Source organism: Pantherophis guttatus, chromosome 5 (assembly GCF_059756535.1).
Source record: "Pantherophis guttatus breed Tessera chromosome 5, ASM5975653v1, whole genome shotgun sequence".
Lineage (NCBI taxonomy): Eukaryota > Metazoa > Chordata > Lepidosauria > Squamata > Colubridae > Pantherophis > Pantherophis guttatus.
Genome location: NC_142067.1, coordinates 38,201,976 through 38,262,923, shown reverse-complemented (window position 1 = coordinate 38,262,923; position 60,948 = coordinate 38,201,976). Strand labels below are relative to the sequence as shown.

General features: G+C 36.7%; 1 protein-coding gene across 1 annotated transcript; it reads left to right on the top strand.

Annotated features, from left to right (window-relative positions):
- The first annotated feature begins 662 nt into the window (after nt 1-662).
- On the top strand, nt 663-41,804 carry PROS1 (protein S). The gene is made up of 15 exons (XM_034413555.3): nt 663-1,425; nt 15,805-15,962; nt 16,646-16,670; nt 18,672-18,758; nt 21,505-21,627; nt 21,739-21,870; nt 22,886-23,011; nt 24,713-24,834; nt 27,966-28,084; nt 31,322-31,511; nt 34,487-34,654; nt 37,357-37,525; nt 39,099-39,250; nt 40,292-40,508; nt 41,381-41,804. Exons 1-15 carry the CDS (start codon nt 1,341-1,343, stop codon nt 41,560-41,562), a joined length of 2,055 nt encoding a protein of 684 aa, XP_034269446.2. The 5' UTR covers nt 663-1,340; the 3' UTR covers nt 41,563-41,804.
- Nucleotides 41,805-60,948: the final 19,144 nt, after the last annotated feature.

Below are 60,948 nucleotides of genomic sequence, written 5' to 3'. Positions count from 1 at the left end.
TACAAAAAAGTATGAAGGCTATTGCTTAACGTACTGTAAGCTGCCCTGAGTCTCCGGAGAAGGGCGGCATATAAATCGAACAAATAAATAAATAAAATAAACTGGTTACAGTTCAAACCTGAACATCAGGGCTACAAAAAAAAAGGAGCAGTCCATCAAACATTATTTTGAGACCCTCCTCCCTCCCCCAAAAATCCCAAAATGACTGCCTTAAGAATAGAAGATATTTCAGTGACTATTTGGCCACAAAAAAAATCATGTGCATCTTCACCAATGGGTCACGATTTCGCTAGCATTTGGAGTGTAACATTGACAAGCAGGTCCATGTAGGACTGCAGCATTATAATATAAGTTTATGTCTCTATTTAGATTTTTTCTAAAAAAAAATCTGTTGGTGAATCTTAGGATTCACCAACAGATGCCACTTAAGATGCCATGCAAACTTCTTCCTTGTTCATCAATAAGCTATCTCTAGTCAGAATTCAATTGTAATATGTAATTAAAGCCAAGACTGAGCTACTTAGGTAGCAATTCATTTAAAGCCATACATAGCAATTCACTGATGTCTTTGGAGGATAGTCTTCAAAAAGCCTCGTTACATTAAAATTGAAACCTTATGTACTGTAAACAGTGGACATCACATGACACCTTTTCCAAAAATTCAGTGCACCGGTTTATTCAGCAAAACCAATTGTCTTGAGATTGCGTAAAAGGGAGCTGGGGTATCAGCCAGAGAGGCTGGGATCTCACGTGCTTAAAACTCTTGATGGCTTCGTTTCCAGCTCGCTGTGCAAATACAGCCTCACGCTAGCCGAAGGGCAGCTTTGAGGAAAGAGGAACGAGTTGAAGGTGAGCTGCCCCTTTCTGTGTTATTGGCAACGAGCCTTGGGAAGAACGCAACCAAAAAGGCAATTTCGCCTCCTCTCTGCCTCTTTCTTGCGCACGCAAGGACACACACACACACACACACACACACACAGAGAGAGAGAGAGAGAGGGTCCTTTTGAGCAAACGGTTAGAGACCAGCCCCACCGGGAGATTCAGCAGTTTCTGGGCCAGTGCCATAATGTCCTCCCCTCGGCCTTCCTGTTTACCCACCACTTGAAATGGACAGGACCGCTTCCAGGAACTGTCTTGCCTTCGAATGAGGCCATTCCCCCAACCAGTCTCCTCTCCCTCCCGCTCCGCAGGAGGACTAGACCGGGCAGAACATTGTCCTCGCTTCCCGGCACCGTGTGAACAGCCAAACGCCAACTGAGAGCCGATGCCAGCATCCGCTTCTTAGCTCCAAAAGAAGATAACGCAGACCCAGTTCGCTTACTAACTCTCAGCTTCTCAGAATGAGACTCCTGGACATTATTTGCCTGCTTATTTACTGCCTCTTGATCACAACGATCGCGATCTCCCTCTCCGAGGCAAGGACGTGTAAGTAACATTGGTCTGCTTTCCAACTTTCGACAGTTTCAGTGGGGCTTGTGCGGTTTTTTTTTTTTAGTTAATTTGGACCTGTTTTTGTGCTTTCTTCCTCATGCTGTCTTTTGGAAGAGATTGTAAAGAATAGTAACGGAAAGAATTCTATACCGACCTACTGTATAACCTTTTCTGTGAAAAGAAGTCTCTGTCCTTCGAATTCCTAGGGATGCAATGCAACCTGATTACTTGCACGTTTACTCAATAAAATAAATTTCGCGGAATTTAATGGGACGTTGTTCTAGTTTATGGCATCACAGGCGTAGGTGGATCTGGTTCCTGGTTGCCAGGAATGTCGGAGAGGTTCTGATGTGTCCCTTAAACTCTGAAGGATCTGATTTATTTTTTTTCACTAAGCAAATATCTTTTCCATCTCCATAAACAACCATATTTGTAATGAGGCTACAGGAAAATGAGTAATTATCATTGCAATGAGAGAGAGAGAAAAAAAATTCTAACCCCAGCAAAAGAAAGGGAGGGCATTTGGGGTATTGTGAAATCATATTAAAAATAAAAGTATTTAAAAACTACAATTACTTCTGCAATGAAAAGTTTAAACAAATATTTTATGTAGAGGATGCAAATTGTGTTTTTTTTAAATTATTATTGTCTTCCCACAAATGCATTTAAATAATGCATGCAGCCTCTTTAAATGACCTTTTGTCATTTGCATCTACAGTAAATCTTCAGTAATCTTCAGTAACTGAAAATGTGTTTCTCCCTAGCCTTATAACATTGTCTTCAATACATGCCCATCCTACGCAAGCTTAAACCATGCTTAGCTTTTCCAGTGTCTGATGGTAAAGTAATGTTGTGTTCCTTATTCTCATACAATTCAAGGCAGCCTCTAGATGTAAAAAAAAAGTTAGGTTTTGTTACTCATTACCCTGGAGGGAATCAGGTGACTGTGTGGGCTTGAAACAGATGCAGAAGAGTTAGGGGCAGCAGATTTCATGCCTGAATAGTTTTCTGGTATCCCTAGGATAGCTGAATAAGCCCTTCAACTTTGCAAGACAAAAAGGATCAACATCTTAATTTTAGGTTAAATTAGGAGATGAAAGCAGATTCATTAGCAGCCCACGTTTTTCCTCATTAAGTATAATATAGTTTTGGTTGTTTTCCCTTCCTTCCATAACAATTTCAATTGCAAATTAAATTGCAGAGAAAAAAAAGAGAAATCCATGACTAAGTATGTTCTAGTAATCTGTATGGAAACTTTCCTGTTTAGGTATGGAACATACTGCAGGTATGGAACATGTAGACTTCTACAGATTTCACTAGGACGCTGAGATACCCATTATTTACCAAAGTTCTCAGAATCTTATGGTATCAAGGACAACAAATCTAACTTCCACTGAACTTCTTCAGAACTGCTTTAGGCTTGGCACGTGGACCTTGACATAACCTGTTGTCAGATTTTCAAGTGGCCAAAAGAAGACAGTAAAAGAAGGATAAGGATGGTAGAGATTACAGCATCAGTTAGTGTCATATTGCAGCAAAAGCTAGAATGATCTATCGTTGTTAATTGTAGAACAAACTAGTTAAAAAGCCAAGAAAATTAAATATAATCTAAATATATAATATACACATCATGTAAATATATGGAAAAATAACAGGAAACTGTCTCTAATGCTGTAGCTGGTCTGACCTTGAGTGTGTTATTGTAAATAACTCTTTAGTAGTTAATTATAAATTATATAGATCAAGGGCCAACTCCTACCATTACTTTGATCTCACCCACTGTTTTAACTAAGTGAGGGATGCATTCAAAGTATTGCTCCCAGCATGTCTTGGGATGTTAGCTATCAATTGAAACTTTGAAATGCATTTTAATTTCCAATCTGCAGATAATTTTGGATCCATTATACAACCGCAGTTTAATACAGAATGTTCATGTGAATAGTCTCTAGTTACAGACTCTGAGATTAACAAGTTATTAGCAGAGCTAAATGTAAGAAAACGTTCAAGAGAAAACTTTGTCCCCTTTTGTTAATATCGATTGATAAGTCCAAAGGTGTTGCAGTTATCTTTGTTGCATAAGTCAATACCCTAGGAATGAAGATCAACATCTGTTAACAGTAAAATCAAGCTTATTATCTTTCTTATTATAAACCAATTAGCCTGCTGAGTGTTATAAATAAGATTTAAGCTAGATATTTATATTGCCTAATTGGCTAGATGAAAACAATATAGGTTTAATGAAAATGGTATGGTTTTGGATTAAACCCTCATTTTATAAAATTTTATTGAAAAATGTACTATGATTCTGATTATTTTTCTGATTACCAGTGACATTCCATGAAATAAAATTGAGGGAGCATCTATAGGTAAACTATATTATCATACAGGTAGTCCTATTAATTTATATGCAGAGCACATCATGAGAAAGGCAGGGCCAGATGAATTAAAAATTGGAATTAAGATTGCCGGGAGAAATATCAACAACCTCAGATATGCAGATGATTCCACTCTAATGGCAGAAAGTGAAGAGGAACTGAAGAGCCTCTTGATGCAGGTGAAGAAGGAAAACGTTGGCTTGAAACTCAACATTATGAAAACTAAGATCATGGCATCTGTTCCTCTCAATTCCTGGATGGGGAAGAAATGGAGGTAGTGACAGATTTTATTTCTCTGGACTCCAAGATCACCGCAGATGGGGACTGCACCCAAGAAATTAAAAGACGCTTGCTCCTGGGGAGGAAAGCTGTAGCAAATCTAGATAGCTTACTTAAAAGCAGAGACATCACCTTGCCAACAAAAGTACATATAATCAAGGCTATGGTTTTCCCAGTTGCAATGTATGGCTGTGAAAGTTGTACCATAAGAAAGGCTGAGTGCCAAAGAATTGAGGCCTTTGGAGAAGACTCTTGCAAGTTTCTTGGACTGCAAGGTGATCAAACCGGTCAGTCCTAGAGGAGCTCAACCCTGACTGCTCTTTAGAAGGCCAGATCCTGAAGATGAAACTCAAGTAGTTTGGCCACCTAATGAGAAGGAAGGACTCACTGGAGAAGAGCCTAGTGCTGGGAAAGATTGACGACAAAAGAAGAAGGGGACGGCAGAGAATGAGGTGGTTGGATGGAGTCACTGAGGCAGTAGGTATGAGCTTAAATGGACTCCAGAGGATGGGAGAGGACAGGAAGGCCTGGAGGAACGTTGCCCATGGGGTTGTGATGGGTCGGACACGACTTTGCAACTAACAAAGTCCTAGGTGTCAATGGCAATTAGGACCCAAATTTCTATTCCTAAGTGATGTAATCATAAATCACAATGTTATTTGACCAGCAGTCTTGGTTGCAGAACTGTGTAGTTGTGAAGCAAAAGAGATGGGACTTCCAGGCAAGAGCATGGGCACTTGTACAAATGCTGTGAGGTGTGGGCTAGTGCTGTGGGCAGGAACTCCATACTGAAGATGGGCCACTGGGACAGGTTGTTTAACGGCAGCTGCAGTCTGTTTGGGGGGGCGTCACAGATGGTCACTATGCAGTCTATACTATGGACAAGCTGTCTGGAGCTACCAGCATGCACTACTATGGAATATGAGTAGACAGGGGCTGCTATGGAAAATAAGATTCCTTCATATCTGGGATTATCAAGAGAAAAAAGGGGGCTTGATTTATGGGAGCGACTTGCAACTGTGTCTGCCAACTTCCCCATTTTGCTTATGGATAAAATAAGATTTTGCTTATGGAAAGCCAGCAGAGAAATTCACAAATGGCAATCACATGACTAGAGGAGGAGCTGCAATAGTTAGAACTTAAAGGACCAGTCATAAATTCCATTCATTCAGCTAGTTATAACTATGCAAGGTCATTGAATGAGTGGTCGTAAATTGAGGACTACTTGTATACATATAACTTAATCATCAGGGGTATTATCAGAAGCAACCTCAATATAGAAAGACATCAAACAAGGGTATATTTTGGGCCGCTTGTTTCATTATTATATTAACTCATTGGTTGAAAGTCTTATTAAGCTAAATTTCCATCTTCCTGTAAAGAAAGTGTACAGATTCCTTCCGTCCGCACCATTGTGACATTTTTAGTTAACTGGCAGGTTTTGTGGTATTACCAGAGAGCAGCTGGTAAAAGTTACCTTGCTTGGATGCATGCTAAAACAATAGACCCTTAAGGATATAGCTGATTTTACCGCTTCACAAATTATGATGATCTTTTTAAGGGCATTCAATGATCTTGGGAGTCAGGTGGCATTCAAATTTCATAAATAATTGAATACAATAATTGAAGCTGAATCCCGTGCATAGTAGCATTTAAACACGAGCATTGAGCTGCTATCATAATCACTATATAAGCTATATTCTCTTATCTAATTATAATGTTATGAGAGCACTCATTGGAAAATGAGTACTCTCATAATGTAGGGAAACATTGAAGGCAAAAGGGGAAGGGGACGGCAGAGAATGAGATGGGTTGGATAGTATCATTGACACAATGATCATGAATTTGAGCAAACTCTGGGATACAGTGGAGACCTAGAGTGATCTGGTCCATGGGGTCATGAAGAGTCAGACACAACTGAGTGACTAAACAACAATAGAAAATAGTTGCTACTCCTATGGAGAATGTGAGGTATGACATAAAATTTTATATTTGAGATAAAGTAGAAATCTATAATACTACAAAATTCGAAACAGTAATACTATGGTTGCTAAAGATGTAGATAACTTCTGTATCCTTGCTTACATCTATGATAGTAAAATAAAAGAACAAAAATGTACCCTGTTCATGTCCAAAGAACATCTTTACATGAAGAAATAAGAAGGAGATTGTACTTCACAAAAACTGATATATTGTAATACTTGTATTAAGTTTTAAGGTGCTACTTTTTAGATATACAGATATTCTCCCCCACCTCCCTGAGTAACATATGCTGATAAAATTTCTCTTTGAAACATTTAAAAGCTATGGCGTGTTCTCAAGATCTGGATTTAGTAACGTTAAAGCCTCTCGAGGGATTATGTATGTATTGATTCAAATTCTTTCTCTGAACTTTAGAATCAAAAGGATTTTCTGCTCTGTTGTTTACTATGATAGGCAAAAGAACTCACCAAAGGAGAATTGCTGAAATTCTTAGTTACTTTCTGCCAGTTTTAGCACTTTCAGAAGAAAAGAGGTCTATTTTTTGTAATAACGAAGCAGTAATAAGGTTGCCTATGTTTTACTGATTTGAAAAATGCACATTCAGCATCTAAATTACTTCTTTGTTTGAAACAACGTGTTTTTAAAAAAATCTTAATGCCTGTAGGCAACAGGATTATATAACAAATAATTATTTCTATTAGAAACAATTTCTAATAGAATAAGGCTACAAACATCTACATAATTACTAGCAAGTCATACTTGTGTATGGTGTAATAAAGCACATACAAATGCACATATACCTGTGACGTGGTGAGTTGACTTGTCTAATTCTGGAGAGGAAGGAGTCCCTCTTCCAATAATCCCTCTTTCCAAGTCCTGGAACAGCCTGTTTGATAAATACTGCTACCACCTATTTTCCTCCAGATAAATGTTCCCATGAGTAAAGGGGGTCATCAGTTCTCCTGCTCCTTAACTGAGCACAAGAATGATTGAGCTCCTTGAAATACTTTCAAAACGAGAGTCACAGATTCAGTAAAAATTCAAATCTTTATTATGTATATTGTGTTTGCAATAAAGAAAGAAGACTTTAGAAAAGGAAAATAGAAAAACAAAAGCAAAATAGGTGTGATAAAGAGGTTTTCTCAACTATGGCTTCTTCAGCCAAGAACAAATTCAACAAAAATATTTTAAAAGTTTAATAAAAGCATTACAACTAGATCATTTCCCATAAAACAAAACCTATGTATTCTACATCTACTGTATAGCCACTACTCCCTAAGCTGTGGTTCTCAACTTGTGGTCTGTGGGGCCCATGATGTTGTCAGAGGATGTCTGTGAAGGCTTGAAGAAATGTTAAGATTTAAATCTTGAGTTAATTCTTGGGGGTCCGTGGCCATGATCCATGGCCACAAAAAGTATTTAAAGGGGGTCTGTCCATAGTGAAGAAAAGGTTAAACATCTCCCTTTTCAAGACCTCCAATTAAGATGAGCCTATCTATTCTGATCAGATTTTCTACTGCACTAAAACACTTAAAAATCAAGAATTCTTAGTAATCAGCCTGAATCTCCTTTTCATTTCATTTGTTCCTCAACTCTTCTTCAGTTTCATAAAATAGGACTTTCCCCTCTTCTATGCAACAGTATTTAAGATACATATCTACAATTATTTATCTTTGGCTAGTCCTTCTTTTTACAAATTAAACATACCTAGCATTTTATAACTGCTCCTCATAGAGCTTTGTTTTAAGATTTCAGTTCATGGTATCTCTGATCAAAATATTCTTGTATAACCGTAGAGCATTTTAATATATTACCTTCCCTTGAATTGGGATATAATGTCTTTAGTAATTTAGCCTATGAGTCAGTTAGCCTTTTGAGCTGTTGCATCAAAATGCTTGTACTTATTTAGTGGTGATCCACTAATATTCCTTGATCATTCGTATGCATGGTGTTACTAAGTCATATCCCTTGGTGCTTTATTTATGTATTTGTTTTTCCCAATATTAATTAAGTTCTTTACAGTTGATATCTTTGAACATCATCCTGTTGGATTTGTTCCAATATTTAAACTTTTGAAGTCATTTAAATTTTATTTATTTGTTTATTAATTTTTATGCAAATTTATGCATTTATACAAATCTTCCTTATAAGAGGAATTGTGGTCTTGGTTCCCTTTTTTAATTAGGGTTTAGTAAAAGTTTTTTTATTAATATAAAATAGAAATAAAATAAAGATAATGGAAAAAAGGAGGATGGCAGAGGGGATGAAGTGAACGGAAAAAGGAAAAGAAAGAAACAAAAAGCAGTGATTTCTAATTTCTTTTGGTACCGTAAGATACATGATAGAGGTATAATATCAACTTTTTACTTGGTCTTGTTTCCTAAGCATATTTCCTGTACATATGCACCTATTGTTGTTGTCAATTTATGTCACAACCAATGAAAGAGCACTTGACTTCCATTGATCTAAAATAAAAAGGCCACTTGTCTCAGTCATCTATACTAGAAGAAAAGATCTTGAAAACACAAAACATCCAGGATTTTGAACAATTGCTCAATAAAGTTTCACATTTATTTATGTATTTATGCTGTATGTGTTTCTTTTGAACTCTCTATACCTCTGTACCTGTTGAAAGTCAATAAACTCTATCCTAATAAAAAGGAGTAGATTACTCAAATATTCTGTATTTTTTATTGGAAAGAGATTGGAAAGAATCCAATATTAATATTTACAGCCTAAAATTAGTATATATTCTATCTTTAGACATGTCCATCTGTCCTTAAGTAGATCAGATTCAAAAGATACCTAAACATATGTACAGAAATGTATTCTGTTCCCTACAGTGAAAACACTATTCAGTTATTTTAAACTTTTACAGCTGATTGCAAAGGTTAAGGATCAAATTCCTTGTCTCAGTCAATGCCTATGCAAACAGCAGTTGACCAAACTGCTACATGATTTCAAAATTAAACATAACACTTTTTGTAGATTTGAATATATACTTACTATTTATAAATTCTTTACAGATGTTCACAGTTTGTACAGACTGAACGTAACAAAACAGTTACAGGTGGTCCTCGATTTACAACCACAATTGAGCCCAAAATTTATGTTGCTAAGTGAGAAATTTGTGAAGTGAATTTTGCCCCATTTTACGACTTTCCTTGCCACGTTTGTTAAGTGAATCATTGCAGCTGTTAAATTAGTAACATGGTTGTTAAGTGAATACGGCTTCGCCACTGGCTTTGCTTGTCAGAAAGTCACAAAAGGGGATCACGTGACCCTGGGACGCTGTGGCCGTCATAAATATGAACCACTTGCCAATCATTTGAATGTAAATCACATGGCCATGGGGATGCTGTGATGATAGTCATAAGTCTGAAAAACATAAGTGTGTAAGTCAGTTTTTGCACTGCCGTTGTAGCTTCGAACAGTCACTAAGCAAAATCTTGTAAGTCAAGGTCTACCTGTATTTACAAATTTGAAATGTTACAAGGAGGATAGTGAATATGGCAGTAGAACTAGCAATAGGAATAGCACTTAGACTTACATACCAGAAAACAGAATAACAGAGTTGGAAGGAATCTTGGAGGTCTTCTAGTCCAACCCCCTGCTTAGGCAGGAAACCCTACATCACTTCAGACAAATGGTTATCCAATCTCTTCTTAAAAACTACCACCCCCCAGTGCTTTACAAGTACTCTGTAAATTAGCACTATGTACTTAGCAGTTATCACTTTCATTTGCTATTAAAGGGAATGATTTTTCTCACTAAAGAACTACTCCTCACAATATTGGAGTGATGAAGAGAGCATTGACAGTGTGTTGGCACTGTAACAAGACTGTTATATCTGCCAATATTTCAGATCGGAAATGGAGATGTATTTATTTCAATGTGCTTTGTGTAGTATAATGGACAACTGTTCTTTGTATTCCTTATTCCTTACTTACCTTTATTCTGATTCTCAAACCCTAACAGCATAGTTTTCATAAAGTCTGATAAACAAGATTCCCAAATAAATGATTTCTTTATCTTTTTGCTTCATTATCTAGAGATAGAGAAATTTTTACAACCAATTCTTGGAAATATTTTAGGATTGTGTCAACTGACTATACCCAGAAAAACTACAAGAACAGGAAAATAATGATATATGCATACATACAGCATGGCTGTTTGGGTTCAGGACAGGGGTGAAATGTAAAATTTGTTACTACCAGTTCTGTGGGCATGTCTTGGCGGGGGGTGAGGGTGGTAATGTGACGATTGGCATGGCCAACTTTTTTTTTTTTTTTTTTTTACTTTTCAAAACATTTTTTTCTAATGCTTTGAAAAGCCTCTGCCAATCAGGAAACTCAGCTGGGATCGTCAGAAAGGCATTTAAAAAAATACCTCTCTGCTGATCAGGAAACTCAGCTGGGATCGTCAGAGAGGCTTTTTTAAAAATCCCCCCCCCTCCGATCAGGAAACTCAGCTGGGATCGTCAGAGACTTTTCAAAGCATTTTTTTTACCACCTCTTCGGCCAAGAGGTTGCAGAATACCGGCAAGACAAATTAAAAACAATATAAGGACTGTGATCAATGTAATAGAATACTATGAGGTGCATCCAGAGAAACAGGTAGCCCTGATTTTTCTGGATGCACAAAAGGCGTTTGATAGGGTCAACTGGAGATTCAGGACACAACAAATAGAGAATATGAAATTCGGGGAGAAATTCGAAAAGATGATAGTTTCAATATACACAAAACAGAGAGCAAAGATATAGTCAATGGGAACTAACAATTTTTTTTGAAATAAGTAGAGGAGTACGACAAGGGTGCACACTTTCACCACTACTTTTTATTCTAACACTAGAAAATCTATTTAGAAGAATCAGACTCAACAAAAATATAAAAGGACTCAAGGTTAAAGGAGAAGAATACAAGGTCCAAGTGTTCGCTGACGACCTTGTATTCTTCATAGAGGATCCATTAGAAACAGAATTAAAATTAACAGAAGAAATAGAGAAATTTGGTAAGGTGGCAGGTTTAAAAGTCAATAAGGATAAGACCAAAATACTAACTAAAAATTTAACAGCAAAACAAATAGAAGAGTTAGAAAAACAATCAGGATTACAAGCAGTTAAGAGGATAAAATATTTAGATATCAATCTGACAACTAGGAATGTGGCTATAAAAGATAATAATTACGGAGAGTTAGTACAACAAATTAAAAATGATTTAGAAAGATGGGGGAAACTAAAGCTATCATTGCTAGGAAGAATTGGGGTGATAAAGATGAATATACTCCCGAGGCTCCTCTACTTATTTCAAACTATTCCAGTTAAATTAGGGAAAAACTTTTTTACAAATTTGAATAAAATAATATTAAAATTCGTATGGGAGGGAAAAAACCAAGAATAAATTTAAACATATTACAGGATGATAGATCTAGAGGTGGTTTTGGCGTCAATTTGGATAATTACAGACTATTAAAACTGGAAGGCCACGATTTATTAAAGAGGTGGCATGCCTTCTTGTGGAACGCCGGGAACAAAACATGTAAACATTTTAAAAACCACATAATAAGAAATTCACTGATTGGCACTTGGTTCGAAATTAAAAATAAACATTATATGAAGATTCCCGGCTGGATATCTGCATTGGAGGCGGCAACGCACCCCAACACACTAGCCCTCCATAAATTAATAAGATATAAAGAATTACTGGATCCCCAAGGAAGATTAAAAACACGGCAGGAACTCAGGGAACAAGGTATAGAAATAGATTGGTAGCCCTACCTACAAATACAAACTAGATACAATAAAGATAGTGAGGAAGGAGGAATCGAAATAAATCCCAACCGACTAGACAAATTATTAGGAGCTAAAGATGGAAATTTGATTTCAAAGATTTACAAATACTTATTAGAATTCAACCTAGCAGAAAATCTAGTCAAAGGACAAATATAGCTTGGGCAAGGAATATTGGTAAAAACATACAATTGGAAGAATGGGAAAGGGTATGGGAAACCAACTATAGAATAACAAAATCTGTAGCATATAAGGAGAACCACTACAAGATGTGATACAGATGGTATCTAGCCCCTGCGAGATTGGCGAGGATGCAAATCTCAATCCAACATGTTGGAAATGTAAGCAAGCACAGGGAACCTTTTTTCATGTCTGGTGGCTTTGCCCAAAAATTAAGAAATATTGGATAAAAATAAAAATTTGGATATCAGAAATAATTGCGGAGGATATTGAGTTAGAACCAGAATTTTTTTTGTTAGGAATGCTTAAACAAAACATTAGAAAAGAAAAAAAGTACCTAATATTACATATAATTACGGCAGCTAGGTTAGCCCTAGCACAAGTCTGGAAAACAGATCAATTGCCAACGGAGCAGCAAATAATTCAAAAAATTTATACATGTGCAGAAATGGATAGACTAACGTTGAAATTGAAAGATAAGGAAGACTCACAATATTTTAAGATATGGGACAGTTGGTATGAGTGGATAAACCAATGGAAAAGAAGGTAAAGTCAAAATTTAGTAAGAAATTAAAAGTAATAATTATACACCGTCATTAAGGAAAAAAGAAAATAAGTTTTTGTATATATTTGTACTTATATACATTATATATACTTTGTTTGTTGTTTGTTGATACTGTTGATTGTATTTTAAGGTTGTGAATGTTTTATACAATTTTATTTTTTTAAAAATCTAATAAAGTTTGTTTTTTAAAACCAAAAAAAAAGAGAGAAAAGCCTCTGACTATCCCAGCTGAGCCGCAGGATCATCAGAGGCTTTTTTTTTTTACTTTTTAAAGCATTTTTTCATCGGAAGAGTTTGTAGAAAAAATGCTTTTAAAAGTAAAAAAAAAAAAAGCCTCTGATGATCCTGCTGCTCAGCTGGCATGGGGGGCGGGGGCAGGGATTTTTGCTACCGGTTCTCCGAACCACCCACCGCCATCACTACCGGATCGGGCGATCCGGTCCGAACCAGGAGCATTTCACCCCTGGTTCAGGATTTTTATGCAACAAGGTTTCACACAAAATTACACTGTTAACACCATGGCACATTTGTGATAGTTATTACTTATGGAATATAAGAAACATTGCTACAATGACATTTAGTGTATGAAAGGATAGACTTTCCCCACTTTGGAGCATATGTATAAACTGATAGATCTGAGTTCTGCACCTTGGAACATTAGAATTGAAACTCATGTTCCAGATCTTTAATTCCATCATAATTTAAGAAGTCAGGTTGGAAAAAGGGGTGCTTGCTGTTTCTAAGCTTGATTATTTGCCTGTAGATGGTTCATTGCTCAACTAGGTAATATCAGTGAACTGATCCAAGCAAACAACCAAGCTCAGAGACACAAAGGGATATATACATTCTACTGAAAATGGTGAGTGATTATGACATTTATAAATATAGCAAAATTATTTGCTATTAACTCTGCCTTTTATTTTAAAAAAAATTGCTCAAGAGGAAATGCAGAAAGTCATCTCATAAAGGAAGGAGGATTTGTGTGCAAAGAAATTTTGGTATACTTAAAAACAGCAAAATAAGAGTCATATTGATTCAAGAAGGAAAATAAGCCAAATTCACAATTTGGTCTTAACAAAGTACTATTCATATAAATTCTCATAAAAGACAATGAAATTTTTGAGTTCTCTGGAGTTCATTATCAGAGATAGTACTGAAAAAAGCAGAGGTTCAAGAAACAGGCCAAAGTTTGCAGGGATTCTTGAGGATAAAGGATGAGCTATATAAAGGAACTACTATATCGACTTCATAAATTTAAAAATAGCCGCTTATAAGACATATTCTTAATAATTTAACCTAAAATACCCATGGTGAGTTTGTGGAATTCTGTGTTTTTCACTTCTTCTTTTTTTTAGAATAGAAGAGAATTCTTTATTGGCCAAGTGTGATTGGTCACACAAGGAATTTGTCTTAGGTGTATATGCTCTCAGTGTACATAAGAAGAATAAAATACATTCATCAAGAATAAAAAGATACAACACTTAGTGATAGTCAAAGTTACTAATAAGCTATCAAATTATACTAGGAAACAAATAAAAACAATATAATTGAAATATACAAGCAACATGGTTATAGTAATAAGTGGGAAAAGATAGATACTAGTAAGGAAGAGAAGAATAATAGTAATATAGTCTTTGTAAATTATTAGACAGTGTTGTGGGAATTAGTTGTTAAGCAGAGTGACGGCATTCAGGAAAAAACTGTCCTTGTGTCTAGTTGTTTTGGTGTGCAGTGCCCTATAGCGTCTTTGAGGGTAGAAGGTGAAACAATTTATGTCCAGGATGTGAGGGGTCTGTAGATATTTTCACAGCCGTCTTTTTGACTTGTGCAGTATACAGATCCTCTGTATACTGCACAAGTATAGATCCTCACGGTTGGATTATTGCAACGCGCTGTACATGGGGCTACTCCTTTCAGTTTTAATTTGTAATTGATTTTAATTGGACTGTTTTAAATTGTGGGCCGAAATCATTTAATATCTTTTAAAATGTTTTTAAATTGTGTATGCTATGTTTTACCTTGGCTGTTCACCGCCCTGAGTGCTGCTGGAGAAGGGCGGTATAAAAATCAAATAAATAATAAATAATAAAATAAATAAACGGTTGGTCCAGAATGCAGCCGCTCGAGTGGTCGTGGGTGCACCTAGGTACTCCCACATTACACCAATCCTCCGTGAGCTGCACTAGCTTCCTATCGGTCTCCAGTCATAATTCAAGGTGTTGGTTATTATCTTTAAAGCCCTATATGACTTAGGGCCAGGCTATCTTTGAGACCGTCTTCTACCGCATAGCTCCCAGCGACCGGTAAGATCCCACAGGGTTGGCCTCCTCTGGGTCCCGTCAGCTAAACAATGTCAGCTGGCGGGTCCACGGGGGAGGGCTTTCTCTGTGGCTGCCCCAGCTCTCTGGAATCAGCTACCTCCTGAGGTCTGGACTGCTCCCACCCTACTGGCCTTCTGGAAAATGGTGAAAACCTGGCTTTTCTGGCAGGCTTGGGGCCGTTGATCTTGCCGCTGCGATCTTGCGAGATCCGGCCATGAGCGGTGTGTATGGGTTTTTTAAACATCTCTTATTGTATATTGTTCATACTGTCTTTGTTGTAAGCCGCCTAGAGTCCTCGGAGAGTTGGGTGGCATAGAAATACGAATAATAAATAAATAAATAAATAAATCCTCAATGGAAGGCAGATTTGTAGCAATTGTTTTTTCTGCAGTTCTAATTATCCGTTGAAGTCTGTGTTTGTCTTGTTGGATTGCAGAACCAAACCAGACAGTTATGAAGGTGCAGATGACAGACTCAATAATTCCTCTGTAGAACTGAATCAGCAGCCCTTTGGGCAGTTTGAGCTTTCTGAGTTTGCGCAGAAAGAACATTCTTCATTGAGTTTTTTTGATGATGTTTTTGATGTTAGGCATCCATTTTAAGTCTTGAGATATGATAGAACCTAGAAGCTTAAAGGACTCAACTCTTGATACTGTGTTGTCTACTGTGTTGTAAGAGGTAGTAGTATAGGAGGTTTTCTTCTAAAATCTAAACTTTTTGAGTTGATTTAGGAAAATCAAGGAAAGCTCTGTCTTTCTTTCCAGTTCTGTAAGTTGACTTAAAAACAGCCCTCAAAGTTGTAAGAAGTTTGATTTTATTTTCTGGCATTACTTGATGACACAAGACAAGGTTGTTAATACAAAATGTTTGCTTTCATTTAGTTTTATCTCAGAAACATGCCTCAGACTTTTTGGTCAGAAAACGTCGTGCAAATTCCTTTATGGAAGAAAGCAAGAAAGGGAATATGGAGAGGGAGTGTATTGAAGAATACTGCAATAGAGAAGAAGCCAGGGAAATCTTTGAAAATAACCCCGAAACGGTAAGAGCTCTCTGACCTATGGCGTTTTGTTCCCCAAAATTAAAATAATCATGGCAGAGAAATCATCCTCATTTTGTCTTAATCATGACACACACATGCCTTGGTAACGATTTTTATCATTTGTCCTTGTCATATTGGGGTCACCATTGTTGAAGCAATCAAAAGTCATTTCATTTTTCCAATTTGAAATTAGCAGTTTTCCTCTTCTTCCTACACATTGTTTGCTGTGGACCAGATCTGGGATGCTTCACTGTGGTTGCTGATTGGGATTTGGTGAGGTCACACTGAACACGTCTTCTATCAGGACTGTTGTGAGCCTAGAATGCCCCTTTGGTCCATAGGAATCTTGTGAGAGCTGTTCTGGTTCTTTCAAACCAGATCACCCTTAGGTTCTAGGGCATTGCAATAAAATGGGTTCCAGTGAACAGGTTATAATTGTGAAATATATGAACATTGTTTTTAGTTCATACATTTTCAAAATGATAGTTTGTTACATACATTTATTTACATTAAAAAGCACAGATTAAACTTATAATATTCTTAATACAATTAAATATAGAAAACTATGTTTTTATAACATTATAGTCCAGCTATTAAACAAGTCATTATTTTAAACAAACCGTATGTACTTCTTATCAATTCATATACATTCTAATTAATTTTTTTTTTTTTTTGAAAAACAGGATTATTTCTATCCCAGGTATTTAGGTAAGTTTACGTTTGGTTTTTTTAAAAAGTATGTTACTGTTTAAATGATAACAGGTTTTTTTTAATGAAACTTAAAAACATCAAAAAAATTTGGTTGTAGCAAAATTTTGATTATTCAATTAATTAGTGCTGATTTTATGACCAACTTTTTGTTTTTACAGTTACAGTATAATAGCTTTGGACTGTTCTGAAAGTCCCATGCTTGGCACAAAGTGGCACCTATATTTTTTTAAGGAAAGAAAAAAGTGTCATATAATATCATTTGTTATCTAGTTGGAATGGCACTGTAGAGTCTGATCTAAAAGTATTTTGGAACACTTGCTAAAGCATGTTCTTTGCAATGTGATTCTGTTCATTTCTGTTACAAAAGTTTAGTTAACTGCCATTACTAACTTGTTAATTAATGTAATTAATGTATTATTTAATCAACACTTTATTATCTAATTATTTCATTTTGGTTGAGATAAACTATAAAGAAAAATACCTTCTTTACAATTTTATCAGCTTTCTTTGTTACATAGAGTGCAGCACAGATGTATCCTTGAACAGTTTTATTTTTCTATTCACTGATACCAGATTTTATGTAATCAAGACTATTTTTGATTATCTGATTACTTGATTGTCTGTTACTTTAATATGGGCACATATTTCTTCAGTATGAACCAGTGGCAGTAGCTTAGCAGTTTAGTAATACATTACACTATCACGCTAAAATCTAAGACCTTACAACAAAGGGAGAGTGCAAAGGAGTGTACAGGGCCTGAAAAAGTGACAGAATATGGAGCCTAGTAAATTTCTGAGGTGAAATGGGTATACAAGGGCCTAGTAGAAGTGATGCTGTTCCATGCAACATCTTTGCCTTTATTACATATTTTGGATAACAAATAGACTCAGGTGATTATTTCTACCTTTACAATACTAAGTAAATATTATCTCTAAATAATACAAATGAGAGTCAAATTAGGCTTATTTGTATGATTTTATTTCCACAAAGAATTAAATTTTCTAGGTTCACCCCTAAGTAAAAGTAACTGCAATGTTGATTTCTTATTCCTTCTCTCAATCTGTTGCTTTCGCAGAGATGGGTTAATTATTAGTGGCGACATTAGCATATACAGAGCGTGAAGTATCAAGATTATAACAAGGGGTATAGAACAAATGAATAGGCATATACAGTAGTTCAAAACCTTCTAATTTATTATAATAAAGCTAAGAAGCCACAATGAAAAAAATTAAAGTTACTTTCATATATCAAATGCAAGTTATATTTATTCTGCCATCAATATATATTTTTTGTTCCTTTTTTTAATGTCTGACTGAAGTAGAAGGTTAGAAGTGACCAGGGGTGGGTTCCACTTACCTTTGCTACTGGTTTGCAACGGGAGCACATGCACGGCGCTTCTGCGGATGCGCAGATCATCTGTGATGACATCTGGGCGGGGAGGCAGAGCCTCCCGCCACCGTTACTACCGGTTCGCAAGATCCGGACCAAACTGGTAGCAACCCACCACTGGAAGTGACCCTCTTTTGCATGTATCCCTTGTTCTGGTAACAGCCAGATCTGCTTCAGGGTATTTGCTTTTCACCATATGAAATCAAAATCATCTGCATTCATAATAAAACTAGAAGATACAACATTGTGTAAATACTGGCCAAATAAAAAACCAGCTCAATTTTTACAGAGTATGAGAAACTCCCTTTGGACTCCCGAGTGGACTTGATTTTGTTATCATTTTTTCAATTCCCTACTTTTGTCAGAAACTATCAGAAAACTGACTGATTTGTATAACAGCAGAGTAAATTTCACACTCCATTAAATCTTGGATCAAACTGTTCACTGTAAGGAAAAGAAGAAAAAATCTGATTAAACTCCTTCATTCATTTAATGCACATTTCCGTAACTTCAGTGAGAAGATATACAGGTCAGGAAGCCCTGCACCATGTAATGTTGTTTTTAGTGGCTATTGCAGGTCAATAAACAGGTGATTGATGCTTTCACAGACTGTCTGGCTTCATTCAGAACTGGAATTTTCAGAGTGCCATCACTGACTCCAGATTCCCCAGCTGATCTGCGGTCCTGTGTAACAGGTATGATTTCTTACACATTTTATAATTTCTGAACTAAGATGGAAACTATTATGTAAAATAATTGCAATTAGTAATGCAATTGATTGCATTAATACATTTACCTAGTTCCTGTAATGCAACAGTGGGAAGTATTTATTTTAATATTTATTTTAATAAACAAATGAATGAAAAGTGTATGAAAGAAATTGGCAGGGAACAACTTGAGTGAAGTTTTTTTCCTTTTGACTTTTCTTCTTGTAAAGGGTTTCTTCTTGTATATAGTGATGAAATTATAATCTGGTTATCCTTCAGATTACATAAGGAAATTGAAAAGATCCAAAATTCAATTTATATTTTTATTCTTCAGTAACTGTTTCTGTCTTTTATCCACAAGAACAGAGAAGGCCTAAAGGGAATCATTTTTAATTGTCTTACCTGAAGACTGGACTGCTGCACTAAAGTTTCTGCAATCTCAAATTAAATTGTGTTCTTATTCATTCTTCCTTGATGTGTTCTGTATTGTCATTAAAGCCTCTGGGGATGGAATCAGTGATAAGCATGCCTGAGCATGTTATCTTGCTAAATAGTCTCTAGTGAGAGTTAATTCTCTGATGTTCCTTTTTTCCTTCAATTGTGCTTGTGTCATAGCACAAGCTATTGGGACAACAGGGAAAACAAAACAAACACAAATCTAGCAATTGATCACTAAGGCACCCCTATCTTATACATTTTGTAATGAAACAAATTTGCTTGTAACCTCAGCAGAGCATCTGACAGTATTTGTATGTCTCAGTGCTGCCGGTTAACACAGAGTGAGTTCACTGAGCCAAAATGTGGTTTCTTTATTTTTGGCATAATCTACAAATACATTGTGGTTCAATGACTTCTCTAGGAAGAAGCATGTCTGAAAATTCTCTTTCACTCAGCTTTGTCACAGAGCAGTGATGGGTTCCTCCTGGTTCCTCCGAGCCGGTAGCGGTGATGATATGATGTCACCGAACCGGTTCTGCCCCCCCTACACCCCACCCACCCCCTCACTATTCTTACCTTTTATTTGGCCCCACCCCCAATCTATTGCTGCCTCCTGAGTCCCAGCTGATGGCTAGAGGGAAAAAAACTGTTTAAACTCTTGCCACCTGGCTTCAAAGGGCCGCCCTACAGCTGATCAGTGTTAAAAGAAAACAAATGAGTAGACCGGTGCTTGCAAAAATAAATGGGTAGATCGGTACAGCTCTGCAAGCAGTTAAAAGCCTGGTCAATCAGTACCTCTGCTAAATCCTAAAGTCACATGACAATGTCATGTGACATTGTCACATGACCATTAAGCCGCACCCACAAAAGAAGCCACACCCACTACCCAACTGGTAGTAAAAAATTTTAGAACCCACCCCTGTCACAGAGGATCCATCAGGTTAAAGTAGCATGGACTTTTTATTTCAATTTTTAGCCGATTCACTCACTCAGACCAGTCCTGGGCAAATACCTATTCATACAATACAGTGTTTTGTTCAAGCTTGGCAACTTAAGATGTGGGAACTTCAATCCCTAGCAAGCCAGCAAGTCCACTTACCTCAAAGTTGCCCAGGTTGAAAACAGATATAAGGCCGTGATGGCGAACCTATGGCACGCGTGCCAGAGTGGCACACAAGAGCCCTCTCTGTTGGGATGTGTGCCGTCGGCCTCAGATCTCCATGGCATTTCTTTCATGAGGTTCTGTTTCCCTGCAAATGACGAAACAGAAGCTCACGAAAGAAAAACATCTTACCTCTTGCTGTGCTGCCAGTGTTGGGATACCTCCCGCCGGCCAGTTGGTCTTTGGGTCTCAGCTGCACATGTCTGTGCATGTCCGTGCATGTACGCATGCCCATGCATATGCTCATTTGTGCGCGCACATACCTTTCAGTTTGGGCATGTGCGCACACACAGTTTGGGCACTTGGTGTCTAAAAGGTTCGCCATCACTGATATAAGGCATGTTCTAGCATGCTTTCAGTTCATTTGTTGTAATAGTACTTTGTAAGGATTTGTAACCTTTAAAAAGAGTTTAGGATTTTCACATGAATAGAATGTTTAATATCCTGATTTGACATTTGGCTTTAAACACCCACAGGCTACCTTGGTGTTACAATGCCTAGTTCAAATTGCTAGTTTGATATCTAAAATCCTAAATGACTTATGACACAAAGAAACTACTATGCTTATATAATCCTGTTGAGGGGGCTCTTCTGTGAAATGGAGACAACAAGGACAAATAACAGAGTTTTCTTACTGGTAGCAATTTTGCCTCTGTGATTTGATTTTCTCCATGCAGAGGTTTAAACAAATTTGCTGCCAAAACTAGCTACCTAGTGAAAAAAGAAAGAAAGAAACTGTTTCAGCCAAACTTTTTGATTAATTGAGTTTATATGGAGAATAAGAACAAATTATTTTTTTGGTATGTTTTTTTTACTCTCAATAGAATATTTTATGATATTTTAAAATGTTAATTTTATAAATTGTGATAATTCTGTAATTACATTGGAAATTTTATAAATAAATTCAATAAATGGGCAGCATTCACTTACAAAGAGATCAGAAGTTTGTTCTGCATTGTATCTGAGAACAAGCTGAAAGGTTCAGCAAAAATTAAAATTGCATCTGTAGGATACAATGACTTTTATTTTCAGTCATTGAAGTCCTTTCTTTTTTAGGATGAAAATGAAGAAACAGAATTAAAAGAGAACTGGTTATAATATTAGGACTTTTCTGATTCTGTAATCTTCCTGCAGTAATACCAGACCAGTGTAATCCTTTGCCATGCAATGTGGATGGTTATGAAGAATGCAGAGATGGACAAGCCACATTCACATGCATTTGTAAATCTGGATGGCAAGGAGGAAAATGTGAAGAAGGTATGGTCACTAAACTAACAGATAACAGGGTATATCTTTTCATCATATCTTTTCATGTATGAATATACATGTTCAGCATATGACAGTAGGTTGTTTTTTCTCCCCCACCAGATATAAATGAATGTGATGACCCTATAAATAAAAATGGCGGATGTGATCAAATGTGTGTTAATTTTCTTGGAAGCTACCGCTGTTACTGTGAAGATGGTTATTATATACAACCAAATAAAATGGGCTGCAAGGGTAAGGAAAAAGTCAGAAAGTACAAATGACAACACACTGGAAACAAAAGCTCAATTTATATTATGAAATAAGACTAAAAGGCTAAATTGTATCAATCGTAGTGCCCATGGCTATACAAGCAGCTTTCAGTGCATGTGTTCTAACATTAAGTGGGAACATAAGAAACTGTTGCATATCGAGTGAACTTGCTGTCATCTACCATAAGGTTGTCAACAACAGCATTCCAGCTTTCAGACAAGATTTGTAACAGCCTGTCAATCTTATATTTGGAATGCCCTCCATGCCCTATCATGAAGCCACAAGCCCTTCTACTTCTATATCATAAATGCCCAAATTCATCAGTTATCCATTAATACAATGGAAAACTAGTATGTGAATATGTTGACATTGTGTTTCAGGCAATCTACCATGGTTATTAACAGATTTAGTTTATATTTACATGAAATTGAATCAGGACCAAAGAAAGGGGAAAGATCACTATATGAGTTCTGGCTTTGTCTTAAGATGATTTCCTTACAAAACTTGATTTTTTTCCTTCACCCCATAAGGATAATTATATTTAATTAAGATGTGGAGAGTGTATATCCTTCCAAAACAAACCATGTTTAAATGTAATCCTTTCCATACATGTTGGATTATGCATTTTATTACTCTATGGTCCATGCTAGATGATATTAATGGAATTTCAGAAAGCCTAACTTAGAAAGAATGCATGAAAGAAACCTTAGACAATTCATGAAAAAATAAATTAGCAATAATGTGGAAAATGAGATAACTTATCTTTAACAATTTAATGAACATTTGAGAATCAAATCCTTACAATTAGTAAAATGTCAACATCCTATTAACTTTTGCATTGTTTGTTTTTTTATATGTTCACATTATCCATAATTTCTTGGGGTTAGTTAATATTTGCAGAATTTTTCCAGCTTTATTCCATTGTATAAAATTGTAACAGAATAGAAAAGTAACAATTCCCTGTTCGGAGAAATTAATGCACATTTTATATGTATAGACAGGAATGAATGCATATTGTATCAAAACATTTGTGGGACAGCACAGTGCAAAAATACACCTGGGAAGTATGTATGTGAATGTAAAACTGGTTTCTTCTACAATTCAACTACAAAGAAATGTGAAGGTATATATATTTATTTGAAGTAGATTGCTAAACAAAATACTAATTTGTCTTTTGTAGAGAATTTACTATAATTTTCTATTGAATAATTGTCACTTTGATTTCATATAAATTCCATGTTGCAAAATATATGTTATAGAAATATGCCATGTCTACGTTTGTATAGAACACAATTATGTTATTTATACTGTATCTAAAATGCAAAAGTTAAAGTCACATGCACAGCAAACATATAGACCATAAAACATGTAATCAAGCAGTGCTTTAGACTATCAATGTTAGGAAATGATGAAATTCTGAGACAAAAAAAAAAATCATTAAATATTTTTTTTCCAAGATTATTCTGTACACCTTTGATCCTAATTCTTTATGGTACCAGGAATTTCCACCCTGAGAAAGTCCAAAAGAGAACCTTATATAAGGGGCATTCAGCCTTCAGAAAAAGTCTAAAAACCTAGCTATGACCAGTGGGTCCTGAAGAAACTGGTGCTGGTTGGAAGTGGTTGGTACACTAAGAGAAAAGGCACCCTGCCTTTCTCTTCCAAGCCCTTGTTTTAGCTTGTTTTATTTTTGTAATTTTAATTTTAACTCATTTTTATATTTATAAGTGCAGAACAATTGTTTTATCTTAATGTAAGATGCTCAGATTTGTCTGAACTGTGAGATTAACAGCACATAAATTTGATAAATAAATAAGATTTTTTTAAAAAAAGTTTTAATGCTGCATTTCACATTGCCATGTGCCTCCAAATTCTTGATCATGTTTGGCCAATGCAACAGAGATCTCAATTTGCTTCATCAAGATAATATTTTGCCCTGGTCAGCTCAATTTTCTTTCTGGAAAATTATTTCCCAAGGCTTCTCAAGTATTCAGAATTTGCACACAGATGTACATGTCTATGATACAGTTGAATTGAACTGCTTTTTGCTATAGAGAATGAATATAAGCAGTGTATACTGTACATTCCAAACACTATATCTAAGATGTTATTGATTTAATATGTAATATGCAGTAATAGCATAAAACTTTGGTTTGAATATTATTGAACAATAAGTTTATTATTATTATTATTATTATTATTATTATTATTATTATTATTATTATTATTATTTCACTATACTCAGCAATTTCCTTAGCAAGAATACCTCAGTTCAGTGACTGTTTTTATTCATTCAGTTAGCCTTTTCCACAGTATTTGTTTACTAATACATTTTCTAGTTGCTTATTTAATGAGTGAACCTTGGGTAAAAAAGCCTCAGCTATTGGAATTTAAAAGCAGCAATCTTTTCTAAAGCAGTCTATCAGTAAAGGATCCTTTGCATACAATGAAAATAAGTCTTCAAGACATTATAATTGCATTTAAAAAATCATGAAAATGTAGTACAAGAGCCTTGCCAAGATAAATGGATAGTAATGGCATCCTATCAAACATTCAGTAAGTCTTTGTTGTTGTTATTTATGTCCTAAAACTGAAAACCTGATATTTATGACATTAAGTTGACTGCATTTGGTATAACTGGTAACTGATTATTTTAAATGCAGTAGAGAAAGAAGTACCTGCATCCATTTTTTATAATTCATGAATTCTTAGGTGCCACCTAAATATGCATTTGTGCTATTCTTTCAATTCTTCAATTTCATATTATTTATGCATGATTCTCAAGGGTTCTGCCAGTTGATTCATTTTGTCCATTTCCTTGCAGATATTGATGAATGTGTTGAAAACACTTGTTCCCAAATCTGTGTCAATTCTCCAGGAAGCTTCACATGCTATTGTGATGGCAAGAAAGGTTTCAAGCTTTCCAAGGATATGAGGACTTGTGAGGTGAAATATAATTATTATGATTTTTATTTTTCTTGATGCCAGGAGACAGCTAAACATCTTTTACCATCCATTTCTGCACTATGTCTGATTTACTGATCTATTCATAACTTTTTCTCTCCCTGTATTCAGAGCTACTTATTTTTATTATTTAGATTTATATTATTTTTTTTTGAATTTTTTTTTTATTTTTAAAACATAAAACATAAAACAACATCTTTTTGGAGCAAGAGTTTGGCCCGGTATAACATAGGTATAAATTCCCAATTTCATTGATTAACATCTTAATAATAATAATAATAATAATAATAATAATAATAATAATAATAATAATAATAATAATAATAATAATAATAATAATAATTTTATTTCTATACCGTCCTTCTCCCGAAGGACTCAGGGCGGTGTACAGCCTATTTAAAAACACAAGACAAAACATCGATTAAAAATTTAAAATAATTAAATAAATTTGGCTCAATTTAAAACCCCACAAATTTAAAATACCCCAATTTAAAATGATTATGTTGATAGCCCAGCCTGGCGGAACAACAGAGTCTTCAGTGCACAGCGAAACACCCGGAGGTCGGAGATCTTACGTATTTCCGGCGGTAGTTCATTCCACAGAGCTGGGGCTCCCACAGAGAAGGCCCTCCCCCTGGGTGTCGCCAGCCGACATAACTTGGCTGATGGCACCCTGAGGAGACCCTCTCTGTGGGAGCGAACTGGCCAGTGGGAGGCTATTGGTGGCAGAAGTCGGTCTCGAAGGTACCCGGGTCCTGTGCCATGGAACGCTTTAAAGGTGGTGACCAACACCTTGAATCGCACCCGGAAGACCACTGGGAGCCAGTGCAGCTCATGCAGGAGGGGTGTCACGCGGGCACAACAAGTTGCGCCCATAACCACCCGCGCGGACGCATTCTGGACCAGTTGGAGCCTCCGAGTGCTCTTCAAGGGGAGCCCCATGTAGAGAGCATTACAATAGTCCAGCTGGGAGGTGACAAGGGCGTGAGTGACCGTGCACAAGGCATCCCGGTCCAGAAAGGGCTGCAACTGCAACTTAAGACAAACAAAGAATAACAAAAAAAACCAAACCAAACCAAACCAAACCAAAACCCATATCTAAACCCAATTTTTTCCATCCAATCTAACATCTTATTCTAACATTTAAGTTTTTATTATGTAGTCACCCTAACTCTTAAACTTCAAATCCAAACAGCACTTTATAGTATTCATTTATCATTTTAAACAATAAGTATTTCATGTATTTTCTGTACTTCAAAGACCCAAATCAAATCAATGTTTCTTTTAGAACACGTCTAATAACCAATATAAAATATTTCATTCCTCTCTGAAAAACATTTTAAAGTCAATATCCATTCTTCAAAAATATTCTTCATTTCTCCTAGGTTTATTTTTAGCTGGATTGCAGCTTAATTAGCTGGTTTCCAGGGATGCTTTCCTCCATTCCTAACTTTATTTATTGGCTGGGTCACAGTTAGATTTAACTGCTTCCAACGTTTTCTTCTTCATTCCTCTTATTTTTATTTTTAACTGGATAACAGCTTTTCAGCTGTTTTCCAGGAATGCTTCCCTCCACTCCTAACCTATATTTCGCTGGTTCACAGTTTAGCTTTAACTGCTCCCCAGTATGTCTCCTCCTCTCCTGCTAGGTTTATTTTTGCTGGATCACAGCATAATAAATTGTTTTCCAGGGATGTTTCCTCTACTCCTTACCTTATATTTAACTGGTTCACAGTTTAGCTTTAACTGGTCCCCAGCGTTGCCTCCTCTTTAGATTTATATTCTTCTTTTCCTCTAAAATTTCAAAGCAGCATCCTCTAATTATATCTTCTCATCAAGACAACAGCAGTTTTGTAAAGTAAGTTGGGGGTTGAGAAAAGTCACTTGGACAGATTCCTTGGCTAAAGGTGGACTTGAAACAGAGTTCCTATATATTAATAAAATATATGTTCTTATTACTTGAAAACTCTACATGACATAGGAATAGGTTATTTGAAAGATTGCCTTCTGCCAAGAACATCTGCCCACCACACACATTCCCAGAAGGTTTCATCTGTTAAATCTTGTCATCTGTGAATGCCTTTCTATGGTTACCTCTGAAAGGTACTCTCTTCCCACTATACAATAGACCCCAACTCTTTTTGCCTTCAGAAAAGCCCTTAATACCTGGCTGTTCCCCAAAGCATTATGGGCTAGTTAGGAATCCCCAAGCGACGAGTTGATGCATACGTGTGCACACACACACAGCTAAACTTGTGCAAGTTGAGCTGTGTGCATGAGCACGCAGCCGGCCCACTACTCATGCAAGTTGAACTGCGCACATAAATGTGTGCACCAGCCCACCACTTGCAGAGCCTGGTTGCAAATAGGCCTTGGCCCAGTCATGGGCCATGGCCCAGGGATTGGGGATTCCTGATGTACTCGGTTACTACATTTTTTATTATTGGTATTCATATATTTATATATTGTATTGCTTAATATCATGAAAGCTTTCTTTCCTTTGCTTTATTGTTTGTTTTTATGCTGTACACCACTCAAAAATCACATTAATTGAGCTGGATGACTTTATTCTATAAATAGATGACTAAAGATGATCAGATAAAAGTTTAAGATTTGATTTCTGTGACTAAAGTTCTAAAATATAGTTGAGATATTGTATTGTCATTAATCATAATAAAATATTGAGTAGTTATAAAGGTCAGAGTTAAGCCTGAGTCCAAATTGTAGTCAAAATTAGACAAGCATTATTCATTCTATGAACAATTGGATGGCTTAAAGAAAAGAACAATGCAAGTACAGGGAGCTTGAGTTGGATTCAGGCGCTGATACTAGGAAGTAGAATCAATGAGATTTTTAGTTTCTCTGCAATGAGCAGGAATAGGAGATATTATATGGATTGTTATTATAATTGACAATATATGGTTAAGTCTTCCTTTCTTGTCTTGTTTTGGTTTTCACCTCTAAAGTTGTAATTTACTTTTGAAAACAATCAAAAAATAAACTATACAAATGGATACATACTAATAATAGGCCTCAACAATGGCAGGTAGATTTTGGAAAAGAAGAGTTTGGAATAATTATTACCCAATGTTTCTTTTGCCTGTTATTTCTAGACGATCCCAGATTGTCTCCCTTTGAATCTTGAAAAAAATTATGAATTGCTTTATCTGGCAGAACAATTCATTGGAATCCCTGTTTTGTATTTGAGGTTTAGATTGCCAGAAGTTACAAGGTGAGTAGATATGAGTAAGCATGCAGATAAATGCAGTTCTATTGCTTATGGCTATTGTGTTGAGCATAAAACTAGCTAGAGGCAGTTTTATCAATGCCAGTTAATTGTATTTTATTGTGTAATATTGTTTCTGGTAGATAAATAAAACAATAAAAAGAGCAAAACCAAAGAAAAGAGAAAGGCATATATATGTACATAAAATAAATAAAATAAAACAAATAAAACAAAGCTGGCAGTAGCTTCCTTCTTCCCAACCTCTCTCCATTTTTTCCCCAAAACCAATAATGCTGTTTAAATATTTTCATACTTTGTTTTGGACACCTGTCATTATTATTGACTTCTTTTTGAATTAGTTTAATTATTTTCAACACTTTATGTTTTACTTCAAAAACCATATTCTGTGTCCTTGTTTACCTTGCTATGTTATCTGTGTCTGTATCTGTGTAATTCCTGCTTTAATTTGGATAGATTTTTGCAGTGAATATTTATTTATTTATTTATTTATTTATTTATTTATTTAATTTATATACCGCCCTATTCCTGAGGGACTCAGGGCGGTGAACAGCGAACGATAAAAAATACATGTAATACAAATGTTAATTAAACAAAAACCAATTAAAATATACTAAACACTCTGGTCCTAGATAATTCAAGACATCCCAGTTTAAAATAAAATCAAAAGCAATATAAAGGGAAAGTTAGGCCAGGCCGGCCTGCTGAAACAGGAATGTTTTGAGGGCACGGCGAAAAGTGCGCAGATCCGGAATCTTCTGTATCTCTGGGGGGAGCTCGTTCCAGATGGTGGGTGCCCCCACAGAAAAGGCTCTCCCCCTGGGGGCCGCCAGTCGACACTGTTTGGCTGACGGCACCCTGAGAATCCCCTCTCTATGGGAGCGTACTGGGCGGTGAGAGGCTATTGGTGGCAGAAGGCGGTCTCGTAAGTACCCCGGTCCTAAGCCATGGAGTGCTCTAAAAGGTGGTAACTAAGACCTTGAAGCACACCCGGAAGACCACAGGGAGCCAGTGCAGCTCGCGCAGGAGGGGAGCCACATGGGAGCGCCATGCTGCTCCCATAACTACCCGCGCGGCCGCATTCTGGACCAGCTGGAGCCTCCGGGTGCTCCTCAAGGGGAGCCCCATGTAGAGAGCATTACAGTAGTCCAGGCGTGAAGTGACGAGGGCATGAGTGACCGTATTTAACGAGTCCCGATCCAGAAAGGGACGCAACTGGCGAATCAGGCGAACCTGATAAAAAGACCTCCCGGCCACAGCCGTCAAGTGTTCTTTTAAAGACAGCCGTGAGTCCAAGAGGACGCCTAAGTTGCGAACCCTCTCTGTGGGGGGCAATGACTCATCCCCAATAGTCAGTGATGGCACCAACTGACTATATCGGGACGTCGGAAACCACAGCCACTCGGTCTTGGATGGGTTGAGCCTGAGTCTGTTCCTCCCCATCCAGATCCGTACAGCCTCAAGGCACTGGGACATCACTTTAAGGGCATCATTGGGGTGGTCCGGGGTGGAGATGTATAGCTGAGTATCATCAGCATACTGATGATACTTCACCCCAAAACCACGGATGATCTCACCCAGCGGCTTCACATAAATGTTGAACAGAAGGGGTGAGAGAACCGACCCCTGTGGCACCCCACATACAAGGGGCCTCGGGGTCAACCTCTGCCCCCCTGTCAACACAGACTGCGACTGATCAGAGAGAAAGGAGGAGAACCACCGCAACACGGTGCCCCCCACCCCTAACCCTTCCAACCGGTGCAGCATGATACCATGGTCGATGGTATCAAAAGCTGCTGAGAGGTCTAATAGGACCAGGACAGAGGAGCAACCCCTGTCCCGGGCCCTCCAGAGATCATCTACCAATGCAACCAATGCCGTTTCCGTGCTGTATCCAGGCCTGAAGCCTGACTGGAACGGATCTAGATAAGACGATTCATCATATGGAGATATGTATAGATATAACACGTACACATATATAAAACATGTTTTATATATACACACACACACATACATATCATGTTTTCCTGAATATAAAACCCTGTCTTATATTTTTTTGAACCATGAAATAAGCGCTTGGCCTTATTGCCATGAACTCAAAAGCCCAATCATATATTGACGGCATATTTCTTTTTTCCATTTTTGTGTCAAATTGATTCTTGCTGCTGACAGTATACTTCATTTATATTTTCTGGACACATATCTAATTAAAAAAATGTGATTTTAATTCAATTTTGGGGGGAAATTTTCTGGATGTTTTGGTGCATTTCCTTTTGGTACTTTTGAGTCTTTTCCCATAATCATTACATGCAATAAAATGTTCCTTCTTTGTTGTGGCATTTCCAATATTTATTGTTGTATCATTTGTTTTGAAAATAATTAATGGAGTTCTACAGTAGTCCTTGACTTACAACAGTTCATGACCTTTTAAAGTTACAACATCGTTGAAAAAAGTAACTTCTAATCGTTTTCACACAACTGTTCTTCACACTCATGGTCATGTGATCAAAATTCAGATGCTTGGCAATCGAATCATATTTATGACGGTTGTAGTGTCTTGGCGTCATATCATATGATCACTTTTTGCAATCTTCTGACAAGCAAAGTCAATGGGGAATCCAGATTCACTTAACAACAGTGTTACTAATTTAACAAGGGCAGTTATTCACTTAAAAACTGTGGCAAGAAAGGTCATAAAAATGGGACAAAACACACTTAACAAATGTCTCACTTAGCAACAAAAAGTTTGGGCTCAAGAACGACCTATATATCTTTTGTAAAAGTTATTTTTTACTAATTTTCGATCACACTGTAGCATCGTAAATTTTACTGATTTTTTTTAGTTCTTCATTTAGTTCTTCCACTATTATTTCAGTTTTAAAGTTTTGCACCCATTTTATCATGCAGTTTTTAATTTGTGCTGTGTACATTTCATACTTGAATAACTATTTTTAAATACACACTAATAAATTATTTTGATTCTGTGTATTTCACATTTTATTATCTTTCTCTGGGTCTCTCCTTCTTATTTGAGATCACTTTTTATTTTTCAAGTTATTTGCAAATGCATTAACCATGAAAAATGCTCATGTTCATTCAGCAATTCTTGTTTTATCTTGAGTCAGTTTTTTCAGACCAGATATATCATATTTGCATACATTGCATAATGTATATATTCAGTCTTCTTGTTGCATAATTTTTAGGCTTGTCCTTTTCTCAATTCAGATTTTCTGCAGAATTTGACTTCCGGACTTACGATAAGGAGGGTGTGATACTGTATGCTGAAACCATAAATAGTACAGCCTGGTTTCTACTTGCATTGCGTGAAGGAAAGATTGAAATTCAGTTCAAAAATGAGCTCGGGACAAAAGTAACAAGTGGTGGTAAAGCTATTAATGATGGCTTGTGGCACATGGTAAGTCTTTTTCAGCAAATGAGAACCTGAAAACAGAGTCACTATTGTGAACTGAAAAGCCATATAAATAATCTAAACATACAGAGAAAACCAGGTTTATGAAATAAGCCTTTTTCAAAAAAAATAATACACTTATAGTATAATCTGTCACTCTGTTTAAATGAAATAATTGTATGTGTTTTATTATACTTTAAATCATAGGCCAAGACTTCTATAAGACTTCCCCGTGGCCAGGGGGGGCTTTTTATCAGGTTCGCCTGATACGCCAGTTGCGCCCCTTTCTGGACCGCGACTCCCTACGCACGGTCACTCAAACACTCGTCACCTGTCGTCTGGACTATTGTAACACTCTCTACATGGGGCTCCCCTTGGGGTACACCCGGAGGCTCCAACTGGTGCAGAATGCGGCTGCGCGGGGGATTATGGGAGCGACGGGGCGCTCCCATGTGACTCCTCTCCTGCGTGAGCTGCATTGGCTTCCAGTTGACTTCCGGGTGCGCTTCAAGGTGTTGGTGATCACCTTTAAAGCGCTCCATGGCTTGGGGCCAGGGTACTTACGGGACCGCCTTCTGCCACCAATAGCCTCCCACCGGCTGGTTCGCTCCCACAGAGAGGGCTTCCTCAGGGTGCCGTCAGACAGACAATGCCGGCTGGCGACCCCCAGGAGGAGAGCCTTCTCTGTGGTGGCACCTACCCTTTGGAACAATCTACCCCTAGAGATACGAGTGATCTCCGACCTCAGGATTTTTCGTCGGGCCCTAAAAACTTACTTTTTTCAGTTAGCCGGTTTGTCTTGATTTTAGGGTTGGTTTTTAAAATTTTGATACTGATTTTAAATTGACAAATTTTAAATTATGGGCCAAATTTATTAATTATTTTAAATCTGTTTTTAATTGTAATGTTATGTATAAATGTTTTTATTTTGGCTGTTCACCGCCCTGAGTCCGAAAGGAGAAGGGCGGTATAGAAGTTTGAATAATAAAATAAATAAATAAAAAATAAATCAGGGGTGCTATTCAGCAGGTTCTAACAGGTTCTGGAGAACCGGTAGCAGAAATTTTGAGTAGAACCGGCAAATACCACCTCTGGCTGGCCCCAGAGTGGGGTGGGAATGGAGATTTTGCAAAATCCTTCCCCCAGGAGTGGGGAGGGAATGGGGATTTTGCAGCATCCTTCCCCTGCCACACCCACCAAGCCACACCAAGCCCTCTAAGCCACACCCACAGAACCAGTACTAAAAAAATTTGAATTTCACCACTGCTTTAAATCATAGGTCAGGACTTCCATCAGGATTTTAAATCCAGAATTTATAAATCATTGATACATTCATTGTTCATTCTTAGAATTACTTTAGCATTTAGAAGCAAAGGTTTCAGTTCCTTGAAAAGACTTCTTGGAGAGAAAATAACGCTGCAGGATAGAAAGGTGTTATATGCTGTATTCTGGAGTACTTAACAGGAGACTGGGATTGTCAAACTGAATGGACACCTTGCATTCTCTTCTCTAGATGCAAAGTTTATATACAAGAGCTGAATACCACAGTGTACATACTTCTCTAACATATTTTTCAAAATCTGAATTAATAACCAATCTACTGATGACAATAATTAGAAAGTAATTATTATCTATGCCCAAGTCAACATAAATGCATATTGAAGGTTTGGGGATTGATTTTAAAAAAAAAACCCTTTGAATTATACCCATTCAAACACCAGCAGTTCTTTTGTAATAACATATCAAGTTGTTGATATTGCCACAGGGTATGGCCACAGGGTATTATGGTTATATAATCAAGATATTCTGCAATACTTTTTGGCTTAGTATCTTGCTAGTAAAAGTAGAGAGCCCTCTGTACCAGATTATTCTATTCCATGCCAATTTCAACACTCCCCCCCCCTCCAAATAATGCTTTGCTCCATTTCTTGGCCCAGACTCTCATTGAATTAATAAGTATTTAACAGGATAACACTGTCTGGTGCACCTCAGGATTATCAACTACCACTGCTCTGCCTAAACAATAAAACTTCATCAGCTAGCACTGTCTAGATCTATCTGAGAGTGGCTAACTATCGCCTTCCTCCATCATAATCCTTCCACTTTCCAGAGTTCCACCTAGATTTTAGCTTCCTTGGCCTGTTTAGAAGACCCTACCTTGGCCTTAGAAGACCCTACCTACCCCTTTTTGTCTTCTATAGGAAATTCAAAGTGTCTAGTTATATTTATCAGTATATTAAAACACAATATGTGTTGGGGGTTCTGGATGGATACATGAAAAGATGCTAAGGGCCCATAAGGTCTCACAAAGTACATTGTGCCATTGCATGTTAAACTGGTTAATTTGTTTTTAGCAAATCATCATCTTCTTTTAATGACCCCATAATCCCTTGCGGGGTGGAGCCTGGGCAACTGAATGGAGCTGAGTGTTTACTGGCTGGATGCTCTTTCTGTCACCAATACAGAGCTTGTTTTAGCAGATAAATTCTCATTGTGCCCAGAGAGAGAAATACCAGCCTCTACCTAGGATCGAACTCACAGCCTCCTGATTGTGAAGCAAGAGCTCTACCTCTAGGCCACTGCACCACTCATGTTTTTAGCAGATGTCCTAGTTATGTGAATTCATTCAACCAAATCAGATCTACCGCACACACACATCATTCAGGGCTGAAATCCAGCAGGTTCTGACAGGTTCTGGAGAACCGATAGTGGAAATTTTGAGTAGTTCAGAGAACTGGCAAATACCACCTCTGGCTGGCCCCAAAATGTAGTGAGAATGGAGATTTTGCAATATCCTTCCCCCAGGATTGGGGAGGGAATGGGGATTTTGTAATGTCCTTCCCCTGCCACGCCCACCAAGCCACACCATGCCCACAGAACTGGTAGTAAAAAAAATTGAATTTCACCAGTATCATCGTTGTTGCTGGATTGGAACAGATTCTCAGCATTTATACACTTCTTATACCTTTTTTTATATTTAGATCTCTGTGGAAGAACTAGAGAATAGCATCAGTGTGAAAATAGCAAAAGAAGCAGTGATGAACATCAATAACCCAAGACCTCTTTTCAAGCTTTCCAATGGCTTTTTGGACACAAAAGTGTACATTGCAGGACTCCCTCGCAGAATGGACAACAGTCTCATTAAATTGGTAATTTTTGTAGTATTTGTTGGGGCATCATATTGCAGTAAATTTAGGTATAGCAATTAATGTTTAGATTTTTTTTCCTTTTAAAACTGTCATTGTTCTCATAAAGATATTATGTGTATATTGTATAATATCAAGTTTACGAATTTATTTTTAGAATAAGAATGTAATACTAATCTACACCTACTATTTTTTAGAGTCTTGTTAATCTAAAGTTCTCACTAAGTGTTGATTATAATTTCTTGAATTCTTGAATAGCATGACTATTTTACCTGAGAATTCAGGAGATCATGGCCTAAACACTTCTAGAGAATCCAGGACTATGAAAGGCTGAGAAAAGGCAATAATGTGGTGAAATGCATACATTTACACACATATCCCTACACATATTAAATATATACACCTATTTGAGGGTCAATTGCCTCCAAGCAGGATCAGAGATCAAAGAATGATAAAAAAAATCCTTGAAAAACCTTGTATTGTCTATTATTCCATGCATAAATAGCAATGGAGTGAAGGAATAAAATAGGAAGAAGTATCCTATTAAGTACTATAGCTTCAAAAACAGTTCTTTTTTTTCTTTTTCTTTTTACTAGCACTTATACTGAAATTACAGATGCATTTTCATGAGCTAGAGTAGCATTTGTCCTGCAGTAATTTGGAAGTAAATTATAGTTGGAAGCTTCAGTTTTAAGCATTCGCTGAGATAGCTGTAAAAAGACAATAAGTATGTTTGCTATGAGGAAAAAAAACCCAATGTCTCTTTATAAAGACACTCTACCATGAAAAGCACTGTTCCAGAGAAGAAAACTATATGCTTCCTACTTCGTTGAAGAACATAAAGGGCAGAGTTGCTAGTAACAGAATGAACTGGCAGAAAATATTAATAATAGTTTAATCCTGCCTGAAGTAAGAGTGTAAACATAAATAAGTTTGAATATATTACTTATGAGATTCCATTATTGCTATTTTGAAAATGTAGCCATGTTAAAAACTCAAGGCTATCTTCTGAGCTATCTGCTTTGCAACATTTTTAACCTAAAGATAATTCATTTTCATATTTTTTTCCCAAGTTCTACAAAAGACTGAAAAATGCTGTGTACATAAATTATAACTAATCATTAGTTGGCTATTTGCCTGACATGTAAAAATCACATCTAGCTTTCAGCAAAAATAAATGTTTGATCCCAGCTGTCAGTTATGTTTGCAAGTGTTACACTGAAAGTAATTATGTCCCTTCCCTTAGAGTCCAATCATGTATTTTCATATTCCAAATTTTTGTGGGACTCAGTTGTTCCTCAATGAACAAATGGTGTACATGGAAAATATTGAAACATGGCTTTATGGAACCCTAAACCAGGAAAATAAGTGACCCTTCTGAGAATTATATCCCCAAAGGTTAGAATAAAACCTGATCTGCAAAAGAGATTGTTATATGTAATTTTAGATCATCAGAACTTTAAGCGTACATTGACAGCTGTTGTCACCTTAGTAAGTCATACTTCAAACTATATTTCAGTGTTGGTCACATTATTTGATATCATGAAAACAACCAAAACTTAGGGTTTCATTATATGAAGATAGAAATACATTTGGTTATGGAAACCTTTTTAACATTGCTTTGTGTTAGTGTGTCACTCTTTAATAGATAAATGAATTAGGTTAAATCAATGAAAAATCTGTGAAAACAAAAATGTAACCTGCTATTTATAATATGCATGTATAGTTATTTTAAAAAGGCAATGCAAAACATCTGAAAGGAATGTTTCACAACTCTGAAAGCACAACACACTTCTTTAGAAAATGTTTTAAATATTCCAGATAGATAGCTTGGAAAATGGCTTACTATTTTTTTATCACAAGATTGGCTAGCAGAGAAAGGCTAAATTTCCCTGTTATTTCTTTGCCTACCTTGCGTAATTTTATGATACAAATAGTTCCTTGTATATCTTCAACTTATTCAATAACCTAGATTTTTAACTACTTGTACTTGCGGCTATTTTAGCATCTCTGTGAATACGTGATTGCCATTTGGGTACTTATGACATTACATCATCTTGAAATCCCATGATCACCATTTGTGACTTTCATTGCCAGCTTCTGATAAGCAAAGTCACTAGGAAAGCAGGCAGAAGGTCACAAATGGCAATCATGTGACAGTGACATTGTGCGGGATTTGCTTAATGACAGCAATTGGAACTGCAAGAACCGCCATTGTAAGTTGGTGTGATCACATAATGTCACTCCTTATTGTCATTTTGTTTAGTGATGGAGTTCCTAATCCTAATTATCATTTGGTAAGTGAGAATTACCTGTATCTACAAAGAAAAAGACTTTTCTTTTCTGAAACTGCGAAGCTACTTAAGAGATGATTTGTTCTTCCCAAGAAACTACTCATCCACCTTCAGAGAAATTCCTTGTTATCTTTTGTAGCTAATGAATACTAATTATCTTTTGGAAATTTGTAAAAATAATGAACTAATAGAGTATGACTTGAAGGGAAAGAAATTCAGTTGTTGATAGCATAGATATTTAAGTAGATTCCCAGTATGGCATCTCTACTCTGAATTTGTGTAATGTTGTGTATATTTACATCTATCTTGTCAATATTGTAAAGTCAAATGGTATCAACAAATCCAATGCAAAGTCCAGTCTCAGATAATATTCCTGGTATGATGTAATCAGTTCTGTAATTTTTTTTACAGATTAACCCCCGTTTGGATGGGTGTATTCGTGGTTGGAACTTGTTAAATCAAGGAACCTCTGGTGTAAAAGACTTAATTCAAGAGAAGCAAAGCAAACATTGTTTAATAAATGTTGGAAAGGGATCTTACTACCCTGGAACTGGCATGGCAAAGTTTCACATTAGCTACAGTAAGCTTGCTTGTTTACACAATTTCTATGCTATCCCCCAATCATAAAATCTGGATAGTATTGGTGCATGTTTACCTTTATTTATTTATTTATTTATTTATTTATTTATTTATTTATTTATTTATTTTATTTTATTTTTAAAATTTTTATACCGCCCCCTCTCCCGAAGGACTCAGGGCGGTGAACAGCCAAAATTAAAAACACACAATACAAACATTAAAATACTATAAAACAAAATTAAATTTATCTTTGGCTTCCCCAATTTAAAACCCCTTACCCATAAAATTCCCCAATTAAAAAAATTATGTGTATATATGCATACATACTTATATAATCACAATCATAAGATCATAAAACTGTTAAATATATAGTATGGCAAAACATATCTGTCAAAATAAGCCTGATGAAGACGGTTGTTTTTGCTTTCTTATGTTAATGGGGAAGGTACCATTTTACATTGGGGCAAAGTATTCCATGGACTGGAGGTTTCTGGTTCTTGCTCTCTTAGGTTCATTAACTGATTGTTTGACTTATTATGTCCCACTGTTGACTTTTAGCAACAAGATAGATAGACTTTCTCTAGAATCCTTAGCTTTGTGATAGATACGAATCCATAACATGCCTTCTCCATTCAAATGTACAAGATGGGCAGATTCTATTTGGAACAGAAAGTCCCCAATATAGCCAGAATCCATCATACGTTTCATTGGTGACAGCACTTTGAATTTTACCAGGAAACCTATAGGTAACAGGTCTATAGGAGACCTATACAATGACCAAAGAAGTGGTTTTAGTTTGTTGAATTGGTTTTCTTTGTCAATGCTTGAGCTGCAACATTTTGTTTCTGAATATTCTTCAAAAGCAGATCGAAACAGTAATCCAAACAGAAGGTGCTGAGGTTGTGAGCTATTGTGCCTCAAGTATCTGAGGCCAAGAATGATAAAATCTGGAGTTATTATTTTTTTTACAAGATATCAGAAGTAGCTTGCTATTGCCTGTTTCCTAGGGTTAAGAGAGTGACTGGCCCAAAGTTAGTTTCATAGCTACCTGGGATTAGAACTCATGGATTCCCAGTTTCTAGCTTGATGCTTTAATTACTGCACCAAACTGGTTGTTGCAGCTGTATTAAATATGGAATCTTGCCTACAAGGTAGGTGTTTCTGCCCAAATATCCTTGTAGGTCATAGCAGAAGTATTTCAAAGCTATAGGTCTAAACTGTTGTCATGATCTATGTATCCAGATTATTGGATGAAAGCTGCTTGTGACGGAGCACCTCTTTTCTGCAAATATTGCAAATATATGAGCTGGCAAATTACAGAAATATTTCAAGAGTTATATTGAGTCTGCTTATCAGTTTGATCAGGATAGAGAAATACATAAGGCAGCTTTTCTTGAAAAAAATCATATAAGTAGTGCTACAGAACATTTTTTAAAAAAAATGTTTCAGGAAAGAGTAAAATAATTTCTTTCAAAAGGTTTTTTGCATGTGGGAAAGTTGAGAATAAATCATTATTTTGTAACTGGCTGATACATTCTTTCTCTTGCTTTCTGGTTTATTTTAAAATAAAACAGGTAACATCTCAAGCAACGCAGATGATTGGTTAGTAAATGTGGCAATGGGTATCCGACCATCCACAGGCATTGGAGTAATGTTTGCCTTGGTTTCAGGTGAAACAGTTCCTCTTGCTTTGTCTATTGTGGATTCCAACTTAACAAATGTACAGGTACTCTTTGCTCCCACTACATGCATGTTTGATGGAGACAATTAACCTAGGTATCTAGTACCTCCATGACCTAGGGAAAAATAATTGGAAACTTTTTAGTCCCTTTGCCATGGCAATTTGATGCCACCCAGGTTCAGTAGAATTTTTCCTAGCTTAAGCCAGATAAGATATTGAGAGGTAATTATGTTTAGATGTGTGCATAATTAGTTTGATTTTGACAAGCAGAAGTTAATTGTTTTCACCAATCCCAGGGAGATTGAGATAAATTTCTCATTCCCTCTCCTCTCTCCCTAGTCACATCATTCAAAATGTCCATAGGGCAATTCCTTGTTTGAAATAAGTCTATGGATCTCTATAAAGAAATCTTTTTCTGGTTTACATTTTTACTGGGCAGAATTTTCATGAAAAGATAATTAAAAGAAGCAGTGACTGCAGGATGGAGGTCAAAAAGTTAAGGTGGCAGTTTCAGAAGCACACTTCGAAATCCTGGCATTTATTTATTTATGTATCATATATATATATGGCCATCTTGTAAAATGTGACTGCATGTATGCATGCAACAAATTGGACAGGGCTTTGATCTTTCTGCCATCTCGATTTTTTAATAAGACCATGAATGCTTCTGATTAAAAAAAGTAAGCCATCTGCTGTAAGATGATATATATTTCTGGAAACATGGTTCTTCATGTTTGTTTACATTTAGAAAATAGTTTGAAAAATGTTGCTGCTAAATGTTAAAGCAGGAGATCAGGGCTGCAAACATTGTAAATTTATATTTAATTATAATTGATTGAAATGCTACTAAGAAAGATGTTGGTTTATTCAGCTATGAAACTTACATTAATTGAATTATTTTCACTAGTATTTAAATATTCATATTTCTAGTATTTGTTCTTGTCACTTAATTGAAATGCATTTTATGCATTATTTGGTGATGCTATTGCATTCATTAAATAGGCTTTTAAAGCTTTTCTGGGTATGGAAAAATGAAATAGAAACTGAAATCAATTATCCCCCTCTTATTTTGTTTCTGAATCCCAGGAAATCATTGTATCTATTCAGAATGTCATCGTTGCTCGCTTAGAGTCAAGAAATTTGTGTACCTCAAAAAGAGTGCAACTCAGACTCAAGATAAGTAGACAACAGCTTGAACTTACAGATAATTCACATTCAGTTATCACCTATTCAGGACACCAGCTCTCAGTCCTTGAAGAAGCAATTAATGAATCTGTTGATACCTACCTAGGGGGCATTCCTGGTAAGTCTTGTTCTTATTAACTTTCAGTAAATGCCTATACGATTACAGTCTTCTAGGCATGTGAAGAAGACAAGCTTTAAAAGAATCCACTCCAACACTTATCAACTATGATGGGATGGTTTTCCATGAAATTCTGAAAAATGCATAAAAATCAGCCTTGAAATGATAAAGTTTTTCATCTAGACAATAAAGATATTTAATTGTGTGCATAGCTCAGCTTAGCCCTGGGAAAAATCAATTAAGAAATAGTAGACTGAGTTGGCATGGATTTCATACTGTGTTTTGTAACACTTAGTGGTTCTTATTAAAAGAAATTATTCCTTACACAAAGTGTAATAGTTTGTGTCAGTGGAAAGATGAGCTAATAATTATAATACATTATCAGAGTGGAGCTGCACTAACACATCCACATTTTGGGCTTTCGACAACCCATTTGTAGTGGGTTTATCTAAAGACAAGAGCCTATTTGATTTCTTAGATTGAATTTCTAAGCTAACTAAGAAACATATCCATCTACAGCATGATCTCCTATTTAGATACTACAGTATCTCAGATTTATAGGTAGGAATCAGTAGTAACAATTCTATCCTTCTATCAAATTAGTAAGTACATTACCAATACCATTAACTGTGAGAGTTAATCAGAAATATAGATTCTCTATTTCTGGAGGTAATATCACAATGTGATATCAAGAATGTTTTGAGATCAGCTTTATTACGGAGATGATAATTGTACTAAAATGATTACAAAATTCTTTCATAAAAACTGGATTTGACTCACATATCAAATATGATTTTTCTGTAAACATTTGTATCCTGTTAATTTGTTTTTTAATGTGTGAATTAGTATTAACTATTCTGTGTTTAATTCAGATGTTCCAGTTGAGGCAACTCCAATCACAGTTTTTTACAATGGCTGCATGGAGGTGAAAATTAATGATAGGGAGATGGATTTGGATGAAGCCATTTCCAAACACAATGACATTAGATCCCATTCTTGCCCACTACTGTTGCAACCGAGACCTGAAGTCATGGATTACCCTTCTGATTTTTAAAATCTACAGGAAACCTCTGGTTGTTCTGCACAAAATGGATTGAACTGTAAATGCTGTTTTATTTCTAATAATCTGTTTTCTGAACATATACATTTCAAAAATATGTCCAACATGAATGGACAGAACTAAGGTTAACCTCCCATCAGGATAGCATTGCTGTTGTCATTTCAAGATTTTTAGTTTTTTAGTTATCATATTTTGTATTTTACATGCATTTTGGAAGAATAAAAGCTGAAAACATCTATTTGCATTTGATTTATGTATTCTGGTTATAACAATGGGATATTTCATTTTTTCTAAAGAACGCAGTTAAGATCCTTTGGTCCTTTGAAAAGGATCGAGTAGGGAAGGTAGGGTAGGATAGGGCAGGATGGGATATAAACTCTTGATGAACATCCATTTTCTTAAACTTGCAATAAGAGTAATAGTGAAACTGACAAAGAACAAAGCATTTGTTCAAACAAATATGGGTCTTAATTTATTATATTAAATAGATCTAAACTAATATAACTGTTGGTGAACCTTTTCGGAACTGAGTACTGGAACAGGAGCACACACACACGTGCCGGAAGTCGGAAGAGCAACCAGCCGGTGCTCATGCGCGTGCCGGGAAGATGATCTTATGTTTTCTGGTGCACCACCTGGTCTTTGTGTGCGCATGCGTGCCAGAACCTGGAAGACCAGGTGGCCAGTGCGCATGTGTGCACCGGAAAAGATCATTTTCCTGGTATGCACATGCGCACCGGGTGGCTGCTCTTCTGGTTTCCAGCACTCCCATGCATGTGAAGACCAGCTGGCCAGCGCACCAGAACCTGGAAGAGCAACGGGCGATGGCTCGCATACCCGGAGAGACGGCTCTGTGTGCCACTTCCGGCACGCGTGCTATAGGTTCGCCATCACGGCTTATAAGCTTTTAGTTACAGCAGCTCTTGTTAAAAAACTACAACCGTTTGCGCTATGAGAAGGCATTGTTTTGTCATAAACTCTGTTGTATTCTCCCACGGTAAGCTCTCCACATTCTAAATTAGTTTGTTGTTAACCTTTTTAGTCTTTATCTCAGTCTCCATACCAGCTGAAGCTTTACTCATTTGTTAAAACAGCTGGCTGTCATTTTGCTCCCCTCCCTGCAGATTGGGAAAGTCTAGTATCTGCTGTTTTGTCAGATCTCTTTGCAGGTCCCGTTCTAACCTCTCAAGATTGTTGGAAATGGAGGGGTGGATAGTTTTACTTACAAATCTCTTGCCAGCAAAGTGCTCCTCAATTTTTGGTTGTTTTGCATTCTTCACTTGTGGGAGAGATCCAGGCTGGTACCATGGCACTTCTTTCTTTTCCCCATGCCTTATTAGTCCTCAGCAACCAAAACTTTGTCTGTGTTGTGGTCTACACTGTTATCATCTCCGAAAAAATATTATTTAAATAAAAAGGATCCAATGGAGATACTAAATATTGATAAAATAAAATAAAATAAAGCCAAGAGGAGCTGCTGCAAACACGCTCTGGCAGCAGCGGCCCCACCCCCCTATTCCCAACTAATCAGGTACTGATTCATGCCTGGAAAGAATATTTTAGAGAACTATATACAAATCCCAACTATGTAACTAAGGAGAGCCAAATTAGTTTGGACAAAACTGCTTACTGGCCCCCTGTTACACCAGAAGAGATATCCTGGTTGATCGGAACCCTCAAGGCTAATAAGACACCTGGTGCTGATAATGTCCTCCCAGAAATAATCAAAAAGAACACCAGTTGGTGGGCTCCACTTTTAGCATCTTTGTTTACATTTATAGATAAAATGGGCCGTATGCCAAGAGATTGGGGATTAGCAATTATTATACCAATTTATAAAAAGGCTAATAGCAATGACCCAGGCAATTATAGACCCATTAGTCTTCTGAGCATTACTAATAAATTGTATGCCAAACACCTAAATTATAAACTACAGGATTGGCTAATTTCAGGGGGGATAATCAAAGACTAACAAGCTGATTTTAGAGGAGGAAGATCTACAGTGGATCATATCCTGGCATTTCACCATCTGGTTCAAAAATACATGTACAAAAAACAAATCCTCTCTTTTTGTGGCCTTCCTTGATTTTAAGCAGGCCTTCAATTCAATATCTAGGAACATCCTATGGGAGAAATTAAAATGCACTACAATCAATGAACGACTCCTATTCCTCATACAAAAATTGTATGCCAATTCCACCTTGAAAGTGATGTGTAATCCTCAAGGAACTTTAACCGGCCCAGTAAAGGTTCAAAAAGGGGTACGGCAGGGTTGTATCCTGTCCCCCTCCCTTTTTAACTTCTATATTAACCCCTTGATCGATCTCTTACAGAATCCTGATCTACAGCCTCCTAACTTAGCACAACGCAAAATTACGATTCTCCTATATGCCGACAATGCTGCTATTATTTCACAAACTCCCATAGGACTGAAGAGAGCAATTAGGGCAACACTTGGCTATTGTAGACAGAACCAGTTGGTCATTAACTTTGATAAATCAAAAATTTTAGTTTTTGCTAAAAGACCCAGCCAATACTCCTGGAAAATTGAAGGACATAGATTGGAACAGGTTAGGACATTTAGATACTTTGGGATGGTCTTCCACTCGCAAGGAACATGGAAGGCACACCTGGATCATACATTGCAAGCAGCCAATAAGTACTCAAATGCAGTTAAACATTTCTTTTATACAGGCGGAGGTCAATTAGTACCTGCTGCCTTAACACTTTTTGAGGCCAAAACATTGGCGCAAATTCTTTATAGGGCACAAACAGGAATCCTTGCAAAGAAAGACTTGCTAGAAACCATACAAATCAAATTCCTGTGAGCCATCTTAGCTGGACCCAAAGGAACTTCAAATGCCCAGTTAAGAATTGAGACAGGTATGCCTCAAATTCAGGTATGAGCTTGGAAGATGATGATCATTCATTGGCTAAAAATGCATTTCTTTCCAGAGGGACTGTCTTCGTGAGTGTTGACTGACAACTTCCCCTTGGAAACAGGCAATAAACCATAAACTGGGCTCTTATGGGCTCTCACTGGTATTCTTAATGTCCCTAGGCTTTGACAAAGCAAAGCAAGTACTAATTAATAGAATGAAGGACATGGAGTTTCAAGAAGAACTAACTAGGTTGCCTCTCCACAGTAGGGACAGAATCAAACAGGGTGTGTGGGAATCGGGAAGATATCTAAATGATCTGATCTTCCCAAAACAAATAATAGCTTTCTTCAGAGCCAGATTTAATATTCTCCCCTCAGCACTTCTCCAGGGTAGGTATAAGAGAACACCAATAGCAGAATGGGTATGTATAAGTGGTAAAGGAGAAGTCGAAGATATCTCACATATTTTATTGTACTGTGAGTTATATAGAGGTTATAGGTCAGTATACTGTATATATTCTCCCCTTATTAGAGAGATTGCCAGGGAGGGCAGACAACTTTTATGTAGGCTTTCAACTCCAGAACTACTGACACAAGATCTGAAGGACTTTTTGTAATTTGATTTTAAAATATACATAGATATAGTATCAACTAAACACTGCATGTTTGCTAATTTATTAAGTGCATTTTTCCCTTTATAGAACCTGGAAAAATGAAACAATACATAACTTCATTCTTAATTATTTTACAGAATACCTTAGATGTATATCCAGGTGTGGTACCCAATTTCTCTCCACATTTGCTTCTATCTCAGACAGAACCACATATGAAAGTTAAGTTAGTAAGATTCAATGAGAATGTCAGAAATAATATAGTAAAACCTGCCTTATAGCTTCTTGAGTTTTCTTCTACTTTATTTTCACAGTATTTGAAAATTTATCTTGGTGATGTTTTGAACTTTATCTAACTTACCTTGACAGATCTCAGAAAATCTATGCAGTGTTGAAGCTAGCTACTGCTTTGATGAACAACACCAGAAAACCAAGAAGCTATAGTTGGGTTGAGATCTTGAAAAAACATTCTAAGAGACAGAATAGTAAATCATTTCCATACTGCTGCCAGAAACATCAGCATGCTTCTTCTCTACAAGATTACTACTATTGTTATCTGCTTTTCCATACCTCTGAGGCTCCTCTAGTGGTCTACACTTATCACTTTGAACAGACCCATGGACTTTTCTAACAATGTTTCTTTTGGGATTTAATTGAACCATGGGAAACCAGCAAATGAGTAGACAGGATACTCATAAGTAAACATAGTCCTGAGCTAATTCTTAACTGATAAGTGGAAATACATAACCCTCCAGCTATGAAACATTCACTCAAATTCTCTTTGGCTTTGAAATAAATTTTAAAAAACAAACAACCCTTTTTCTTCCATAACATTGAATGAGAATTGGTAGAAAATAAGACTAAAGAATTTTCCTACATGACACTTTTTCAAGAGTCCATAAAGCAGGATTCAATGCCATTTGTTGAGACAGACTGGAATAGTGATGTCACTTTGACAGGAAAACTATATAAGTGTAAAACAGCTGCTAAAATTCTAACTTGATTATCACCAGGGATTTTTTTTTTTAAAAAAAAGTTCTGCTTTGAACTTTTCACAATACACAACTGAGAGATATAAATCAAACCCCATGCAGTTTACAAGACAAGAAAAGAACAGCTGCTAAATAACTTTTAACATCTTACTTGTAGTATGAGACAAATTACTTGATATAAGTTTCATGTGTCAATCTTGGTACAAGTGGACATTCCATTTACAGTATATAGTCTAGTTGGTTTTTCAATGCCATCTATAAGGATGAGAGAAAAACTTTCATCTTTTTGTTCTTAATAATATAGTTTATCCTTTGAACTCTTCTACCATATTGAGTTGGAATTCTTTGTTTGGTTCTGGGTTGGCTGGGACATAATTCAAGTGGACCTTTTTGAAGTGGAATTGCTCCAATTAATCTCTTTTTTATTTCAAAGGTTGAATTCCATACAAAATTACTTTGGCATAAGACTCGTTGAGTTTAGTCACAGGACCTTGAAATAAACATGAACAAGATCAAGATTTGCATGTTTTAAAAACTTTACTTAGGAAGAATATATCAGATATTTTGAGACATGGTTGACAATTATGGTTTGCCTGAAATACAGAATATTCTCACAGATGCAATTAATTTCTCCCTTTAAAATGAATGAAAGCAAGATATTTTAAAGAGTCCAGGACTAGAATTCTTAAAAAGTTGCCACCCATTTCCACTACCACACATCGCACAGATACATACTTTCTTGTTGCTGTAGGCTTCATCAATGGATTTTTTTCATTGTTTTAATTCCTTGAAGTTAGTAGCCTACAATGAGAAAAAACATGAAATGATGAAGCAATGGCATCAATATTTAAATAGGTTTTGCTGACATGAATAAAAACTATTGTTTCCCGATTATTTTAAATATTGAACTATATTTCAGATTGATGTATTGATCCATGTGAAAAGGACTTAATCGCTCTTTAAAAGTGCCCCCCCTCCGAGATAATGCTTTTATTATTATTTTAACATATGAATTATCTATGGCTTTATATTTCAGGAAGTTCACTTGTGTCCATAGGTTTATATGGATGGACAGATAGACAGCTAAGAAAGTCAAGGATAACAGTTCAACCCAGAATTCATGACATACTTTTTATCCTTACACAATCACTAGAATCATATGCACTATTCAAAATTCTAGTCAAAGCTCTTAAAAAAAACTCTAAAAATTAAATTGTTTAGAAGCAAATAACACATGTGGTGAGCAGCACCAAAGCAGTCACAACAAAGAAAGAAAGAAAAATTTGATTTGAGGAAGAAACACTTGTGGAAGTTTTGACTTAATCTTGGAGAGAACTTCTCGAAAGAAAAGCAATTTAGAAATGGAGCCATTTCTCGAAAATGGAGTTCTCTCACACAATATTCTGGGCAGTTAGTTGAATTAGATGATTTAGGTGATCCCTTTCTACCACGTAGCTTTATGAAGAGTTCTATCACCTTCCTCTTATATGAGATGAACTATAGATAAGTTGAAGAAAGTGAAGTCCCACTTCCAGTATTGTTTAACAAATTGTCTCCATTACTATTGTATTGGCCTTAGAAGATAAAATTGCACACAAAAATGCTAAGAGCACCATTCAATTTTTGGCTCATTTACTATCTTCATCTGTTTCTGTCTTAACAGGTATGAATAAAATACAGTATAAACCTTCCAGGATAAGCATCTTGCCTTAGAGGAAATGGACATAATCTTAGTGTTTATTTTTTTTGGGGGGGAAAGTTCCATGATCTGTAAATGGCATGTTGATAGCATGTTCCAAGCCAGGCAAAACCAAGAAAAAAAGTGGGCTGGGTGAAGATAAAAACTAAATTTAAATTAAATAATATTTACAATTGAATTAAATTAAAAACAGTTAACATGATTCTTCCCAGTATATTTAAGAACTTGTCTTGTTTGGAATTCAGTGGCTCTCTAAACTATTGTTCAAATGAAAATCTTAGCTGCACCTAACTACTATTACCTAATCAATATCAGGTAGCTTCATTAAGTTAAGTATTAATCTTTTATGTTGACCCACTATTGAGCACAGTATCCATCTTCCTGAGACTAACCATTGGTTGCTTTTAGATGATCAATGGTAATGAAAGTAGCAAGCTTGGTTTGTTGAGCAGCCTTAATTGTCTCTGTTTAACTATCAAGTATAGAGAAGCTGAAATTTCACCCAAAGAAATGTAGGAGGACTGTTAAATATATCTTTCTGTATTTCTGACTACCATTGTCTACATATCATCCTCTATCTATCACCCTCAAATCAGTTTTCTATTTAGGAACAGGGAATAATAAAAATTTATGTTCCATTTTGCATATGGACATTAACATCTACTTAAGTAGGTGTCCAGCACATAGCTGGTAAAAATGGCTACCTCCACTGTTACTAATGATACATCAGGGAGCTATACAATCAGTAATTTAATTCCATTATACAGCCATGCATATTTTAAAAATATGGTGTTGTGCATTTGGAAACCAGAAGATGGAGCTGGATGACTGTGATAATTCAATACAAATTGAAACTAATAATATAAAAATGGTAATGTCACTAAATAACTCCTCATCTATGTAGCGAAGCACATTTTCTTTTCAATATAAAATCAGAATATTAACATATTTGATAATGCAAACAGTTGTTTTGATTCAAATTAATTTGGGAATTCATCCAAGATTGCCCTCAGGCTCTTTAAGGTCACATCATTGAAAAGATGGTCTTCCCAAGTTCCATTATGAGAGCTAGTGAAAATTATACTTGTGACTATTCTCATTGATGTTTGTACAGAATTTGCTCAAGAGCAAACAATTGGCACTATGAAATAATTAACTTCTGGAATTATTTGACGTATTTTAGCTTACATCAATAGTTATTTCTTTTCCATTCGAATGGCAATGATTTAAAAAGTGCAGAAGAAATGTTGAGTAAATGTCCTTAGCAATATGCAGTTAGGTTGGTGCAGTTTGCCAACTGCAACCTTTGTTGGAGGAAGAAAACCTGGCTTCACTTTAATGGAATCCTTTAGTTAGGATTCCAAAAAGATGGTTCAGAGTGTGTAGAGTTGCCATTATAACACCTATCTTCAACTCTTTAAAAACCTTTTGTCAAGGTTGCAGCAAATACATTGGTCCCTCAAACCAGGGTGAAATTCAGCTGGTTATATCCAGCTCGGGCAAACCGGTAGCGGTGGCTGCGGGAAGCTCCGCCTACCTGCACGGACATCATGATGTCATTTTTCTGTGATGATTTTAAGCCTCTGTGCATGTACAGAAGGCTTTGCACATGACGTGTTCACATTTGCAAACCAGTAGGGAAGGTAAGTGAATTTCACCCCTGCCTCAAACCTCAGAGCACTTTATGCATATTATTTCTGAAGCGGTGGACACTTCTAATTTTAATATTAGTAGCCTTTGAAAACTCTGTACAGGACCATGATATTTCCTATCATTAATCCTATGATTTCCTTCAGTGGATTCAGTGACATCTCTTTTCAAGGCTTGATCCACAACAAAAAATGAACTCCTCAGACTTACAATTTGCCTATTTCTTTAGAGATAATATAATTATATTATACTTATATTATTTAATATGATACTATTTTTATCTGTGATTTTTCATAGCTTTGTTTTGATAATATCCTACAGGATATACTATAAGAATAAAAGTCATATGCCAATGACTCGCAATTAATAGTATGGTTCAAACGTTTTTCAGTAATCTATTACATAGAATAATTGCTGATATGTCTTTTCCAGTTTTGATTTTTAGCAACATTCGGAGTATGTAGTAATGCACATAGGATAAGGACATCATTGATACACTTTCTGGGCAGATTTGTGGAGCACACCTCTTCTGGTGTAGGCCATGGCCTGTGCTTGCCTTTTGGACTGAGATTCTGTATTGCTCCCACCCTGCTGGCATTCTCTAAAGCCTTGGAGACTTGGTGTTCTTTCAGGTTAGGGTGAGATGGATAGGGTCCTTGTTTATCTTTGTTATTTTTACTTCCTGTCTGAATTTTGCATCTGGATCCCATCTTGTTTTTGGTTTGTAGTGTTTTATGTTATTATTTGTGAACTTTCCAGAGTCAGAGTCGGGTGATGACTAAATTGAAATCAATCAACCTGTCAGATTCACTAGGTAGACTAGACCAAGAAATCAAGTCCAGGGGAAGGCTCAAATTACTTTAATTGAGATTAGCTAGAGTAACAGAAACTTGTAAGTCTATTGTGTTGTACAGTCTCCTTCTTATAGTTCAATTAATTATGGAAGTATCTGTCTGAGTCATTTTCATATGTTATCTGGACATTCTGAACTTACACATTCTCCCTCCAAATACACACATGCACACTATCTTGGTAACAGAGTGTGTATATTTCTGTTGAGATCATTTTTCTTATCCCTGTACACAATGATCAATCAATTAATCAACTAATCAATCAATGCCATTATTGAGTGTTCTTATATGCTTATGTTAGAAGCCATGTGTGCCAACATTGTATAAACGGAAGAGAATACTCTTATTTCCACCATCTTCAAATTTTCTTCAGGATAGCTTGTCATTTTCAACAAATAGAGTGCCAACATCTATAGTTAAACATCTGAATTTGTTGCCTACTAAAATAGATGAATCCAGAAAAGGAGCTATTAATTTGTACTGGTGTAGGCTGAGTGAGAGCATGATAACTACCGTGTATAAATTGAAAAAATAAAAACAGACTGTTTTAGCAATTTCAGAATTTCATGCCAACTTTCTAATAATATGTGAATTTAGAATAGAATAGAATAACAGAGTTGGAAGGGTCCTTGGAGGTCTACTACTCCAATTCCCTGCTTAGGCAGGAAACCCTACACCACTTAAGACAAATGGTTATCCAATATCTTCTTAAAAAATTCCAGCATTGGAGCATTCACAACTTCTGGAGGCAAGTTGTTCCACTGATTAATTGTTCAAACTGTCAGGAAATTTCTCCTTAGTTCTAAGTTGTTTCTCTCAATATGTTTATGGATAACAGATTACTCAGTTGAACCTTTCATCCCTTCAGTGAAGTAAGATATATTCACATCAGCACTTATCTTCCTTTTACACATTTTAAATCTCTTATGCCCTCTTATAATATACAAGTTCTGGCAAGTCCATCATTGTTCTGATGAGCTGACTGAATTATTTTTGGCTCCAACTGTGGTCCTGTCATGCTGGTGATAGTCAACTAGCAGCTTATTGTTGAAGTTTGAAAAAGCCAACTGTGTAACTTTATTACAACAGGAACCAGTGGTAGGTTGCTTCTGGTTCAGCCCGGTTCGGGCGAGACGGTAGTGGTGACAATGTGACATCACTGAACCGGTTCTCTTTGACTGGGAGCTGGGCCCTCCCGTCTGCCCCCACTTTATTCCTACCTTTATTCCTCATTTTTTAGCCCAGCTGATAGGTGCTGCAGAGTGGATTGCCACACTTCAGCTGGGCAGAAATGTAATGCACTTTTCGCTCGCACGCGTGTGGCAATCACACACAAAGCATGTGCGCGAAGAGAACCAGTGGTAACACCGGTTGGAACCCACTACTGACAGGAACACAGGAAGACCTCTATTGGACCAAGCCAAAAGTTTAACTAATCCATAATTCAGTGGTGGGAATGATCTTGAAGGATGAGGTACTGCTTAGTGATCAATCATATAAGAGGAGGAAAGAGGCCACAGTTTCTTAACAGTCAAAGAAAGAAACTTAGGAAGGAACTGGCCTAATTGATCAAGTTGTAAAAAGAGATGGTGGGATAATTACTTTCAGATTTACAGATGACAGTGGATACATCCAGGAATTACACAAAGTAACAATGAAGGCAATGGCCCACAAACTTTATTCCAAACTTCCCACAAACCTTATTCCAAAGCTGGTCTTTATAATAGAAACATACAGCTATCAAAACTAATCAAGACCTGATGATTTTACTATGGGAAGATTAAAATACTATATGCTATAGGAAAGGTAGTTTGGGGGTAACATTTGCCCTCAAATGATACTTGTAAAAATCAGTACATTTTTCTCTTTTGTATGTGGAAACTGTGCATGAAGGAAAGTCCACATATAGCAGATGTGGAGTCAGCTTTACGGTTTCATCAGCAATCTTTGCAGCTTTCTAGTCATTACATCTGTGTTTTAACTTCATGTGAAGGAACCTTTCATGAATTCTTCTGCCCATGTCATCTTTCCTCCTTTTCAACTCTTAATACCTTACAGAATGAAAGATATTGTCCAAAGACAAATATGCAAAGTTATATAAATAAGGGTCTTGATGACTCATATTTATGAAGGCAATAACTTACTTAGGCTAAGAGGCAGTTTATCTATAAGAATCACTTTCCAGTGAGCAAATCAGTAAAAAGTTATTAACTTCATATTCTAAGCATCCCTGCCTTTAAAAACATTTAGCTGGTAACGCTGTAAACAGTAATTTTTCACTAAACAATCCTTTTTTTAAAAAATCTAATCTCAATATTATGTTTTGTGATCTCAGCTGACGATGGATTTTCTGCTGAGTGAAACCCAGGGGTGAAATGCTACTGGTTTGGGCCAGTTCGCCCGAACCAGTAGTAAAAAATGCTACTGGTTCACTGAAACAGTAGTAAAAAATGTAAAAAAAAAAGTTCCAATGATCAACTGAGCGACGCACGATCATCAGAACTTTTTTTTTTTACTTTTTAGGCATTTTTTTTACTACTGGTTCAGGCAAATAGGTAGTAAAAATGCTTTAAAAAATAAAAAAAGAGACTCCAACGATCACAGCTGTGTCACATGATCACCAGAGCCTTTTTTTTTTACTTTTTAAAAGCATTTTTTTACTACCGGTTCTGGCTCGCATTTGGTGTGCACTGTGCATGTGCGTGCAGTGCATTTTTGGTGCATGGCGCACATGCGTGGCCAGCGAACTGGTAATAAACCAGTTCAGATTTCACCACTGGTGAAACCCCTTAAACATTGTCTTGTGAGAAGAATTTGATGCTATCCTGTGAGAAATATTTCCAACTCGGATAAACCACAATGTTTTAACAATCTAAAAAGGAAAAGAATTTCTCAATAAAATGGTGTAATTTAAGGCTGCTATAACCAGTTTTTTGCAAGCATAGCCAATGGTTAAAAATGTTGGGAATTAATGGGAAATTCTGGGAATTGACATCCATATGGCTTAAAGAACCCAATCTTGGGAAATACTGATTGTCTTATAACATTTGAAATTTCTCTCACTTGTCTTGAATTCTGGCATATCAACACAAGTGATAATTTGTGACTAAATTACTACTGACAGCTTAGTCTAAATCAGCAAATCAGTTTCCATATTTTCCAAGTATATTTTTGAAATCTGCTTTAAATTTTCTAGTTTTAAAGAAGTCCAGCAGAAATCTGTCACATAAACCATTTTTTTTGGCAGACTATTAGGGTACATTTATTCAAATTCACCAACCAACCAATCAGATAAAAATGTGACACAATGATAAAATATTGTTGACGATATTGGGAAGATCCCATTTTACCTTGGAATATAACAGTAAAGAGACAGCAGGCAATTTGTATTTATAAAGCTGTCTGACTCTTTTATTCAAATTTTCTGAGAATATCATAAAATATATGATATTTGTGTAGTACTTTATCCCTTATAAATCATATAAAACATTTACTCGTAGAAAACATATATAAACATAGGTCCTGAAATGAATTTCTCAACTTAAACGTTACTTATTTATTCATTTGTTTCAATAGCTACCCTGTTTCCCCCAAAATAAGGCATCCCTTGATAATAAGCCCAATCGGGCTTTTGAGCTCATGGCAATAAGGCCAAGCACTTATTTCAGGGTTCAAAAAAATATAAGACAGGGTCTTATTTTCGGGGAAAATAATGGTATTAATATGTAAAAATTAGCGAAAAATAGTGACAAAAATAGAGAGGGAAAAAAAAAAAGAAATTAGCCTAAGAAAGTTAAATATGTTCACTAATTGTATTACAATTTTACAGGAAAATAATTTGAGTTGATATTAGAAGTGTAAAATCTTTACAGTGATCTTTAAATATTTTATTCAGTTGCTCAATTCCCAATCCCAGAATACTGTTAAAATATTCAGTTGAGAAAATAAGTTATTACACTGGTGTTTTCTTTTTTCTTTTTACAGCAAGTTCCTAAAAAAAAAAAACAATCCAACATCCTTCAGAAATCTATAGAAAATAACACGATCACCCTGGGAAAAAAAAAGAAACCTAGAAAGATCTAAAATACCTTGGGTACTCATCTCAACTTCTCAAATTTATATTTCTGTAAGATCTTCCCTATCTTTTTGGGATGGCTGTGCAATACATCCAAGTCAGAGAGAGAGATATAAGGAGCAAAATCAACAGTACTCCAAGCAGTTTCTTACATTTTAAAACATTAAAACCAATACATCCTATTAATATATTTCTAATATCTACATAACTCAGGATAGCTTATGATTTTTATAGATTTTACTTGTTACTACAATGCTGCATTTAACTAATTTAATCAGAAGTAATACTTGCCAGTTTGGAAACCCACAATATGCCAGTGCATTTATATTGTTAAATATAAATTTGGAGCCCCAAAAGCATTTCAAGATCAAATTTCTGTCATTCATCAGTAATGTAGCTGATATGTGAGTTTTTTAAAACTAGAATAATACTAAAATACATATGGAAAGGTTGGAAATGTATTTGCTCTGTTTTCCCTAAATTAAAAAAAAAAAAAGATTTGCCTTTTAGCCTTGGTTCTGTTGCTCTTTTCTTGCACTGTAGGATAGAAAGATTAGAGATATAGCTCAACAGATACTTTACTAATGCTTTTTGACAATGAATATATGCCTCTCAATACTTCTTATGGGTTTGGTTCTAGTCTTCATGTATTCTTTATTAAACATTAGATACATTTCAGAGAATGAACTACAGTATAACCATTTCAGAACATGTTGGATTTCACCCCTGCTGTAATGGAGTCTGCAAGTAGTGACAGATGTTAAGTGAAATGGCGTGGCTTAAAGACCCCATCCTTTGTTTTCCTTGATGCAGCCATTAAATGAACACATTGGTTGTTAAGCAGAGCACAGAGTGCCTCAGGGAAGGACACTTAGCACTGTTCCAAGGTCATCTGCCTCAGGTCTCCCAACGCTTTCCCTTCTCCTGAGTCACCCTGAGCTTTACTTCTTGCTATTGGAGTCCTTCATAGTTCTTCAGCTTCTTTCCCTCCCAGTGAGCAATGAGTTCAGGCTGTCTGGAGTTTGCAAGCATCCAAGAGCACAGACGTCACAGTCTCCACTTTTTAGTCCAGCATTTAGAAATTAGCCTACTTTATAAGCTCTTAGTAGGTTAAATGATAATGGGTAGATTTTTCACCTGAAAGTCCATTCTACTTATTAACAGCTGAATTTCTGGAATTAAAAAAAAAATCTTGTAATGCCCAATCCAATCTTTCAGTCTCAGACGGTTATTCAATTAAACATGATGAGTTAGTTGGCAGAGTATATGGAAAATTCCATATTTTGCAATTGAGATTGTTTTGGAGGAAACAGTACAGCAGGAGATTGCCAGATGATGCTATAAAATTCAAAGTTATTGTGCATGTCTGCCTGAATGACTTTCCTCACCAAAACACCCTCTTGGTGAATACCAGAGCATATTTCACAGCACTCTGGAATATCTGTAGGAGATCCCAGAGGTAGAAAGATTTAGTTCTTTCCTTTTCCCTTTTCTAATGTACAAACTGTCAGACTGGAAGTTTGAGAGTTTCAATAAGATCTGAAAACATGAAATAAATGAAAAGAACTTTAAACATGAAAGTCCACTGAGGCGCTTATAAGATCCCACTGAAGAAAAGCGAATAATTCTCAAAGACTGTGAAAGGAGTTGGCAAGGGTTTTGTCCTTAAAGCAATGCAATGCTTGAATGTGTGATTTAGTTAAATCAGTCAAATGCCAGGCTTTCATCTTTTGAGCTCTGGTTTGCACCATTCTCCATGCATTAATTAGAAGGGCCTTGGCTATCAGCTCTTCATGCAATTAAACTTTCACATACACAAAGAGCAACCTTGGGTCATCACACTCAAACAAAATGTTTAATGAAAAACAAAGACAGGCTGAACATCCCCATATCCCCTACCCACATATGTGCACTGTTAAACTATGCTAAACTTTATATGCATAATATCTGACAGTGGAAACATGATTAAGTAAAATGAAGAAAGCATTGCTAAATCAATTACAGAATGAGACATGCAGACACTCCATTATATGTAGACGCTGTACAGAGAAGGGGAAGTAGTCATGTGAACTTATACTTTAATGTGATTCACAGGGCTCCTAAGCAGAAATGGACCTGATTCAATGTTATTTCATGTCTGCATGGAAAACAAACGGAGTCCCTCCCTTGATCTCTGTCAGTCAATACAGCCACTATGAGTTTATACCATTATGCTCGATCCTGGCTTCCTTCAGCTACAATGGCAATGGTTTTGGCGAATGAAAATTCTGATTTGGGGGGCAAACAGAAGACTATTTAATATAAGACTCAGTTCATTTCCTGAGATGATGTTTCAAATTAGAATACATATTTTCATGCGAATAATCCTACCTTCGATTTGTGACATCCCTAAATTAGCCTGGAGAAAAATGAATCTTTGAGACTCTGGGAAACCTCTGCTGTCACTATAGACCAGGGTAGATAATATATGGTTCTCCAGTTGCTACTAAAGCAAGATACTGGTACTGTGGGCGTTTGACCTAATCCAGCCTCATTTTTCATATTTTCTTATGTTCTTAATTAACAGGCTTAGCTGGTTCTCAACTTAGGTTGTTTAGGTTGTCTGAGCCTGTATAAATTTAATTCAGCAATGTTCAGACTCCAGAGGACTATACATTGACCACCCTGCTATAGATTATCTTTTTAACCAAAAGAACCACTACTGTCTGATTTAGCATAAGGCAACTTCTTAAATGGAACCTACTGCTATTTCTTCTGTAACATATATAATACTATTAAAGGCATGCAAAGCAGTGGTGGGTTACTACCAGTTTGGTCTGGTTCTATAGAACCAGTAGTAAAACCAGAAGGAGGCTCTGTCCACCCGCCACAACGTCATCATGGGTGATCTGTGCAGAAGTGTGTGCGCTTCCATTGCGAACCGGTAGTAAAGGTAAGTAGAACCCACCCCTGCAAAGATTTGGGGAGGGGGCAGTTTTCACACAGATTTTATCACTTATCCCAACCAAAGTAAGAGTAGAGCTGTTTTAAACTATGGTGGCAAGAAAAATAATAATCAGGACTAATAATTTTTTTAGTTACAAAAGGTGCTACCAAACACCACACATGGAGTGGTGTAGGATTTAAATTAGGATGAGATGGAGAAGATGGTTGAGAGAAAAGGGAGAGAAGATAGATTGGTTAAACAGATATAGATTAACCTAAAATAGATGTAGTGTAGTATTCATGTGGAAGAAAAGGCCAGGAGGTACCATGATGTGAACTTAAAAACGTATATACCGTATTTTCCGGCGTATAAGACGACTTTTTAACACATGAAAATCTTCTCAAAAGTCGGGGGTCGTCTTATACGCCGGGTGTCGTTCTCCTGTAACCAGGCAGACCAGCCCGAAAGGCTCTGACGAGCCTTAAATGGCTCTGACGGTCCCAGCTCTGACGGTCGATCCCAGCTCTGACGATCCCAGCTGAGTTCCCTGCAACTCAGCTGGGATCGCCAGAAACCATGTAAAAGGAAAAAAGTCTTTTCCCTTTTACTCTGAGGATCCCAGCTCTGACGATCCCAGCTGAGTTCCCTGCAACTCAGCTGGGATGGCCAGAGCCATGTAAAAGATAAAAAGTTTTCCCCCTCCAGCTTGCTTACCTCAGCTGCTAGTCCCAACGCTTGCCTTGCTTCGCTTGCCTGAATCTATTCCATCAGCAATCAGCAATCAAGCAAGCAGGGAGTTGTGGACTTCAACTCCCAGAATTCCTCAGCCAGCAAAGCAAAGCTGGCTGAGGAATTCTGGGAGTTGAAGTCTACAAGTCTTAAAGTTGCCAAGGTTGGAGACCCTTGTTCTATTGGGTAAGTTTTTTTCCCCTTTGGGAGCTTTAAAAAAAATAGTCAATTGGTTTTTTTTTAGTTGTTCTTTTTTAGACCTAGCCATTTAAAGTTTAGGAAGTTTTAAATTTAGCTTTCATATAAAAATAAAAATAAAATAAAATAAAATAATATTTGTGCAGCTTTCTGAGATTTAGTGTGTTTCTGTAGTGTTTCACTCTAACTACACAAACACACAAAATCTCACAAAGCTGTATGTGGAATTTTGTGTTTGTAAAGTGTGAAAGTTGGTTTTTTGGACTTTTTGTGGCTGTGTGAGATTCCTGCTTGTTGCAGGGGCCATTTTGGGTCTAGCACAGCTGCTTTTACATTGTGGGTGAGCCAGTTGTGTTGTGTGTGTGTAGAGTGTGAAAGTTTTTTGGGGGGCTTTTTGTGGCTGTGTGAGGTTCCTGCTTGTTGCAGGGGCCATTTTGGGACTAGCACAGCTGCTTTTACATTGTGGGTGAGCCAGTTGTGTTGTGTTGTGTGTGTTTAGAGTGTGAAAGTTTTTTGGGGGGCTTTTTGTGGCTGTGTGAGGTTCCTGCTTGTTGCAGGGGCCATTTTGGGACTAGCACAGCTGCTTTTACATTGTGGGTGAGCCAGTTGTGTTGTGTTGTGTGTGTTTAGAGTGTGAAAGTTTTTTGGGGGGGCTTTTTGTGGCTGTGTGAGGTTCCTGCTTGTTGCAGGGGCCATTTTGGGTCTAGCACAGCTGCTTTTACATTGTGGGTGAGCCAGTTGTGTTGTGTGTGTGTAGAGTGTGAAAGTTTTTTGGGGGGCTTTTTGTGGCTGTGTGAGGTTCCTGCTTGTTGCAGGGGCCATTTTGGGACTAGCACAGCTGCTTTTACATTGTGGGTGAGCCAGTTGTGTTGTGTGTGTGTAGAGTGTGAAAGATTTTTGGGGGGCTTTTTGTGGCTGTGTGAGGTTCCTGCTTGTTGCAGGGGCCATTTTGGGACTAGCACAGCTGCTTTTACATTGTGGGTGAGCCAGTTGTGTTGTGTTGTGTGTGTTTAGAGTGTGAAAGTTTTTTGGGGGGCTTTTTGTGGCTGTGTGAGGTTCCTGCTTGTTGCAGGGGCCATTTTGGGACTAGCACAGCTGCTTTTACATTGTGGGTGAGCCAGTTGTGTTGTGTTGTGTGTGTTTAGAGTGTGAAAGTTTTTTGGGGGGGCTTTTTGTGGCTGTGTGAGGTTCCTGCTTGTTGCAGGGGCCATTTTGGGTCTAGCACAGCTGCTTTTACATTGTGGGTGAGCCAGTTGTGTTGTGTGTGTGTAGAGTGTGAAAGTTTTTTGGGGGGCTTTTTGTGGCTGTGTGAGGTTCCTGCTTGTTGCAGGGGCCATTTTGGGACTAGCACAGCTGCTTTTACATTGTGGGTGAGCCAGTTGTGTTGTGTGTGTGTAGAGTGTGAAAGATTTTTGGGGGGCTTTTTGTGGCTGTGTGAGGTTCCTGCTTGTTGCAGGGGCCATTTTGGGACTAGCACAGCTGCTTTTACATTGTGGGTGAGTCAGTTGTGTTGTGTTGTGTGTGTTTAGAGTGTGAAAGTTTTTTGGGGGGTCTTTTTGTGGCTGTGTGAGGTTCCTGCTTGTTGCAGGGGCCATTTTGGGTCTAGCACAGCTGCTTTTACATTGTGGGTGAGCCAGTTGATGTTTTTAAATTTTTATTTGGTGTGCATTGGAAGAGGGGTAGTCTTATATGGCAAGTATAGCCCAAACCCTATATTTTAACAGGAAAAGTTGGGGGTCGTCTTATACGCCCAGTCATCTTATACGCCGGAAAATACGGTAAATTTATCTAAATATAAACTCCATGTTAACCAGTATCACCAAATATTGTATTATGTGCTTGCTTTTAAATGCCATATTTGTCTTGATCACCCTTTGATAACTTCACCTTATACTTACTTTGATTATTGCCTTTGAATAATCATCTTATTGTGTACTGACATTTTATATATATATCTGCTAGCCTAAAATTTATGTTATTTATTTGAACCTTATCACTGTAGTTAACAACTATAAAAAGGTAAAGGTTTCCCTCGCACATATGTGCTAGTTGTTCCTGATTCTAGGGGGCAGTGCTCATTTCTGTTTTAAAGCCAAAGAGCCAGCGCTGTCCGAAGATATCTCCATGGTCATGTGACCGGCATGACTAAACACCAAAGGCACACTGAATGCTGTTACCTTCCCACCAAAGGTGGTCCCTATTTTTCTACTTGCATTTTTTATGTGCTTTCGAACTGCTAGGTTGGCAGAAGCTGGAACAAGTAATGGGAGCTCACCCCATTACATGGCACTAGGGATTCGAACCAATGAACTGCCGACCTTTCGATCGACAAGGTCAGAGTTTTAGCCACTGAGCTACCACATCCCTATATAACTATCAAAAATGGAAAATGAGTTGAGACATGCGGATAAAAGACATTTCATCTGGAATGTTCTTGATGGGCATCTTTATTTTTAAAATCATATTACCTTCCTCAGATGAAAAAAAGTCAAGAGAAGACAGTGTCAGAATGGAAAATTAAGCAAAGACCTAACTGGAAAGATACTATGTTCCAGTTGGCATGAAAAAAGGGATTTTGCTGCAGTCTTTCTGAGAGTTCTTGTTTGCAGAAAAGACATTTGGGGATACCTAATTTTGTAATTTATATTGCTTCATTACACTTGTGGGTCCTTAGCTCAATAAGTCTGTTTATTGTCTTGAACCCTAAGACAACCTACTGGCACCTAACTAGCCATTGGGTGTTAGAATAATAGGGGAAGTAACAGTAC

What these genes read in the sequence shown, in the direction of transcription:
- PROS1 (XM_034413555.3), top strand. Translation starts at nt 1,341, where the DNA reads ATGAGACTCCTGGACATTATTTGCCTGCTTATTTACTGCCTCTTGATC. An exon ending in AAAGTTTCACATTAGCTACA is followed by an intron (nt 37,526 to 39,098) that starts GTAAGCTTGCTT and finishes AAAATAAAACAG; the next exon opens with GTAACATCTCAAGCAACGCA. An exon ending in CTACCTAGGGGGCATTCCTG is followed by an intron (nt 40,509 to 41,380) that starts GTAAGTCTTGTT and finishes TGTTTAATTCAG; the next exon opens with ATGTTCCAGTTGAGGCAACT.